The sequence below is a fragment of the Tetrao urogallus genome, assembly GCF_951394365.1.
Source record: "Tetrao urogallus genome assembly, chromosome: 4".
Lineage (NCBI taxonomy): Eukaryota > Metazoa > Chordata > Aves > Galliformes > Phasianidae > Tetrao > Tetrao urogallus.
In genome coordinates this window covers 47,030,109-47,102,197 of record NC_136817.1, presented here as the reverse complement: position 1 = coordinate 47,102,197, position 72,089 = coordinate 47,030,109, and the positions used below count along the sequence as shown (strand labels likewise).

Genomic DNA, 72,089 nt, shown 5'->3' with positions numbered 1-72,089 from the left:
TATATGTACAGCTACCTCTAAGTGAAGAGATAATGTCTTGGAATAAAACTCTGCAATAGCTTTATTTTTAGAAGTTAGGGTTGCACATCAAGAAAAAAATCAATTTGCAATCAATGTAGAATATGTGACATGACTTGAAAATAAGTAATTAACTTGTGAAACTATAAATACTTGAAAGGTGATTAGTGATATCACTATCACAAAAAAAGGAAAATTCAAACTGCCTGCTGCCACAGTAGAGTTCTGTTCATGCTTAAATCAATTCAAACTCACTATGATTTATGTGACACAGGCAAGGGAGGAGATACAAACCTAGAAATAAGCTTGCTGACTGGAACTTAAGACCTTCTCCTGAGACGCCCTAAAGCTAGGTGTCCTCATTCTTCAACGAGTGTGCCTTCCTGTTGTTTCCACAAGTTAGATGTCTGCTCAGCTCTTGTGAGGCCCCGTCTGGAGTACTGCATTCAGGTCTGGGGCCCCCAGTACAGGAAGGATGTGGAGCTCTTGGAGTGGGTCCAGAGGAGGGCCACTAAGATGACCAGAGGGCTGGAGCACCTCTCCAATGAAGAAAGGTTGAGGGAGCTGGACTTGGAGAAGGCTCTGGGGAGACCTCATTGTGGCCCTCCAGAACTTGAAGGCAGCATATAAACAGGAGGTGACATTGCTGTTTACGAAGGTGGATATTGATAGGACAAGTGGGAAAGGTATTAAACTGAGACAGGGGAAGTTTAGGTTAGATATGGAACAGGTTGCCAAAGGAGGTTGTGGATGCCCCATCCCTGGAGGCATTCAAGGCCAAGCTGGATGTGGCTCTGCGCAGCCTGGTCTGGTGGTTGGCGATCCTGCAGATAGCAGGGGGGTTGAAACTCAATAATCATTGCGGTCCTTTTCAATTCAGGCCATTCTGTGATTCTATGTTTCCTTGACTTGGCAATGGGCCCAACCTAATAAATCCAGCCCTTCAGATTACTTACTAGCCTTGGGTTTTGACTTTGACCTGTCTCAACATCAGCCAGCATGAATTCTGGAGAAAGACAGCTCACTCTACCTGCAAAACTGACACCAAAAGTCCAACTATTTCTTTCTGCTCTGACATCCTTAAACCTTTAGTTTGCTCTTGCACAAAGGAACAGATCTAACAGAAGAGATATCTTATGCCCAGGAAGGCTTTTCCCTAGGAGAGGAGAGATTTGAAAGTCTTCATGTTGCTGAAAGTATCTAACCTAACTCATCCTGATGGCATGACTTAACCTTTATATCTACCTCTTTTCCCCAAAACAAGATTCTATCAGCACATCCTATCCAGTAGGTACACCCAGTAAATTTTTACTTCTGTACATAAACTTATATTGACATGATACTACGGAGGACTGTATTTTTATATAAAAATATAATTATTTTTATAAGTATTTTTATATAAATTGACTTTCAACTGAATTGGAAGTTGATCTGCAAAGTTAAACAGTGATAAACCCCGAGAGTGATAATCCAGATTCAGCATCTCACAGATCTGTGTAATTTAGTCAGTTCACAGTCTTACTGACTTGCTTACCACCCTTTAGATATCAACTGTGTCAATCCTTGGCTGCTATGTGCTTTCCTAGCAACACAATTTCTTCACATCACTGATACAGATCAGCTCCTGACTTAAATATATTCCCTTCTGATGCCAGATGAAGGAAGGGTTCAAATAAACAGAAGAAATAGAATTTTTCATGTTCGTTTTTGAGTGGGACTTGTTGACTTTCATTCTCCTCAGGATTGATTGTAGAGTAGCTAGAGGTACATCCATTAGCTTATTTAGTCTAGCAAAAAGGCAAAGTGCTGTGGTGAGACTTAGGATGTCACCATGTTTGCATTGCAGCCAGTGGACATCTCCTCAGTGTCCCATGCCACCTGAGGGTCTCTGCAATGCATTCAGCTCCCCGAGGCAGAGGTCACCTTAAGCCAGATGGGATTTTTTAGAAGACTTGGCATGTTCTAAATTTATATCTACATCACATTTCACCAAGTATGACACAGAATATTTTTCTTCTTTCTCTATATTGATGCTTCTTTTTCTGGAATGGCGAATTCCGTTGCCAATTTCTCACTGTGGGATGACTTTTCATAGGAAAAAAAAAAAAAAAAAAAAAGAAAACAGAACATGTGGATTATCCAAACTTAGCTTTTAAATTAAACCAATAGGCTATGACAAGCAGTGAATTTCTTGAATGGTTACTGCACACTGCAGGAGGCATTAAAAGGTACAAGACAAGAAGCCAATTGTTTTTTAAGCACTCAAGTACAGTGAAACTCAACTGGAAATGAATTACCTGGAGTGCATTATTGCTACTGCAACATCAAATTCATGCACCTAAATAAAACAGAACAAGCTATGCTTTAAATAAAAAAAATTTTTAAAGAAACACAAGACTAGGAGGAGTTCATAAGGTCAAGTATTCCATAGAAAGCTTATATATAATTTCAGATGGTACATCAACAATTTTAAGGTTCCTGAACCTTGAAATAGAAAACTTGCTCAGACTGTTCAACCCTATAAGGTACTCTATGGTCATAGTTTCACTAAGTGCTGAAGAACAAAAACTGTTTATAAATAAAGTAAAACTAACCAAGGACATTCATTTCTGGAAAAAATAAATTGAAAATATTTAATTGAAAATATTTAGTTGGTATTCTACTCAGCAATATATTTAGAAAATTCACATTGCTAATGACATTAATAATTGTATTCAAATTTCATTCAAAATTTGGAATTTTCATGCTAGTTTCATGCCATTTTCATGTCAGTTTGGTTATCATTTAAATAAGACAAACAAAATCAAAAGAGTGAAAATTATGAAGTCTGCTTCTATATCCAGATTACACTTTATCCAAGAGTACTTCATTCCTTATAAGGTCTTACTGGTTTCTAGAGTCAAGCAGGGTTATGCAAAGCCTAATTTCTAGGCAATTAAACCCCTATTGTATCTAGAACCAAATGGATACTAGTGAAGTTATGCATCATTTTTAGTGGTGCGTTACACATCTGAGAGCTGCCACACTAGTGCTACCAAATTGATTTATTTTATCTTAAGAGCCTAAGCAAGGTGGATATACAGCCACATGAGTGTTTTAAGTTGAATGTTAAATTGAAATTCGCCCAACCACCTCTGCGGGACTGATGAAAAAGCAACTAGAAATGAGAGCTCTGTGGCAATTTCTACAACTGATTTAAAGGAGAAATAGTGCATTCACTAATAGCAGCTTCCTGTCTCGTGTTTAATTGAGCATTTCATTTACAGAGTACCCAGCTTAGCTATGAAAGTATACATTTAGGCTTAAAATAGACTCAGCAATTGCACAACATGTTAAGGCAGAAAAGCCAAAAGCCAAACCCAAGGAGGAACTTTCAAAAATTCAGTTTCACTGAAATATCAGAAGTGCTCAAGGTATTGAGGTTTTGCAAAAGCTCTAAAGTCTCAATGTTAGCTTAAAAAAAAAAAAAAAAACTTCAATGAAAAATAGAAGATGAATATTTGTTTTTCTTTCAGTGGAGGATGGCATAAAAGAAGCCTGCCTACAGTACATACTGTTTTTAACTTCATTCTCCATTCCCAGTTTCAGCAGCCTTGTTCTAAAAAATAAAAAAGATCTGCAATGTTTTCAAGCATGGATAGTGAAGCAAAAGCTGTCCTTATGGTAACAGCTTTCAACTTCTCTTTACTAGCTTAATTCTGTAATCTCACCTTTTGCTGCTCTGATGCTTGAAGGATGACCCACTGTGCTGCTGACAAGTTTACACTCCTCTGAAATTGAAGGAACATGAATATATCCATTGAGAAAAACAAAACAAAACAAAAAAAAACAAAACAGGATAATCAGCTTAAAAATTTAATGCTGTCACAGGTTTAGGTGAAATATTTTTTAAGTGCATACACTGTATGAGCTTGACTCTAGCCCTCCCTTGCATAAACATTAGAAGGTGAAAGCAGATTGCTGTCACTAGAAGTACAGTTATCTTTCTGGGCCCAGAGGCAGGACAAAACCTCAGGCTAATGGTCTGACGCTTATTGCATTTGGTAAGCAATGTACCTTCACAGAGAAGGGAGATGAGCTGCAACCTGGTGAACACCATGGAGTTTTAGCAATAGATATGCATCACAGCACATCTTACAACACCAGTCTCAGTCTCAGTCATTGACAACTTCAATCCAATTTACAGCAGACAGAAGAAAGCATAAGCCTTCAAAAGTCAGAAAGTGCATCCTTACCAACCAAGGACCAGCATGCAGCGTGTTGACTGATGACCTTCCTCCACATACCCATGTGGAAACTCACAATCAGAAAAACATGCTTAATTTTCCTTCAGCTCCCTTCAACTTCATATTAGTTGGGGATCAGATTACGGCTTTTACTGAGTTGCAGTCATTGCGGTAAATTTTAATAACTTTTATAACTTAGTAACTGTATTGATTCCACCCTCGCCATAAGACCTAGGAGTTATTTCAATCCTTTTGTTGAAAATGAATACAAGAAAACGTGAAAAATAAAGTACCATTTTGGATTTACTTCAGATTATAGAAAAAAAAGTTACAAAGGAAATGAGGCAGGTGTATGGATAAACGCTAGTGACTATTTACGGACAGTACAGTGTTAAAAAATAGACCTAAATAAAATTACTTACATTTGTGCATGAGGGAATAAAAGAAAAAAGAAGAAGAAAAAGAAAAAAGAAAAAGAGAAAGAAAAAAGAAAAAGAAGAAGAAAAGGAAAAAAGAAGAAGAGAAAGAGAAAGATAAAGAAAAAGAGAAAGAAAAAGAAAAAGAGAAAGAGAAAGAGAAAGAAAAAGAAAAAGAAAGAGAAAGAGAAAGAGAAAGAGAAAGAGAAAGAGAAAGAGAAAGAGAAAGAGAAAGAGAAAGAGAAAGAGAAAGAGAAAGAGAAAGAGAAAGAGAAAGAGAAAGAGAAAGAGAAAGAGAAAGAGAAAGAGAAAGAGAAGAAGAAAAAGAAAAAGAAAAGAAAAAGAAAAGAAAAAGAAAAGAAAAAGAAAAGAAAAAGAAAAGAAAAAGAAAAGAAAAAGAAAAGAAAAAGAAAAAAAAAGAAAAAGAAAAGAAAAAGAAAAGAAAAAGAAAAGAAAAAGAAAAGAAAAAGAAAAGAAAAAGAAAAGAAAAAGAAAAAGAAAAAGAAAAAGAAAAAAAAGGAAAAAAAGGAAAAAAGGGGAAAAAAAGGAAAAAAAAAGGAAAAAAAAAACGGAAAAAAAGGAAAAAAAGAAAAAAAAGAAAAAGGAAAAGGAAAAAATGAAAAGGAACTAGCAAGCTTCATAAACCCTAGAGCATGTGTAATTCCATTTTGTTCTAATTCATGCATTTTATCAAATTCTGATCTACGCTGTCTCCAGGTTATGAGAACTAAAATCACTCATTTGAATTCTTACCACTCTCAGATGGGCACCAAGATTTCTAGAAAATCATCACCCCATAGGATCAGATGAGAACAAGAGAAATGAAACTTACTGTTTTTTTCTACGTAGGCTTTCCAGAAAGCCTTTTTTTAAGGCTCTGAGACAAAGTGGCTGAAAAAGGAAAAGCATCAGTTTAACAGTGCAAAGGTTCTTGAAAACTGTGTGTAAATAAAACCGTGTCTTAATCTTAAGGGTATGCTAATCTTGAGCATTAAGAACACAAACAGAGGAGCTCAGTGCATGGAGGTTTTTAATTGCCAAAGATCTCACTTAATCTTTCAGCATTCCTTATTATTGCAATGCTCTGTGCTTTTGTTGGCAAGAAAGTATTTCTTTTTACCCCAGTTTTGTCTCCTGATTGTTTCCCAATTGTTCTTTTAGGCTTCTCTTCAATAATCAGATTGTGACAAATTTCCTCATTTTGTTTAAAAACAGTGCTTGAAAATACTTTCATCTCCCTCTGTGACAAAAAGCTACAGAAATGCATGAAATGCAGTAGCCAACAGCAAGGAAAGCAAAAGTTCCAGCACAGACCCTAATAACAAACACTGCATGTCCAAAGATTGCACCTGGTCTTTTTATTTGTCTGGTCTGCAAACAAATTCTGGGATTACTGTCAGAAGTTTGTAATAGCTCAAAGTGTTGCATCAAAGGTTCCAGAGATTTGGGAGATTTTAGTATATTATTGAGAAAAAGGTAAGACTAATTACAAGAAGCATCAGTCTGGTGAAGAAATAGAGAGTTAAAATGGGAAAGCCTTGATGGGAAAAGGGGGAGTACAGCTGACTGACCACCTGCTCCAAAAGAAGCATGAAGAAATCAATTGGCTTTCCAGTTGACTGTGGTATGCAGTCAGTGTTAGTAAATGGCAGTATAAATTAGCTAAACAGACATCAGCAGCAAACTGACACTGTACTCTGGGAAAAATTCTTTTTCCTCTCCAAACAGTTTTCATTGCAATAATTACTGTCTTATTACAGGAAATCCATTTAGAATAAAAACGTGGCTCTTTAAAATAGGCCAAAGTTTGGATTGTGAATATGCCTGACTTCTTAGTACCTAAGGTTTCATTTTCCCCTCTTCTTACAACTATTTTGGAATGGATGAAGCCTTAGTATTGACATAGAAACATGAGATTTAGTTTGTGGGAACTGAAATCAAACAAAATCTTGTTATCAAAAGAGTTCACTACATTCATCAACTGCAGTCACAATTTCTTTGTGCATTAGTCATGATCTTGATGACTGAAAGCTGTTGGCTGTAAGTATTTCCTAAATTCAGACATGCTCTCTTCATCACACTGGTTAACAGCAAGTGAAGCACTGACTGTTTTAGTAACCTTCATTCATGTTGTGCAGTATTTCCCCAGCTGAGGAAAGGAAGACTTCTAGGAGAAGAAAAGAAAAGCAATCTTAGATGAAAATTTTTCATAAGGACTTTTCCTACTTCTTGGTCATGTTTTCAACAATCATCTGCAACTGAGCCATATAAAGAAAGGCAAATAAAGGATAACACCCTACAGTTACTGTGGGCTACTGCTTAAGTAAATGTGCAAGATCAGTGGGAACCACTTGCATGTGTAGTCATCTCACTTCCAGTGCACTTTGTAACAGTAATCTAGACTAACAGTTGATTCACAAATAGCTTAACAAACATAGGTTTTAACAGAGCAGACCCATTAATTTAGATGTATTCATGTCTTTTACAAATATTTTGGCAAGTGTGGGCTAGAGCTACGAAAACATTTAAGCCTTAGTTGCCCTCATCACTTTATTTTAGAGAATTTGCTTAGGCTGTGGGTGAAAAGGAGCTCCCTGTGCTCCAGGCTAGACTTACGCCTCACATATTTCACCTCCCAGGAGGATGTTTTGATGTGAGGTTCTCAGTCCCCCACTTGACTCTGGTTCCTCCCCCATCCACCTTTAATGACCAGGTCTAATCAGGTTTTCCGTTTGCTCCCTCTCAGAAAGTCATAAAGAAACTCAAAACCATCCAAAACTACCCCAGATAACCAGATACCCAAAAATACCCCAGAGCAGTGTCTCTCCATACATACCACATTGCTGGATCAGGACAGCAGTGATTAGATATTTCTTTTATAGCTTTACTATGGGATTAAGAATAAAAAGAAAATAGTAAACATCTTTGAAGCCTTTCCCCGTCTTTGCTCTCAGCACCTGCAGGGCTCACTGCTCTGCAGCTAATTAGCATGGTGCTGCCAAGCAGTGCGGGTGAGGCAGAGCTGGGGACAGGGGCTGCAGCCTGGTCAGGCAAAGAGAGCCATTCCTCTGCAGCTGTGGAGGAATGTGTGTCCCTCACAGCCCCACTGTGAGGGGCAGGGAGCAATCTGATTCAGAAAAAGTATCCTGATTTCAGATTTACAGGCAGGCCACTGCCACGATCACAGTACTTGCGCTTTTTCACTCCTATCTTTTGCAATCCTTTGCAAGCACGAATTTGGAACTGAAATGATTAAACAACATAATTAGACATTTATTTTAACTCTGTGGGCCAACGTGTTGGCTGAGGCTTTGCAAATGATGAAAATCACAGCTGCCATGTTCAGCTTTGGGAGCAGCTCAGCTGCACTGTGTGTCATCACTTCCCATCCTGCTCTCTTGTTTTAATTAGACACTCTTGCAGGCAACAAATCACAGTGATATTCTTCCCAAATGCTGCAAGTGCCCAGAGTAAACTGTGAATCCTCAGGGAAAAACAAAAAGGCAAACTAGATGTTTGCACTCCTTAAGGTACCAGGGCTTTGCAAACAAAATAGCCATGTTCAGGTAGAGGCAGCCTACCACAGCCACAGTGGTGTCAATCCAGATATTGCTGAGGGAATATTGCCTACTCTCTATGGAAATAGGCTTGGGTTGTCTGAGGCTCCTGACCCATGCTTTACCTCCACCTTCCTTTCCCAGCATTCTTTCCCTCTGTTCCCAGGATACTGCTACCCAAAAAGGCTATGACACCAACCAGAAAAGAAGAGAGAGCAGTGAGGATGTTTCACTCATTTCTTCTACCAGTTAACTCAGTGAGTATCACAACTCCTGGAATTAATTCCCAGCTGTCTCACTTTTCACCAAAAGCAAAGGATCAGATCAATTCCTATAGATGTTAACACAAGAAAATCGCTTGCCTTTCTTTCTGTGGGAGTATAAGGCCTCTAGATCCTTCAAAAGAAAGACTCCTTGCTTTTACCCACCTCTCCATCCCAGTCCCAAAAGTTCCTGCTATAAATAATACTCTAAACCTCTCTTCCCTCTGCAAGTTCCTACTCTTCTTTAGGACAAATCCTTTTAATCTTGTGAGACCATTTCCACTGCTGAGAAAGTTCCAGCAGGAACTTCCCTGGGAAAGCTGCCCAGCAGCATGCCCTGCCTATGCAATACATTGAAGGCAAAGTGCCCTGCACTTCACAAGCTTCTCTAATTTTCACTCCTCGTGACCTGCACCTTCCCCTATCTTCCCCAGCAAAATGCTGAATGCAGCAGAGCGCTTTGTGCCTGGCTGATCCAGAGGAAACTGGTTAGAAGAAACATTTCTTTTAGGTAGGAGAACATACAGCTTAGTGTAGAGGGAAATGCTCAAGCACTCCAGGCACTGCACTGCATCTTGAAGTGAAATCTTATCTCCCAGCAATTTCTAGTTGGCTGCAGCTGTAGCTGACCTACTACTAAGTGTAGTAGGAAGGGAAGAACCACAGCCTCCTAAATAATAATAATAGCAATAATAATAAATTCCATGTCAGACAGCAGTACTTATTTATAGTCATATTAAGTGTATTAAGTACTCTTACAGTTATTTCTGTTTGGCAAAACACTTCCAGATATGATATGGAAAGATTCATTTTAGCAGGTCTCATTCTTTGAAAGAGGCAAACGTTTATCTTCCAGGGTTTAGAACTTGGATAAAACAAAGCACCTTCCAGGTATTCTCTCACTATTGTAATGATAAAAAAATATATATATTCTCAATGAAAAATATTTCAGACCATATGCAAATCAGCAGATTGCTTTGCAGGAAGAACTGAACCATTCATACGTAGTATGAGCTGTACAAGTTAATTACAGAACAAACTGCTGTTTTGAAGGATGATTACAGATGAGGCCCTGGGTATGCATATAACAAGATGTGTTAATTTGAAATGATCTTGGTTGGGAAAACAGCAGAGCAGTAGCTTTTCTCCTGACAAGATAGAGACAAGCTGCTGTAAAGGGAATAGGAAACAAGATGAATACTGGCAAATTACTGCCTCTGAGATATCAGAACCAGTTTTACTGAGTAGCAGATTGCTCATGGGAACAGTATCAACTGCATGATCCTGGTTCCAGAATTAATATTCTAATATAACCCTAGTAGAGCATAAGAGGTTGAGTAACTAAAAAATCATCTGATCCACAGCTATGTGGAATCATCGGTAAACTCACCACTCTGGATTCTCACAGAGTCCCCTCAGGTGAAGGCAAACAAAAGGGTTATTCAAACACTGGGCCAGACTAATACAAACTGAGGAAGAAAACACTGCTTGAACAACTCCCTGTTGAGACACTGAAAAAAAACAGATGCCTGTTTGCCAAGGCAGGCTGCTCCCTGAGCAGCTATCAGCTTGCAGCATGTATCTGCACTTACAAAAAGAGGTTTAAGAAAATGTATTGAACTGCAAACAAAAATAGTAGCAAGAGCAAGCAGAGCTCAAACAGCTGCATTGCAGTAGATGTTTGTTTTTGAGCATCGTGACAGAAAATGCTCTCCAGTGCGTGCCTTCAACAGGAATGCCAGGATGCTGCTAGTTCTTGCACTCCCACTGACTGGGATGACAAAGCAATGAGCGTAACTGTCAGGCAGGAAGAAAAAAGCAGAGAACTCTGCCGAGATGCTTCAAACAAAAGAACATGAAGATTCCTATAATCAGCATACATCTGATTAGACTGCAGGGGGTACACAGTACAGTGGAGAAGAAAGAGCACAGACTGATGGGAGCACTGGAGGCACATACAGGACAAAAAGGTGCACAGCACAGAGAGGGGAAGGGCTGGCAAGGCACTGCACAATAGAGAACTGCTGCACAGGTCTGAACACTACGAATGAGGAATAATTTATAGAAGAATAGAAAAACAGAGTAATAATTTAAAAAAAAAAATTAAAAAAAAAAAAAATCAGAAAACAACCTGTAAGGTCATTGCATCAGAATTGCGCATCCATGTGTACTTCTCTGGGGCCTTGGGGTTACAGCTGGCAGGAACTGGTGCTAAGATGATTGCACTAATTCTGGCTCCAGCAGATCTGATCTCTCACCAGACATACCCCTCTATTAAATGAAGCCTGCTTACAATTTGTTGTTTGTTTCAAAGTGAATGCTGCAAAGTCACAATAGCAGCTCCTGATGCATTGGAACCAACTGACCTGAGCTGTACAAGGAGAGGTGGGCAGGCCCTACAACAGGCCTTAGCCAACTCAGTTTTTCCCAACATAATAGCACTCACTCACTCAGCAACACTCAAAACCTGGAGGTGTTCAAATTCCTTTGACATCCCCCAAAATCTGCAGTCTCCTACTCTCACGGATGTTTGCTTCAGCCCGTGCAGCTCAATGCCCCATTACCAGCCAAGTCTGAGTAGGTGCCACAGACATTCCCCCCCTGTCACTCTGAAAGCAGCCTGTTTCAAGCAGGTCTCATAATTTGTGTAATTCCCTCTGGATCAGACACATTTCAAAGAACAGAGTGTTCACAGAGGCAATGCCACAGGGAACTGTCCCATAGCAGACCTTCATTCTCATTGAGCATCTCCCATCCCAGCAGAGCTCTTAGCTCAGGTACCATACGATCCCAGCACAATTACACAGTTTCTCAATCACAGGCAAAATGCATACAAGCAGAAACATCTTCCCACTAAAATCTAAATAGGTACATCTACAATTTTATTAGTCACAGCCCCCAAGCTACTTTAAATATTCAAAATATCATGTTTATCTTTGTTGTTGTTTTATTTTTTTAATCTCACTTGATTTCTCCATTGGAAACACAGAAATGAGAAAAGCTAATTTTAAATAAAGCATTTTTATGGAGCTCAACATCCTTTATATTTATTTTATTAGAGATTCTGAATTCTCAGCTATTTTTTTCTGACCAATTAACTTCCTAAAAATTAATGGACCTACTTTATTAATTTTCTTTTCTTCTTACCCTTGTCCAGTTAGTGAATTCTCTTAATAACTGATTCATATTAGCCAATCTTTGATTTATGAGTATTTCCATTTTTTATTTCTTCATCTTTCTACTATTTTAAAACAGTATGTTAAGTATCATTATCTTGTCATTATTTACTGAGCAAGAGGCCTTCTATTTGTTTTAATTTTCTTTCCATCTCTAACTCAGACTGACTGCTTGTAATTCTCCTTTCCTATTCAGCTGATATTAATGGAAAAGGGGGAAGAGATTTAAACTAAACAAGGGGAAAGTTCAGATTGGATGGTATAAAGAAATTACTCAGAGGGTAGTGAGGCACTGGAACAGATTGCTAAGAGGTGCTGTGAATGCCCCATCTCTGAAGACCTCCAAGGCCAGGTTAGATGAGGCCCTGAGCAGCCTGATGTTGTGTGATGTGATGGGTGGCAATCCAGCCCATGGCAGGGAGTTGGAACTAGATGGCCTTTAAGTTCCCTTCCAACCTAATCCATTCTATGATTCTATCATTTTCTGACATCCAAGGCAATTTGCTTAAATCCTCAGCCCTTCTTTGACCATCTGAAAGCACTCTACATGCTTTCCCAAATGCTTTTTTTTTTTTCCCACTGTCTAAAGATTTTTTCACAATATTTTGAATCTCAGATTCCTGATCCTTCTTTCCTTTCCTTCAGAAAAATGACAAGTATCATCTTTACATCATTTTCTGAACTTCTTAGTTCAATTTTGTCTTCTTCACTCTATATCTCTCACAGACTACTCTGCAAATTGAAAAATCTTAATTATAGACCTACTTGTGTTCATACAAAATTTAAAGAGATCTGACATATGCTAATTCAATCCAAGTTTTCTACTACCCGATTTTTTACCACGTTTCCAGTGCTTACTGTGCTACCTCTCTATACAAAGGTAAATCCAGCAGCAGCAGCAATGAATTATAATATTAAGAAACATGGAGGGATAAAATCAAAGAAAAGATAACTGTATGTAAGCATCCATAGTAAAATCAACTTTCAGGAGGATTTGGCAGCTAATCATAAACAAAGACAACAGAATTCTGAAGAAAAAAAAAATCACCATTTATACATCAGCTAAACTTATTTCCAAGAACATATGACACTAATACACCCAACTCCTGAATGCAGTGATGACAGTATGCAATTAATAGCAGAGCTGTCTTTTCTGAGTTGGCAAGGTCCAAGCTTATTCCTCACCCCCTAATATTCATACCATTCATATTTAATTTCGACTTTGACCACACTGCTTCAGTTAATGCACCTGCAAGCTGCGGGCTTCTTTACTGTCATGTTTACCTTACATTACAGCCCTCTTTGTTACCTGCATGCCAACACATTTGTTCAGAAAGTCATACAGGTAGAAGGCCAGCAAAACAGGAAAGGCAAGAACATTATTAGCTGTGTCTCTTGAAGAGAATTAAGTATATCATATGAATTGTCAGTATAGGCAATACCTCTCTCCACCATGTCACAGATATCTCCTCAGTGAGGTAAGGCTGAGCTGCAGCAGTTCAAAATTAAAGGCAACGCTTAGAGAATCATAGTCTAAGAAAAGCTTTTGCAGAAATAACTTTTTGATACTAAAAAAAGACTACTATTTTGATCTATTTGCATGTAATTCAGTTAACCTTTCTATCTTTACCTAAGAAAATTGTATTGACAGACTGAATACAGTTTGGACAGGACTAGAAAATTGGTGAGACATATGCACCAGTCAGCACGTCACATCATGCAATAAAGACATAGTAGCAGGAGTCCTCTGAAATAAAAAAAAAAAAAAAGATGTCAATAGTAAAGATAAAGAGCTATATTTTAAAATAATCCATTTAAAAAAATCATTTGTTTATTTTTTCATTTGTTTGTTTGATTCTGAATAAAGGAAATATAACTGATATTTGCTCAAGAATGAACTTCAAGAGCTCGCATCCAGGCTTATACCCAAGGCAGGAGCAAGAACATTTCTGATAGAGGTTATTTAAGAGGAAAAGGCAACCAAAGACTCCCAAATGTCCCCAGATGTCCCTATGGTGGAACACAATACCAGTGTACAGATTTTTCTGAAGTAAAAGTTTTTCCTCCCTGTGTGAATGTTAACTCGTGAGCTTGAGTTTCTAGTCAAAAGTAGAAGATCAAATGTTATTCTTCTAAACACAGAAGATCGAGGGAGTGTATGAAATCACCGTGACATAAATACAGGAAGAACCTGTGTAATCCCAGCTGGTGTCAGCAGTCACACAAAGCCCTGAAGGGGCCTGTGCTGCTCCACATAGCCTTTCTAGTGCAAGAAAGACTGCAGGTCTCTACAGGAATCCTACCAACAGACACGTGGTCAGCAAGCAATGGGCTCTTTGACACTATTAGCAAAGAGCTGTGAATCCTACAGAAATTGATAAATGTAAAAAAGTAAACCAAGTCTGTTTTCTATTTTGCCATTGAAGTAATTTGTTATATTACACCTTTTCAGTAGCAATATCCTCACTTTTTCAGCAGGAGTACAACTTCACTTATTCATTCTCAGCTTCTAAAAAGCCTCTCATCAAGGATGCTATACAAGTACAGTCCTTACTAGCAACTGCTGAAACAGGAAGTCTTTGAATGAAGAAAGGTATCAAGATTTTTCTTCTATAATAGCTTGAAGTCAACAGCATTTAGGGTTGGCTTTTTTTATCCTGTAACATTTCCTGTTCAGGAATCAGAAAAGCTGTTCTCTTTATATAATTGTTTCCTAAAATTGCTGTTTTCGATTTGCATAATGTATCATTTAAGTAAAGGTAAAGAAACATTTCATCTTGATAATTTCTGCCAGAGCTGAGATTGCAAAATTGCTTCTTGTTAGAAGGAAATTTTTAAAAAGTGCCATCACTGCAACTTTCCAGATGGGAACTAACATATTTTCAGTGCACTGCAATAGTGTGTTATATCTGTGATTGCTATTCAGATCAGACTAAGAAATGTTAGTTCCAGCTGAGGTAAATTTTATGATCCCAATTCTTAACTATTGTTTTATATGTATACAGCTAAATATATATATTTATTTAGCTAGTTCATTGGCTCTACATGTTGTTCTGAATATAAAAAATGCTCTACAATTTGACTTTCTAAGGTATGCCGTTTCTCCATTGTTAATATGCTATTAAAGCTGATTTTTTTATCCAGTCTCAGTGAAGAATACAACTCTTTGGCCAGAATGTTATTTTCTATTTATCAGTTTTTACCTCTTCCAAACTTGAATTCTTGTCTATAATAAATTACAAGTAACCTATAGTATGAATCACGGTGGTAGGTTAGATCTATTCAGAAGGCCAGATCTAGAAAACCCACATAATTCCTTGTAAGAAAAACATGGAGGTTCATGTCTGATACTTCTGTGGGATTAGCCTTTCATTGCCAGAAATATTGCTGTCATTGTGTTGAAGAGTATCAGGCAGTTCATAAGTCTGGCAATTGATCTGTAATTATATATTGTTTATACAGGTTTAGATTGATTCAGCCAAGCATATGATGCAGATACTTCTTTTTAAAGTCACAGCTTACATGCTTTAGTTGGGAAGAAAAAGCTTGACACAATGCATTGCCACTTGACTATTTAAAAAATAATGTATCAGTCAATTACAGGCAACATAGAACACATGAATACTGGTTTACACAGTCTTCTTCCCAGATTACAGGGCTTCTACTGAAAAGGAAGAAAACGCCCTCATTCAAGCTGAAGCTCTGCAGCTGGATATGATCACGAACTATCTGCATTTACCTGGACTCTCCCATGCTTTCGTTGTACCTCAAGGCAAGCAAGGTCTGGAGCTGTATAGCCCTTTACAGCCCTTTCTACTCAGCAGAGTAGAAAAATTTTGTTTCTGTATGAAAACACTTAATAAAAATAAATAAATAAAAGGACAAAACTCCCCATTTATTCAGAGACATTTTAAAAACCTAGCCATTGTAGTGATCCATTTTTTTCAGTGTCATTGTTTTTCAAGATAAGCTTTTTTTAACATAGACAAAACCTAAAAATTACAATAGAAAATAAAAAACTGTGACAATTTCATTTTTGACATCTTATTTGGTCAAAACAAGCTCTATAAAGCATTTCAACAAACAACTCCAATGCTTTCCTTACACTTAATGACAATGACATAGACTTAAGCAATGTGCAAGAAATCAGCCACCTGCACAAAAGGGCCAGAAAGATTGCCTGTTTGATGTCAGACCTGAAAGTCTACAAAGAGTGTAAAGTATATCCAGAATACACAGCCTTCAGCCATGTGGTTGGTGATTCATGAAGCTATCACCTTGTCTTAGTTCTGGCAGAATAATTTGACATATGCCCTAAGTGAATTATTTGTATGCTGCCACTGGGATGTGACCACATGATATAGAGTTCACATGTGGTGGCACCAGCAAGATCATTTATATATTATGTCTGAGATGCTAAATATCTTTATTGAGGGAATATTTTATGGTTATTTTCCATACAGCAAAAAAACATTTGCAAAGGACCAAACTGCATTAATACACATAATTTCATTTTGAAATGCAGGTATTACTAGCATTCCATGCCATCTATGGTAGTTTAGTTTGATGTTCAGCTAGAAATATCAGAACTCTGAGGGTTAGGCCAGTGCAACTTGCTTTCAAAGCAGTTTGCAGCATTCCTTTATTTATTCACAATTCAACTTGAAGCTGCTTTGTTGTTTTTACCTGCTTAATGATTAGATAAAATTACAGTCCCTTAATCAAGGAACATGAGTGCTCTTCTGTGCCCTTCTGCAGCCTACTGCACCTATGCTATGGGCTAAACCTGCCAGGACCTCTGAATGCTGCTGAGATCAGCTGCCACAGAACTGAGTAACATTATTATCTTCTCTTGTCCTTCAGTGAAGGAGACTATATATTGAGACAGCACACACCGGTAATTCCCAGGAACCACCTGACTAACTGATTGGAGCCATAAGTTCTCCAGGAACTACATTAGATGTTAAATTTTTAGTATAGATTTAGTCATAAAGAAATAAAAATCAGTAAAGAAGTAAAACTATATCTTCGTTATTCTTATTAAACACTGCACTACAAAGTATATGAACTGCTCTGGAGGCATGCTAACTAAAGCTCTTAAATGAATACATAAGTGGGGTTTTCTCCTCCACACCATGTACCTCAAAGAGGTTTATCTGGTTGCTTGAACAATTAATGAATAAAGTCATTTGTGACAAAATAATCCTAAAGAAATTTTCTTACACTTATTCAATGACTGAAATCTTGTCATAAATGTTATTTACTTTACAGACAATTTCAGTTCCGATTAACTAGAGCATCCTTCTTCAGGAGTGTTCTTGAGCACATCCTCAAGTCTCACTGAAATCAATTACTAAGTTAGTTGAGGGAATCAGTTATGAAGAGAGATCTGGGAGTCACACTGGACAAAAGTAAGAAGGAACTGAAAAGTGGAGAAGGAAAGAAAGAAGGGAAAATCCTAACCTTGAAAAAACAACAGAAGGAAGGCAGGGATTTGAAATTAAACCTCTTGGCCTTGGACTGCTCACTTTACTGTGGCCATTGTAGGGATCTGTGCTACACTCTTCATTAGCTTCAGCACAAATATCTTTCATACTTCTCTGATTTCTTCATGACTTTTGCAAAATGCTTTGTTCTACACAAGTTTCCAGAGAAAATAATTTAAACAAATGTTAATAGCACAAATCTATCTGTAGCCTGAATTAACTACTTGTGAACTTAGCTAATTTAAATATATTAATGTAATTATTATTAACTGAACATTGAGGAAAGTGTGTTTACTAGGGAAACACAGCAGCAGTGCGTTTGCAAGGACATAACCAATACTCGTGGTGAAGATCCATGAAAAAGAATTAAACACGTGATTAAGTAATGATTCGGTTGGTTTGCTCAATTTAGCACATACTGCTCCTATGATAATGAAAATAAGAGATGCTCGCATTATATAATTTATCCAGCAAATTTGACTTTCATGTGAACAAAATAAGAATAAATCATGCTGCATGAAACAACAAGACCATTTCACTAAAGGAGCGCTCAGACTTGCTCCTGCAGATCTTGCTTTGAGCGCCTGTAACCTACTGCTGCCACAGGGTGTTTCTCAGAAAGGGATTTAAGAGATGAGGATGCTAGACAGGAACTGTTCTGAAGTGGCTCAAAGGGAAATATCAAGAAGACAGCATAACCCTCATCTTTCTTCAAACCACCCTTTCCATTTAATTCAGGGCTACATTGAGGCTAAGAACTCCTGTTAAGCTGCTGCTAAGAATATTTATTCATAGAATTTCATTTGCCTCATGTTTCCAGCACAACTCCTGTAGTTTTGCCTCTGACAACAGCGGTTCTTTCCTCCTAAGATCATTTATGCATATCCATTGCTCTTCCACTCCAAAAGAGCACTTCAGTAACCACAGCCAGCACTTACTGGCTAGGGATCTAAAATATACATACAGAACAGGAACAAAAACTTTCATGTTTAAGTTTTAATGTATCTAATTATTAGGCTTTGCTCAGAGATGACTTAAAGAACTGGACAACCCTGAAGTATGGCTCTTTCCAAACTTTTCTCAACAGATACAGGTTTTTCATCCAGATTTCAGAATCTGTTAAACCAACTTCTCTCTCTATCACTATTTGCACTAGCAAGCTGATTGTCATTTATGCTCATGATTTTATTTAAGTCACTGACCCAGAGAAGACTAGTCGATCATATTTTAGAATGCAGCTTACTGTCAACAACCTATAAAAGGGTAAGATAAAGGACACTACACAATAGTTGATTGAAAAAGATCTAGCAGATACAGCAGTCTATAAAGGTCAAAAGTTCGATACCAGGGTAAGCAAAACACAGGTAAACAAATTCAGAATCATCAATGCTAACATCTTGACTAACCCAGCTAGGATATTAAAGCTGTCTAGCTGTCTGTTCCAACTACATTCAATCTCCTATAGTTGGGTGGGTAAAAGAAACATTTACTGAACTTGTAACAGATAATAATAGAGTTAGTGATCTAACTGTCCAGAGCACAATCAATTAATTTTACTAAAAAAAAAAAAAAAAGACTAGATAAAAGAACTAAAATCATAATTCGTTTCTCAGAGAATAAGAAAATCAACTAAAAACACAGATTTATGCATGAAATGGCACAAACTGACTTTTTGTAAAGATCTACATCCCTTCATCTCTCAGTTAAATATTGCTATCAGGAATTAGTGTTTTGAGGTTTGCAAAATATTTTGTGGCTTCATTCAAGAAACTGGCTTCTGGTAGCTTGCATCAATATGCATGTTGTAAAGTGGGCAGGGGTCTTTCAAAAATTTTTATAGGCAAGTGCTTTAACCATTAGCCTAGTAAAGAAATGGACATAAGAATTACCTCAGCCTGTAATATTAGGCATTTTGTTTGGTTGGTTGTTTTTCGCTTGTTTGTTTTGTTTTAAAGAAAAGCATATACAACACCAGGGAGACCCGATTTGTTTGAGCTGTTTTGCATGCTCTCTCACTGTTGTGCATGACTCTTCAGAGTTAGGAGCTCTTTATCCAGCTTCTTGTTATCTGAAAAAGAGAATACTTCAATACATTTTTAATGAATTTTCTGTAGTTAGAAGTGACATTTTCTCAGCTCATAAAGCAAAACTCACCAGAGACCAAGCAGAAAAAGACATATATGATGCATATCCAAAACTTAAAAAATATAATTAAATAAGCTTGGAAACATTTCCTATCCTAGTGCTTTTGGCATTGTGTTCCAGCAGTTTCAAGTGTGCTAGTTTTCCAGTGAGATCCCTTCATCAACATTCCTTGGGTCAACAGCGCAAATACAACACTTCCATCAGCTTTGAAAACAGCTCAGCAATGGAAGGAAGTCTCCTGGCTCTTCTTAAAGACTAACCTTCAGCCTCACTTTCCAACAAAGAGAATCTTGTAATGTTTAATATAATTTCTCCACATCTTGCTTGCTTAACTAGTTTCTTTCTGCTCTCACACCAGCATGGACCCTTCACTCCCTTTCTAACTTCTCCAGCCTCCCTCAGCTGTGCTGTCTCTTGCAGTGAAGTCAATGGAACTGCCTGTTTGTGTATCTTCATTGGCTGTTGTTATTACATAAGCTATCAAAAAAAAAAAATGCAGATCCAGACTCATCCAGACTATTCCAAGCTGTTCCATCACATCTACCTGCAGCTGGATGGTTTCATGGATAGCTTTGTTCTGATCATGTCACATGATCTAACACAATGAGCTGCTTTCACCTTTAATATATTCCAAGTCACCACTCAGTAGATGAACAGCGATATTCAGGACTTAGTAGAAGAACAGGATACTTACACGTACCTTCTTCAGAGCAGTTCCAGCAATGCAACCCAAAGCATTTCTGTGAGACTAAGTCCTGCAGAAAGGAAGGAGGAAGAGGGCAGAGCAGAGTGGAGGGCAAAAAGCCAGAACCTGACTTCCCCAAATGTCAGGTTTTTTTTTTCTCTCACGAGAACTAAATACTAAGTGTAAAAGTAGAACATTTTAATGGGAATTGAGAGAACCTGTTCCCAGGTCAGTCTCAGATTTTTTACAGGGCTATATTCAGAGCACTCACACAGCAAAACCCAGGCTCAATACCACAATTCAACCCAGACCAAAAATAAACCCACAAGAGAAGTCTCACACCCCTTCCTGCCAGAAACGAGCCCTGGTGTTTTCAAGAAACACAAATCACACTCAAGCCTTGCACCTGACAGAATTCACAGCTGTGATAACAACTGACTTAGGAGGTGCCTGACACCAGCCCTGACTGCTGTTCTAGGCTATAGATGAATTCCTTTAACACTGCCAGGAGCCAGAGCTCTGACTTCCAAAAAACCTAGTCTCAGCATTCTCCGAAATCAACAGAAACATACCTGGGATGCTGCACAGTCTTTACAAGTAGCCTGACAGTAAAACTACCTGCCAAATTAAAACAATTGCCGTTAATAAAACATACAGTGTGGGATAGCATCATGCCATACAGCATTAAATGGCAGCATCAGCACAAACAACTAGTTTGCACATCAGGCTTGTAAAGCACACCCACAGAAGCCAGGAGAAAGTGATGCAGAATCTCTCAAATCTAAGAAATAGCTGTGGCTGTCAAACAGATTTCTCAGTGTCAAAATCTGTCCCTGAAGCAAACAGCAATTACAGCACTTTGAAGCACTGTAAGCCATTCTGACAGCTCTCATCTCAGCCTGCAGAAAAGATCTGATGTTCCTGGCCACCTATAGAAAAAGAAATAAGGGTGCCACACTCCCTGCCCTGCACAGGCCACAGGTACAAACTGAAAAGGTTTTTCCATACATCTCTCTCCTTGTGTGTATTTATTGCTAGGTAAGCTTTCAGTTCTCACTGAAACACAGTTTCTGCAAGTCTAAAGTCTGCCTTCTGATGCATGGGAGCTGCATCAGGCCCAAGCATAAATCATTAGAAAGTCACCTTTGGTCACAGAATGAAATAGAGCAGGTGACAACCAACACGATGGCAGATAAAGCAAGGAGTAAGCACTGATTACAGCATGTCAAGGAAATAAATAAAATAGGATGAAGCGGGCAGCACTACTATGAATATTATTTGTTTCTGCTACTGTGAGATAAGTGAGATAATTTGTTTAGCTCTCAGCTGGTTAACCTAATGAGACACACCTTGACAATGTGTAGTAAATTGGTGCCATTTCAATAATTGTACAACAGATTACCATTCATCATATTCCGAATGAAACTCTTTCCTTCATCTCTGCAAACATAAAGCATTACGTTGATTGACTCATTAACAACATCAATGTCCTTGCACTAGCTGCAGGAGGATCTGTACCAAAGTTTGTTACTGATCTTCCTCTCCCTGCTTCAGGCCACAATTAGAAAGACAACTGTTTAAGAACTCTCACAATTGTATTTTATTTGACATCAGCAATATACACTGGAGTATAATAGGAACAATTTTTGCACAATCTTTCTTGCAAGATGGATTTATTTTCCAAATACAGAGATGTTCATTATACAGGAAGGTAACAGTTAAGCTGTACAATAGCAAAACAAGTTGACAGCTATCAAACCACCTTTTCAGTTTGTTAGAATAGTCAGGTGACCAGCACTGAATATATGCATTCCAAAACTTTAGTTAACCTCTGATTCTTCCAATCTTCCAGCCACATTGTTCCATGCAACAAAAATGTGCGTGAAGAATAACGTAAAAGAATTCAACCTCAAGGCCTGCCTTTCTTTGATTTCCTTTCTGGTTTTGCCCATGTATGAGTCAATACAAAGGGTTTACACATCAGAATTTGCCATGGCACAAACTCTCACAGCATGCATCTAGGACATTCATATATTGCAGAAATAGACAAGTCGGGAGATTTGGGTCTTCCCTAAGAGGATGCTAAAGAGGCATTTTCCACTACGGTGGTTCAGTGCATTACTATCTGCATGCCACAACTTCTATGGAAAAGAAAGACTAAATAAAATACTCCAAAAAGCTTCATCTTTTTCACTGAGAGTATTTCTTACAATGGTCTAAGCTTAAATCCAAATGCTTTGGCTGCAATGGACAAGGCTTCACAGGAAAAGCTTACAATTAATTAAAAAAACTGCCAATGTTAACTTTTTCCTGGTTTTGCTTTGTTGAGATTTTGCTTTTTTATTTTTTATTTATTTATTTTTTTTCCATTTTCAACTTAAAAATGATACACAGTTATTTCAGCTGCTGTATCCACAACAGAAATTCCCCTTTTCTTTTTGTTTTTCAGCTGGTACAGCCATTACACTTTGAATTAGCCACTGTCACAGAAATTAGTACCTCTCTGAATACCATGATTTGAAAATTGAAAAGATGGTCCATGTTATTTATTAGGTGTAGGTAAAGGTGAGGAGAAACACAGGAACTGTATCATACATTGAGTCCACTATAACATGGATAATTTATTTATCACAAGTAAATATTGCACTTGCAACCAGACTGGTATCCAGCTACACCCTGGATACTTCCAAATGAAGGGTCCTGGCCACAGCAGTGTTACCATGTACCCTTCACTACATTATATAATTTTTACTGCCACAAGTCAAAGCCAGTGATTACTGATACTGCCTTCTTAGTTTTTAATCAGCATTTCTCCATTAGCCATCAGGAAGAGGAATAGAGCAGCTTAATACCAATACCATAAAATAAATTATTTAAAATTACTGGGGAAAAAAAAAATGCAAAAAGGAGTAGGACATGCTAAAGCAAGTGTTCAGAGATAATAGATTTAGTATTTTTTAAATTGCTAATGAGCAGGTCTAATAGCTCTCATATCTTACCTCAGCAAAACACTTAAGTCTCTAGGCTCAAGGCTCAGCTGTTCCTACCCAGAACAGGGATACCTTCTCCTGCTGAACAGATGTACAACAGAGGAGAGGAATTCACCTTTTTTTTTATTTTTTATTTTTATTTTTTAAATATAAACGAGATCAGAATTTAGTGTGGATGAGGGAAAGTAAGGGGAACTGAGCTTTGTTATTTTCTTCACAAATACATAGCGTAATGGAGAAGTAAGATTCAAAGAGAAAGCACCTTTTGCAATGTTGAAGTTACATCAGGACAACTCGTAGGGGCATAGTAACTATATCTGTCAAATCAGAGATGTCATTTTGTTTCTGGGATAGCCCACTGGCTGCTAGCATGGACTCTTTTTTGTGTTGTTTTTTTTTTAACTACTGTAGGACTAGGAAAATGACCACAGAGACCACGGACATTTACCAAGCAGCATGCTCAGTTTTATTACCATGCATATACACATCTGTCCAAGTGCTTTCCATATAAGAGCAATTAGCAGATCTCCAAAGAGAAGGCCAGAGTACAGTAAACCTTGATCCTTCTTTGGTATGTTCGGTACTGCTACAGTAGCAGCAGTGCTGAGCTGAAGAAGGTTACTTCAGCTCCAGTCTGGCCTATTTTATACAATAAGGAAGCATTTTCCATTCCACCATAGTACTCTGAAGGCTCTGATTCACCATAGTACAGCTTGAATGAACAGCAATATGGATGCATCCCAGCTGGCAGTCACTGCTAGTTCTAATTTTTCTGGTCATCCAGCTACGGTATCAGAAGCCTTAGGATTAAGTGTGCCAGTCCTCAGGCAGGATTTGCAACTGGTACTGAATTCCATATAACGCGCAGCTTGCATCTAAGCCTCCCAGTTGGGAAGAAGTTTAAGGGGCATTTCTGTAAGTGGCTTAAGCCAGTATAAGATCTGCACCATCTCTGAAAGATGGAAGCTCACCTTCCTTTCATCTCCCCTTTCCAACCAGTGGTTCCTACCTTCTCCCACATCGGCAAGGAGAGTTCTCATGCAGGCAAATGGTGTGCCACAAACCCACCTTTTCCTTTCACAAGACCCATCCTGTGCAAGAGCTAAGGTTGTAGATGTTCAAATGCAGCTGCACCCCACAAACTGTTGTACAGACTAGACTACTGACCAGAGAAAGGTCTGGTGCTAAAAAGCTCCCATGAACCTAAGTACAAGAATGAAGTCTTCAGATTTCGCAGGAAGGCAAGATAGTTCCAAAAACTGGCTGACATTGTAAAGAAAGCTTTTGTTGCTATGTTTTTTCCTTCCTCCTATAACTGCGCTAAACCAGACAGCAATCTCTCTATTTGGTCTCTTAAACATAAAGCAAGTTAAATGCTAAAAGTTCCAAACTGCTTCTTTACTGAAAATGAAATATGCGGAGTTCCTGAAAGATAAAAAATGTTACTGTTTGTATTTTTGGCATAGAAATTCTCTAAATCAGAGAGAAACAGTGATATTTAATAAAACTTAATCTTTCTACTTTAGCATTCTGACTCTTAATTCTTCCTGGATGCCTGCGAAAATACCCTTTTTATGAAAAAAACTGCAATGGAACATAACATGTTTCTAAGAGAACATTAGAGACTTCTTTTCTTTATTACTTTCTCATTGTACTCATAATGAAGAAATTATTTCTGGGCTGTTTCCTGCCAGATGCTGCTCTAGTACCTTTAATAGTACATATCTTAAAATAACTGCTTGGTAGCAAGTAATTAAGTTTTTCATCTTTACTAATGCTTTCCTTTTTCTTCCTTCTTTCCTCTTGCCTCAAATAACTTCACTTAAGCTCTTTCATAAATCCTGGCCTTTTTTGTTGTTGTTGTACACTATTTATTAATTTATTATTAACAAAATTGACAAAATCACCTTTGTAACAATAAAAACAACCACATATGGCAACTGAGGTTCCAGAAAGCATCTTCTTTAAAACCAGTGGAGTCAGAATAAGAATCCTCCAGTTGTTCTGGGCTGGATTAAAGTTGTTGTGAAATCCCATCAATCCCATCCTTTTCACCACCTCCTCTGTAGCAGCACTAACAACAGTGAGCCAAATCAGAAAACTGATCCAGCAGGCTGCTAACTCAGCCACTAGATAAACTTGCTTTTAGCTAGACAAGTTATTTCAGCCAGATCACCATCACCACATGGGTACATCTCCCAACACAAAGTAATAAGGTAGGAGTGCTACCTTTAGCAGTAATTCAGTTTTATGGTGGAATATAATGGTCCTAATGATGTAATGCATAATAATATGGTCTGTCTGGTGCATAGCACTTCAGAGGCTGGTAGTACATAAGCCAGCTCCCATCCACAGTCCATACAGATACAGATACTCATATTCTCAAGGACTGGATTAGGCAACAGTAGGTTCATTTCCACCATGATTGCTTCTGGTATTGATCTGCAAAGGCACCCATGTGTTACAGAAAGATGCTAAGATGCTATAATATAATTCTATGGGAACAATGGCTCTTCAAAATTCTTCAAACCTTCACAACTGGTCTGATGCCAGAAAACACTGCCATAAATTGATAAAACATGAAATACATGTACGTACAAAAAAATGTTTACTTGAAGTACCTAATGATTTGTGTAATAACCTCACAAAGTTTAGCAGCTAGGTTTTCAAGCTGTAAAACAGACTATGGAATTATTGTACAGCGAGGAGCTTTAAACTATCTCACATTTTGAAAGCACTGTAAATACATACTCGCACATGTTCTTAATTTCCAAGTGCTCCATACTTCTGTATCTTTACTTACCACGGAGATGAGACATCAGCACAACATTTCAAAGCAAGACAAGTCAGTACTCAGTTTAATTTTGCAATGCATTGAACTCAGAAGTCCAGCTCAGTGCTTCATAGAATCACTTGCTTCTTCTACCAATCTCCAGCTAAGATTTTTCCAAGGATCAAAACATATTCACAAATAAGATTATTTCTCTTCTTTATGTAAACAGACCATCTATAGAATGCTATGCCAATTAACAGCAGTTACTTCAACATAAATACAGCATTCACTAAAACACACAGCAAATGCTGAAATAGATCAACAGCAGCAAGACCAACAACAGGAGATAAGCCAAGTACCCAAGTCTCTGAGCTAGCTGAGGGTTAATTCAGTGGCACAATTTTTTTTTTTTCCTTCTGGATCTTTTTCTTGAAAATGCAGATAAGAAGATTAAATAAATAATTAATTAAATAATACCTACCTCACACTGTGCTTTGCATCCAAAAAGATAGTCTTTCAAAGTAAGACTGCTTGCAAGTGCATCTGGAGACTGCATCCCTCAGAATTCAGAGATTTGAATATTATTATAAATACATACACAGGATGTGATCACAGTAGTATTTTTAAATGCTAGAATTATGCTGCTATTTGAAGAAATCATTCAATAGCTGGTGGGAGTTTGGTTGTTCTCCTAAAAAGGGAATCTCCAAGGCTTTTTTTTTTTATTCCCAGTTTATTTTTATTTCAAAAAATGTCATGATGCTCTTGGTTTCTCTTGCATAAAATAATGAAAACAGAATTCTGACCAGAAAACATAGTGAGTTGCAGTGGATAGTAACTGGCTTGCTTTGAATAAGTCCTCTCTAGCAGAGCAATATAAAAAGAATAAGAAAGTGTAAGAGAGATCTGTAAATGCATTCAGTTACAGACTAGAATATAAAATGAATCAATTCTGAAAATGGTACCTACCACATTTTCTAATCCATGTGAACACAAAGTATGCTTCACAAGTTCTGTCAATTTTATAAGAATGGCATTTTTTGTTCCCTCTAGTTTAGAACACAGTTACATTAGCAAAGAGAGACCTTTTCTGAATTCTCTGTACTTCACGCTACTCACACTTGCTTGGAATGTGCCAAAAATTTACTTTCAAAGTCTGATGAATGCACAACATGCTAAAACTGCACACCACACTCACATTCTTCAAAAGTGCAACAACTTGCTTCTGAGTAGACACCTACAAATGAAGACTTAGTGAGGACTTAGAAGAATTAGTGTGTATCAGACTCTTGCAAAAACAACACAGTTTTCCTTCCAGAAGAACCAACAGAACTTCCTATTTGAAGTGTACTTAAGTCAATAAAAAGCCCTGCATTGATGTCAGTACATTGTCTCCTCAACATAAGTAACTTACTTTCGAATCACATTGTGAAAGAAATATTAACTCTTAGAAAAATTAAAAAAAAAAACCAACAACAAACTTTGGGAAAGATAAAGAGGCTTTCATCACCTAACTGGTTGCTTCTTTCCTAGACTAAATTCTTTGTTGTTTTGTTTGTTTATTTTAAATAACAGTATCCATAAGTCCATTTAACCATTGGATTTACACTAAATTTACCCACTGTGCACTGTTTTGCTTTGTGCTCATCAGACCATCTAGAAAAACATCTCCCACTCTCCTCACTTCCCGTGGTGTCATGTAAGCTTACTGCCACGTGTATCTGCAGTTCTCCAATACTTGGTTTTATCCATATCATCATTAAACAATATACTTCACCTAGGCTTCTCAGCCAGGCATTTGGCATTTTCCTAATAGGCCAGTTTAAACAAATCCAGGAACAGTATTTTTCAGCTATGTTGTAATTACAATAGTGTTAGCCACAGAACAGTTATCCATTTTAACAGAAGTTCCCTGCATCTCCAATAACACAAGGGCAGATGCTAAAGTTTGGATCTAGATAAATATACACTGTGGATTCTGACATTCTTACACAGTACGCAGTCTATTCACTACATCATAAGGTTCACTGCATCAGAATGACATGCAGGAAATATGCAAGTAAACAGAAGAAAACAGAATTCTGCACATATTCAAAAGATGAATACATTCATTTTTCTCTGAAACAGTGGTTCAATCCTATTACCTATACACACTTGGCTTTCCCAGCTTTTTGCAAAGTCCATCCTAAGTAATGAAAATGATGAGATGCCCAAGGTTGCATTTGAACTCCCTGTAATCAATAAATTTTCGTTCCTGTTAAACAAAAAGCTTTAGGCACATTCCTTAATAAATGATTTGCCTCTTTCATTCAATTATCATGTGATCAACTTGACAGATTGTAAAGTAATGTAGATGGAATAACTTAACAGTTTACAAAACCTGTTTTTTTTTTTCCTAAAAATCATGCAGAAAAAGAAACCTAGAGTGTCTCAGAAATGTGCCACTGATATCCAATTGATTGAAACAAATCAACTCTGTAGGAGAAAAGCCGGACTCCAATTCAGCTGCTGAACTCTAAGAGCTCAGGCCATCATGTGGTACTGGGGTCTAGGTTTGCCTCTTCATTATTCTAGTAACTGCTGTGAAAACTCTTAATAGTGAGCTAATATACATTTGACCATGCTATGTTGACCTCACAACTGACTACAAAATATGTTTCAATGCATGTGAAGGCAATCTCCTCAAACTGAGCTTTTAACTGTTTTTCTCAAATGACTCCATTACTGGTTGGGGCTGCATCACTGAAATCAGTAGGAGTTTTGCTATTGGTAACAATGTCTCTGAGGAAACAGCAGTTAGTAGGATTGATCTTTGTTTCTTGGTAAGGTTTTTTCTCTCTTTATACACTTTTTTTCTTGGTAATAAAGATGACTGAAGTGGTTGGTTAGTTCTAAATGGTTATGTTACTGTCAAGAGAGACTGCCTAACAAAACCAATATTAAAAAAAAAAAATCAAAATAAACACCAAAAACCCACAATTCCTGTAAAGTTTATTACACTCAAAATCAGCCCTAGAGATCTATGTGGGCACTAAAGTAACATGTGCAACATTCTCCCTTTGGATTTTATTAACCAGTATTGAACATTTCACTCTCGATATTTAAGCATATTCCTGCTTCTTTTTTTTTTTTTTTCATGCTTCTAACTTGCACAGTATTCAGAACCTGCCAGTATTTCTGAGTAGACTGCAGGCTGTTCACTGTTTCTGATCATTCTGCAAGGAGATTAAATACGATGAAAAACTCCCTGTTTACATTGCCCTTATATACTTTGGAAAGCTACTTATGGTAATTTCTTCTTATACTGTAACACAATAATGTAGCACAGTACAGTAAATTAGGCTCATAATGAGATATATATATTTATATATATCTCATTTTGAATATAAACATGCAAACACCAGAAGGTAATTCAGGAATTGACTGATGGATTAAAAACATATTTGTTCTGAGATATCATGAAAAATTTCTTGTAACAAGGAAGCACAGAAATTAGTATTTTGAATTCAAATAATTCCTGCAATCATTTTCTCCTTCTTTTAAGTCTTCAAAATGAAACAGGACCTACAAACAAATCCAAATAGCACATCTACTTCAACCTTGGCTAAACAGCCTGAACCAGTGTTAATTCTACTGAACAATCCACAAAGAAAGCTGATTATATGAGCAGTATAGGGGGATGGGTGGAAAGGAAGAGACAACTGTTTAGAGTAAATCATTTAGAGCTCTGTCTAAGAGAAAACATCCCCGTTTTTCATCAGAGAGAAAAGCAAAGAGTAATTTCAATAACTTTTGGAGCAAACACTAGGTTCTCAACACATAAAGCCATTGCTCTTCACACTAGAAAAAAATTACCCTTTGTGCAATTATGACAAACAATTGCCAGAGGATTAGGGCTTTTTTCTTCATTTTCACAAAATAAACAAATGATCTCTGTTGTAGAGTATCTGCTATTCTGACAATTTGCAATAATGTGACTAAATTAGGGAAGCACAGCCAGAGCTCCCAGCAATACATCTGAAGATGCAAACTACTGCAGCTTGGCAACCTGCATGTGTTCTCCATTTCCAATCCCATGTTTTGGAATGTGTAATGGTTTTCTAAGGAGCACTTTAATCTCAGGCTTGTTTTACATACAAAGGGAAAAGACTTTGCCTACCTTCTTGAGAACATCACTTAAGTGAACAAAAAAAGAGTAAGGTAACTTTTTATACTACCATATCATGATAAAGACACGTAAGACATTCCAAATCCTATGAATTCTACCATGTACATTCCAATGTTCTATACGAAACGGTAGCCTAGAATCCATGGTACATGCTGTATTATACACCTCTTACAGTCTCCAAGATCCTATAAGCTAGCAGGTCAGATACTCAGCTGCAAAATAGCTACCATGCTTGGATTGATAGAGATGTATGGTCACTGTACAGTCATTCTCATCCCAGTTCTGTGTAGGGCTGTCTTGATTATCTCAGCTACTTGTGGCTTCCATCAGACTCTCAGTCACTTTATCAAATTACTTGCACAGAAAACTCCAGAACACCCACCTCAATGGCCCCACCATAAAACTTTGACAATGGGCTACTAATCTGCCATGTCAATTAACTGTAGTTAACGATTAGTCCAGGCAAAGGAGAATTGGCTACTCTTTAATCCTTTAAAAACACAGCCAGATCACAGCTGAGAACTTGGCCTTTGATATTCACTCGTCTTGTATAGAAATGCTAACCGTTTGCCTAGCCAGATGGAACTCCACAAAAACCTTCAGACTGATGGCCAGCATATCCTCCGCTCATATAGGTGAAAAGAACACTGTTGATAAGATTTTTATCAAGCTTGAACTGTTCACTTCTTTTTTTTAAATAAAGAAAAGTAGCTGTCTGTTCGTACACTGAACCACTAAGGAAATCACCCACAGTGTAAGAAAAACTAATGGATCATAAATACACCTCGTATTTCCCCTGCTTCATCTAGAAATACGCTTTTTGGATTTATGTCACAGTGTTCCTTCACAAAAGGGTATCTCACATTCAAAGTTGTGCCATAGCAACACACATCAAAGCACAGGAAAATATGTTTTCCTTGATTCTGAAGCCACTTCAAAATTTGTTGTAAATTTAACTTGACTTAAACTATATAATAAAAGAGAGAGAGAAATAAGTGTTCAAAGGAAATCAAAGGTGTGTGACTGAAAAATATGGAAAACAAACAAAACAAAACAACAATTAACAAATCCAAAAGCATCCAAAAGAAAGAACAAAGAATTCAAAAATTTGAACACTGCGGACCTGGTTCCATTCTACCATGTGATGCAATTTAGAAATATATCCACTCAAGCTGGTCAGCACTGTCTAAGAAGAATCACATTTAAGATCACCTTACCAAACAAAAAATTCCAATTTTGAGAATTACTTCAGATTTCAGATTTATAAGGTTAATTCATTCTTATTTTGAAGTAAGAATTTCCAAGGTTGCAATGCAAAATAATGCTTTGTAAAAATATATGGAGCTCTACAACTCCTTTGCATAACTCTTCTGGAGTTGCACTTTCCCAGGCTGGACTCTATTTTCTTTTTCCATTGCTCATTTTCCTCCCATTCTGCCAATTTTAGCCTAGCACAAAAAGCCCATTTCTATCAGGTACTGTCAAAATACTCAGGACATGGGCCTTGCAGTCAAGAAATGCAATGCTGTGTCCAAATGACAGTACTAGGTGTCTCAGGGATCCATGACAATCAACATGCATAATTCCTAGCAGTGTACATGAATTCCACTGCATAGTTGTGCACCTCCATCTTTGATTTTTTCCTGTGCATATTTCTCCCAAAGGCAAGTAGTCTGTTTGAAGAGTGATGATTCACTCCTAGCTGAAGGGAGGAAGAGAATTCTGTTACCTATTATTAAGAATTACCTCATTATCCCCAAGATCTCCAGCCTTTACAATGGGAAAGTAGCACACAGCTTTTATAAATAAGAATTATTGACTTTTTAAATAGTTTCAAAAGAAGAAACTCTGCATCAAATGTGAGTATAATTTTTGAACTACTACATAGCAGCAAAACTACATTAGACTTTCTGATTTTTCCATGGTATCCTTGGATAGATACACCACCCAGTAGACCATGTTAAATGCTCCAAAGGTAACGGGAAATAAAATTCGTGCGTATTTGTCTATCTTACTAGTGCCAGAATGAGAGGCAGGGGGAACAGGTGGTGTGACAGCAGATGGTTTTGCAGATGCTCCTAATGTATGAGGTGTGGTGGTCTGAATCTGCTCCAGTCTAGATCCAAGCAAGTGCTGAATGGAAGGGGATCCAACTGTGGCATGCTGGGATACAAATCCAGTTAAAATTGGGGTAGAAGGAGGAGCTGGAGGGGTAGCTCTTGCAGAAGATAATGTCTCTGATGCATTAATACGTGTGAAAGGGTTGGGACTTGATGCAGAAAGGGAGTGGGGTGTAATGTCAGAAGACCCCTGAGCTACAGAGGGAGGCTGGATGGAACTGTGCCTTGTGTCAATTCGACTCCCACCATCAGCTTCTGACTGTACTGTGGCATTCGTTCTTTTCCTCACATTTGAATTGGCGTCTGTACTCTGCAAAGTTACAAAAAAATACTAGTCATTCTTAGAATAAACACATGAACAGAAGCAATGGAAACTTTATAATCAAATATTAAAAGAAAAATACAAATATCAATAGTAGCTTGATCTTGAAGAATAAAAATATCACATATTCATGGGAACAGATTTAATAGCATATAAAGTTATAAACAGGAATTCCTTTTACCTGTCACTGTAATACAGGTAAACATACCTGACACTTCACACTCAATGATATCCCTATGTAAACTTAGTACCATGAAGCTAAACATTCTTGGCTAGGGTTTTTTCCAGGTTCACCCTCAAAGAAAATACTCTTTGTTTGCATATTTCTTTGATGATATAAAAATAGTCTAGAACTGACCTACCAGCCAATATGGTTTTTGCATTTTCTTCTCTAGAAATGTAACTACCATACATTAGGAACTCTAGACATCCTCAAGAGCAGAGAAAATGACGTTATTTACCAAAACAAGTTTCCCCTTTTCCTGTTCATTCAGAAATAAAGCCAATGCATTTTCACATTAACCACAGACAATAAATTATCAAGCTGCAAACGAACCAGTGAATAAACCAGTCTTCCATCTACTACACCCTTCCAGTTATTAACTAAGAAAAGTGGTGAAATCTCTGTCTTCAGGCAAGTCTGGATGACATTGTGAACAATACACTTAAGTCAAGTAGTACTTAGGCTGTGTAAGAAACTGAAGGACAGATAAGAATTTAGAGATGGCAAATCCAGCAGGGTTTAATGTTTTACTGATTTCTGAGAGTTCTTCTTCTCTGCTCTTCTCTGCATGTAAGAATAACCATAATCCCATCTCCTTCTGGAAATGTACCTGAAAAGCAGACTTTTGAACCATCAGCCCTGCACTTTCTAGATATAATACATGAATATGTTTTGCAAAGAGGCACACTGCTTGTCAAGAGATATGGATTTAATCACTGGTAGGATACGCATATTCTACAGAAGCAACACAGGCATAAATACAGATAGAACTAAATAACCACCAAAAATACATTTTGCCCATCTCTGAGTTATGCTTCTCAAGCATCACCTTGCATCATCACATGCTGCTGTAGCTTTGTCTCCATTACTTCCCCTTTTCTTTCCCTCCATACCAAAGAATCCAGCCAAAACTCACAGCACAAGGAAAAGAAAGACAGAAAGTAGGCAGCAATCCCCCTTTCATCCAATAGCTGTTCTCTCAGCTAAGTGCTCAAGCAGATTATAAATGGGGCATTATTTGAGGTACCAGTGCCTTGAACAGTGAGGAGAGTGACAACCATGCCTGCTGGCTGCATCACTTGCACGCAGTGCATCACTTGCATCACTTGCAAGTTCAAGGAAACAGAAATAGGAGCTGAAAAAATATCGAGGAAAAAAAAGGAATAAAAATATGCACACACATACACAAGGACTGCTCTGGAAGAAATGCTTTCTATTTTATTATGTTGGCTCATGATGTCAGAGGCAGATGTGGGTGGTATGGCAATAGAGGGTGAACCTTTCCAACAATACTCCATTACATACTGTTGCCATGTGACAAATGGTAGGAAAGGGGTACTCTGACAAAACAGTGTCTGACATGGAAGTGCATAGGTACAGCAAAGGTATGGAATTGAATTCCTCCATGTAGAAACATTTTTACCCATTGAATTTCATTGACCCTAGCTGAATACTCATGAAAACCAAACAATGGATGTGAGTACAGTGAGGCGGGGGATAGTGCATTTCAGCAAAGGCAACAGCACCACGAAATCTCAATCAGCTCATCCACTTACATCAGCTAATGGTGGTATGTTGAAAAACAGGGTTGTGTAGCTGAGAATTTGCTTTATCAAATAGTGCTGTTGTGCTCCTTGTATTTCTTGCTGTTTCCATGAAAATAAATAGGAGGCATTACTTTCAGAGCGACCTATGTATATCACGGGAATTTCCAACACTCCCATCATGATCAGAATGCTGGCCCCAAATTCAGTTCATTGCAGAACAGATCAGTCACTGGTAGTATTACTAGCTTGAATTTGTCTGAAACTGTAACATACACAGCCATGAACAGCAGCCAGTTCACAGCTGACATATTTGCCAGCTCATGGTTGATACATTAAAGAATCCCTCCTAAGTTTCATGATTTTCCTTTCTGCACAGAACTGTGTCAATACATTTTTTAAATTCTTTTACACATGAGCGCAATTCGAAGAAGCAGAAGTCTGGAATTAATACATAAGTACTAAAGGAAACTTAAATCCTGAAAGAAACAATTATTGTACTGTTCGAAAGGGCAACCTGAGTCACTCTTTGGGAAGTGCAGACATACACACAGGTGTGCAATTGGGTACTTTCATATGAGGGTTATCAGTGACCCATGAACGGTAGAGTAGTCTTTTAAGACTGCCAAGTTTAAATTATAAAACACAACCAGGACAGGAGTGTTTGCAATAGACCAAGAGGGTTACCTGCCATAATTGCAACCCACAGACAGGGAGAGAAGTTGTGAAGCAGACCTGCCCTGGAGCTTGCACAAGATACATCATCAGCTTTCAGCACCCATTACACTTCAGCATCCTTCCCTTTTGTGCAACTATAGATACTGGTATGACAGAGAACAGCCAGACTCTCTGGCACATTACAGTCCCCTCTGTTGCTGCTGTGGGTAGTTTTTTCCATCACAACGTACACAAAATGCCTCCTCTCCCCCACAAGTGGAGCTGTCAAATAAGACCTGCTGTTGCTTCGTCCACTGCTCATGTCCCTTACAGTATTTATTCAAGAATAAAGTTACCTGTAAAATTTCAAATTGTCCAAGTGTGTGACTTTCAAAATCTACTGGGTATTTTCTTTGTTGCCATTGGTACACATAACTTCCAATACTTCAGAAACCCAACATTTACAGAGAAAACCAGTTTTCCCCTCAGTATTATGATGTGTATACACAAATCTGCTGAAGCAGAGCAGAACATGTAACGATTCCCAGTGTGAGTTCACCAGGACACGGTCACCACCTTCCCTCACAAACCCTTGTCTTGCACTGGCTTTATTCAACACTGTACCACAACAATAACTCATTCTCCTTGAAAACTCTCAGGGGACTCTCCTTTTTGGTTCCTCCAGTTGAAAAATTATTTTCAACGATGGTGTACATGTGTCCCTGTGTCCTCCTCTATTAAATGTTGGTCATCCAATTCTTCCTACATTAGTCCTTCTCTGTACAGATGCTATCTCACAACCCTACATTATCTGAAAATTTCACCTAACTACTGCCTTGTGCTCTCATCACTAATAAAAATGTTAAATAAGGTTGATTCCCCAGGCACAACTTAAAGAACCAATTTCCCTTAACATCAGCAAAGGTCAGATTAACCATTATGCTGTGAAACATACTCAAACGCTATATTTGATTTGTACTAATTAAAACATTCACAGATATTTCAGTTGTGGTACACATCACTGGTAAAAGGATACTGTGACAATTTGAATAACAAAATTATTTACCACAGAATCATAGAACATCCTGAGTTGGGAGGAACTCATAAGAATCATCAAGTACAATTCCTGACTCCATACAGGACCACCCAGAAATCAGACCATATGTTTAAGGGCATTGTCCAGACATTTCTTGAACTCCAGCAGCTTGGGGCAGTGACTACTGCCCTGGGAAGTCTGCTCCATGCCCATCATCCTCTGGTGAAGAACTTATTCTAACACCCAATCTATAGTTCCATGCAGTTCTCTCAGGTCAAGTCGCTGTCACCAGAGAGCAGAGCTCAGCACTGCCCCTCTGCTCCCCTCATGGGGAGCTGCAGGCCACCACAAGGCTTCCCCTTAGGCAAAGGAGTATAAAATCTTGCCGTCTCCTAAAAATATTTTACTTGCTTGGTGGTTGCTTTTTGAGTTTGTTTGATTTTTTTTTTTTTTTTTTTTTCAAATAACAGTAAGAAGCACAAACCTACTGCCACTCAGTAGCTTTTAATTTGGAGGTATGAAAACAAGAAATAAAACATGAAAATCAAACGAAAGTCTAATTAAATGCAACCCAAGAAATGAAGGAATTATTCAAGTAAAGATTCCTTTTCAAGGGCAAGTCAGGAAAACACTCAATTATCCTGAGCCAACACAGAGCTGTTGTGCTGCTCCAGATGGGGCTCCACAGGAAACACTGAGTCCATATTTTTTATATTTTCACTCTGGATTCAGAAAGGAAATCACTTTCTAGAGACATTTGGGTGAGATTTTTGAGTGACATTTAAAATGCTGTAGTTAAGAAAGTCAAAATGAAGTCTGAAAGCTCTCATCAAATGGAGGGTATCACTGCATGCAAAACCAGCTAGCTTCAGTGTGTTTGATGAAGATCGGCTTTTTATAAAACAGGCCAATTTACTGCATATGTAAATGACACCTTACTCTTCCTTTGAAACAACCTATCATTCTGACCAGCTTCAGAAGCACCAGCAAACTATAAGTTCTAAGTACTATGCTTCACTGTATCCTATTTCAAGAGGATGCCGTCTTTCAGAAGAGATTCATAATCATATGGACTAATGAAAGAGCGAAGTAGAAAAAGTATATACAGAAAAATTTAAACAGCTCCCACCCTATGCTTTGATCGGGGACAATGGAATAGAACAGGATATTCAAATTCTGTCAGGCAAGGAAATAAAAGGATCTGTTTACATCTTCATTCCCTGGAAAACTGCTCCTCTTCAACATGGAATGCACCTTGGCCTCCCAGTCTGTTGAAAACAGCTGGAGCACAATAACTATGACTAGCAGCTTCTGAAGCCCAAGCTAATACATATTCTGTAACCCAGTGCCATGTAAATCAAGTGCCTGTTGTTTTGAGAGTCAGAGAATGACTTGGCAAGTTAATTTATTTGAGAAGATGGAAACTGTTATATCACAATCAATGAAACAATATTTGCAGTATTGCAAACAATTTTTGAAACATTTACTGTATTACAAAACCATATAAACTCTTGCTTTAATTTTTAGCATACTATTTTGCAGAGCTTCTTTCCTCTAAAACAACCTTAACTGAAATGGTGAAAAATTACATTCAGAATGAATTCTTTCCATGTCCTGATATAAGGTGTCTTTTTGCTAGTACCGGAGCATGAAGTCATAGAATCATATCATAGAATCACAGAATGGCCTGGTTTGAAAAGGACCACAATGATCATCTAGTTTCATCCCCTCTGCTATGTGCAGGATCACCAACCACCAGACCAGGCTACCCACAACCACATCCAGCCTGGTCTTGAATGCCTCCAGGGATGGGGCATCCACAACCTCCTTGGGCAACCTGTTTCAGTGCGTCACGACCCTGTGAGGGAAAAACTTCCTCCTAATATCTAACCTAAACCTCCCCTGTCTCAGTTTAAAACCATTCCCACTTGTCCTATCACTATCCACCCTCATAAACAGCCATGCCACCTCCTGTTTATATACTCCCTTCAAGTACTGGAAGTCCACAATGAGGTTTCTTCAGAGACTTCTTTCCAAGCAAAAGTCTGTTTCACTTGGCATGGAGATATGATAACTAAACAGTTCTCCTCACAGGTGTAAAATGTAAAATTAATATGGCTTTCTTCACCTGACAAGTGGATTTGCATGCAATTGACTATGAATAGTAAGACTAACAAAGCTCTCAGCATACTTTAAAATGAATCTGTACAATCTACTGTTAAATAGTATGTCAGACTGATGGAGCAAATCTGATGGTCACTATCTGCGATAGAATGTATAAACCAAAAATTTCCCCATCACAAAAAAAAAAAAAAGAAAGAAAGAAAAATTCATCAGATCATTTGCTTTTCCATCTAAGCTCAACTTCAATGGATACTGGTGTTTACTACCGCACTAAAATGATGCACAAATATGAGTCAATCTAAACTCTTCAATATTTAACAAGGTTGGCACTCTATAAACAGATGTTCACATGACGTGGAAATCCTGAAACTTCCTTAAGCCTACATAAGCATTTACTGGAGCCAAAAAGCAAAATACTGGATTGTTTTCTATGTATTACCAGCTTTCTGACAAGCAAGCCAACTTTGCACTTCAATGAAGTCAGACTGCAAATTTAGCATAGCGTGCAGCAGCTGAGCTGAGATTCATGGGAATGGGATCATCAACACAGCAATACATAGCACGGAACTGACAAACTTAGTCATCTTCTTACAGAACAAAGAGATAACAGTTGCAGTACATCTTTCCTATGATAAGACCAACCTAGAATCTGTAAAACAAGCAAGAACACTGTTTAAAGTCACATGCCAAGTCCTGGGGAGAAAGTAGCAATGATAAAAGCAAATGCCAGGACATCAGGTGACTTAATCCTTATGACTGCATTTAAGTGTGTAAACACCAACAACGCTGCAAGCAATACTGTCAGTACAGCATTCTACAGTTAGCTCCTTTAGATATCTCAGCAGCCTCTTCCTATAGTCTGTGCTCCACACAGAAGCTTTCAATCATTCTCTGAATTTTTAACTGTTTTGTAGTTTATATAATAGGCACATTCTAGTGCGATTAGAATCCAAAATAACGCAGTTCCTACTGGCCAGCCTAACAAAGATTCAGTATTATTCAATATTGAAATTCTCTTCATAAGGCTCTGACCACCAGAGGACACAGCCATCACACACCTGCTGATAAGCAGGCGTAGATTAACTTTAAGGCCATCTACCTGTAACATAATCCAGAGCTGCCATTCTAATCAGCCTCAGCATTCTTTGAAAAATTGCTCAACAGTTCCGCAGTTGGGTAGATGGCATTTCAGCAAGCCCATCCTACTACTTAATCTCCTCTCTTTTAGTTTGAAACCATTTCTCCTTGTGCTATCACAAAAGACCCTGCTAAAGAGTCTGCCCGCTTCCTTTTTATAGCTCCCCCTTAGATATAGAAAGGCCACAATCAAGTCACCTCACAGCCTTCTCTTCTCCAGGCTGAACAGCCCCAGCTCTCACAGGCTCCCCGCGCAGAGAGGCGGCATTCCATTCCTGGGATTATTTTGCAGCCCCCCTCTGAACACACTCAAGCAGGCTCCATCTCTCCTGTACTGAGCACTGCACATGTGGATGTGAGGTGGCACCACTGCAGAGCAAAGGGGCAGAATCACCTCCCTTACTCTGCTGGCCTCACTTATTTTGATGCAGCCCAGGATATGGTGGGCTCTCTGAGCTGCAAGGCCACATTGCTGGCTCACATCCAATTTCCTATCCATCAGTACCCTCAGATGCTTTTCAGCAGGCCTACGCTCTACCCTTACATCCCTCAGATTGTATTGGTAGTGAGGGCTGCCATGACCCAGGTGCAAGACCTTGCAAACCTCATGAGGGTCACCTGGGCCCACTGCTCAAGCTTGTCTAGGTCTCTCTGGATGGCATCCCAACTATCAGTATGTTGACAACACCATACAGCTTGTAAACACATCTGCAAACTTGCTGAGGATGCATTTGATCCCACTGTCAATGTCACTGATGAAGATATTAAAGAGAACTGGTCCCATAAGGGAGATCTGCACATAATTACTAAATTTCTTTGGGTAGATAAATCTTTTAAGCACCTAATCACCATTTGGGGCACTTACTCCCCTCAAGGTTAAAAACAAAAACAAGACCAACACCTGAATAGGGTACCAGAATCAAAGCAGTTTTAAAGTTCCACAGAAGAATTTTAGTTTTTTACTAGAACAGTCAAGCAGATAATGAAGAAATGTTACTTTCTTTAGGGAAATAAAAAGTGGAGAGTAAAGAAACATTTTTTTATGCCTCAATATTGATTTTGCAAGACTAATCTTAGTCTTTTATAACAGTATTATTGAGCCTTCTACATAACACATGTAAATTAATATATCAGAAAATCAGAGATGTGCTATATAAGGCATAGGTTTCCAAAACAGGGGGATTTCAGTTAATTCATAGAAAAATTCAAGCAAAAGTTGGAAGGCTTAAAGCAACCGAATCCTGGCATTATGTACTGTTTAGCTGCAATATGAAAGCTGTTTGTGTAGCAATTAAATAATATTTTCCTATTCAACTCCACCGCAGTGCTTTTTATCCTTTCCATTCCTTCCTAAAAAACCAGTCTGTTCTTCTGGGAGGACATTGCATACCCTGCCAAATTCACACCATTTGACATTTACTAGGGAAGTAGCATGTTGTCATCAGTGTAAATAATGCTGCTAATCCCAATTCCCACTGAGTCACCATATTGCTGTGCTGCTAGAAAATACACAACTTGGAAGAGAAATCTAGCATGTCTTACTATTATGTTGTAGAGCCAGTCAATCAAATTTTTACTGAAATAGTATTAGAGCTTTTGTTTTGCATTACAGAGCCCTGGAATATAATCAAGTAAAAGATCCACCTGCCACAAAACACAGTGTATTGCAGTTTGTACCTTTAGCAATGCAAAGAGCAGTGCAGACTATCTGAGGAGAACAAGTGAGAGGAGGTAAGCTGTAACAGCCAGTCCACCATACATGGTGCTGACTTCATGATCTCAATCAAATGGGGAGGGGAGAAAGGTAAGAAGAGCATTCCACATTGTATTGCTCATACCTAAAAGCACACAGTGTGAAAGAAAAATGAATTCAAAAGTTAGAGATACATAAACAAGAAAATTAGAAGTTGCTTTTTTTCCAAAAAATGGATGCCAAACCTATGCCAAATAAATCCATCCACCTGTTCTGTAGTTAAGAGACATATAAATATCCAATTTCATACAAATAGTCTTAGAGATTATATTTATGACAAAAATAAAAGAACTGAGAGTTACAGGGCAAAAAATGTACTAGGATAGGTTGCATGATAGTCAGTTGTGGAGGTGCTCTGTATAATGTCTATGAAAGGAAGAGCAGCTGATTAAGGATGAAAGAGATTCATTATTTTCTTTCAATTTTTTTGTGACCTTAAAGCTGTATTTGAATTTGCTTCAGTAGTCTGCTGAAAATGCCTTGAACAGTCCTTGCCTCCTAGACTTTCCCAAGCTTCTCAACATTTATTTCTTCTAATTCCAATTTTCCCAGAGTAAAAATGAAGTCAGCTAGAAATCTCACACATAGCTGTGAAAGTGAACAGCAATTCATTGTCACTGCGCTCACAAGTATTGAAAACTCATAGTAGAGGAGAAACAAAACTGAAAATTAAGTATAAATACTTTTAAGTAATTGTAAGCAGAAAATTTGAAGAGGCTTAAGTTCATAAGCATCATTTCATACTAGTCATCATGATCATGAGGAAAAACCATGAATTCCCCAAGATTTTGTATAGTAAGTGATATCAAACAATCTGAAAATCTTACTGCTGTCACCATACAGGTTTATTGTGATGGTGTTCTGAAACGGAACCACACGTTATCATTTTTTGTTTTTGTTTTGTATATTTGTACTACAAAAAGAAAAAAAGAAATAAGGTAGTTGCAATTAGATCAATACAAGACCTTACTGAATGCCTAAAACTTACAAGGAAAGTAACTTTTATTATTAAACAGAAACTTGAATTGTTCATTCTAATGATGAAACCATAAAGAGTGCCTTTTTTCAGGAGATCAGCAGAACGACAAACACTTCAATATTTTTAATTAAAAACTATAAGGCTTAATATTCTCTAGAATAATCATTTGAGAGATTGGCATTACCAAGCTATGCTTTGGTTTCCAAAATAAAATCTTATCCTAATGCCATATAAATTAGGTCTCCCAGTAACTAGACCAAACACCATCAAGTCATTGAGCATAAGATGCTAACAGCAGAGCATCTCTCTCATATTCCCTTACCCACAACTGTGGTAGCTCATTATGATCCTTACAGAAGATTAAAGAGTGATAAATTACCACATTTCCAAGGAAGGTTTGGAGAAGATAGCAATCCAGCAAGACTTCTTGCTTGGTCATAAACCTAGTGTTGGAATTAAACTTCTCCCTTTCGTGCATATCAGAAAAAATCATTCCCACTTTGAATACTGAAGTCTCATTCCACGACTTTGAATTCCAGCAGTTCTGTTCAATTAATCACCACCCAGCTATTTTTCTGGAATTCAGTGGAGTTTACATCACACTTTAGTTGGATCAGAATCTAGCCTCACACCTAATACTACATTGTGTACTTTAAGTAATTACTCTGCTCACATGGCAGAATACAAGTGTCTCTGCTTCCAGTGTAAATTTATTCCACATTCAAATGTATTAAAGGTAAAGCAGCCAGGTTTTTGGAAAAAGACCAGAGTTTTTAATGTAACACTTCAATTTATACTCTTCAGAAATACATATCATGTAAAATGTTAAGAAAAATATTTACAATTTTTGACCTGCCATTTATGCCAGTGTCAGTACCCCAATTGAGATGTGGCTGTGGCTGCTCCTCAGATAATTTCTTCCGCATATAAAGAGATGGTGTTAACTGCACTTCTCCATTTGCTGGCAGAATGGAAGCTATTGTACATCCCGATCAAAAGTAACAAGAAAACTGAGAACATTGCTTATAATCTCAGGAGGTGCACACATCACACCAGTATGCCCAGTAAGGACAGGAGTGTGCATCCATGAGACAGTGAAGAACCTGACCCTCAAGTTCCTTTATTAAATGCTATTTGGCCAACGTAAGATGACATTTATAACATTTAAATGCCTTCAGAAAACAGGAAGTTTGGGAATTATAATCTCCTTGAAATCAACTCTGAAGAAATTATTCCATTCAAAAAGTTTGCTCAAGACTGACCTGTTTTTTTTTTTTTTCCAAGTTTCACACTCTTGAAACAAACAGCTGACTTTGAAGCTCATGCTAACAGTGTTTAGAAGCCTATTTTTGAAGAATATTTTTCAGTAACATTTTTCATCTCCAAAATTGGGTAGGTCTTTAAAAATAAACTTCATAGGAATACAGGGAAAAGGAAACAGTGCAGAAGCATAAAAATAGACTCAGGAGTCCAATAACAAACTATAAATCATTCATTTCCATCACACGCTGACTTGCAACATCATTTCTGCTTTTAGTAAAGAAAGGAGTTCAGAATGCTTTGGGACAGGTTAGCTCCTTCCAACCCTAAAGCAATTAAGCTTGGTCCCAAGACAATGAAATTCCAGGAGACAATGGTGTAAATCAGTTTTTCCTTGATCTCTAGTGATTGTGCTAACAACAGAATTTCTAGCACAGTAGTGGCAATATAGTACAGGCTCCTTAAAAAACAAAACAAAAAAAACCCCATCAAGCTGGCTTAAGAAATCAAATCCTATAATATAGCTATGGAGAAAAAATGTCTAGCATTTACCTTGAGAAATAATGCTTAGAAATGATACACTATAGGCTATCACTCTGCATTCTTTGTGTACCACAAATTTGCAGTGAAGCAGGGATTTTAACCTCTGGAAATCCAGCACTGATTAGACAGTATACATGGAGAAAAACTAGATTTATAAGACATAAGATTCAAGACTATCCTTTTAGACCTAGAACTGAAATATTAAGGAGAAAGACTGTATCACACATCACGTTGGAAAGCAACGTACCAGTCACATTAGCTTCTAAAGACTGTTCTGTGAAGCAGAATACACGGACAGAAATCATCACCTAGTTAATGAAGGCACTGCCTGATAGATAAGTCTAACATATCTGTGAGCTCATTCCCTACATTTCCCACAGAAAAGCAAACACAAATTTTAGCACGGGCATGACTAGAGAAAACACAATAACAGTGCAAACAATATTATTATCACTGCCATACAAACTCATAGTGTTCATATATAAAACTTCTAAATGCTAGATTGCTCCCTCGAGTGTTTTCAAGATCCCAAAATGTGTCAGCAGATTACCAAATCTACTTCAGGTATATTAATTTTGCAGTGGAATAGAACATTACACCTCAAGTTGCCTAGCTTTAAAGTTGGATGAATCTGTGTGGACTGTTGTTGCTGTAGATGGGTTTTGTTTGTTTTAAAACAGCTTACCCACAACATTTATGTAAATGGTTAAGTACAAGACCAACACACAAAAATTCTGACCATGAATCACAAGTAGTATTTTAAACCTGTGCTATTACAAACTGAGAAGACTTTTTCTTTTGGATTTAATTACATTTTATAAATAAATCCAGTATCATCTTTTATAGTGCAATTTATTTTTCTACAGACTCAAGTAAAACCTGACTATCTCCTAAACAAATACTTATTAACACTACTCAGAGTGCCTGATATTATATAAAACAGTATGCTGTATTGTCAAGATTAGCCAGATAAACTAACGACTCTAATACCTCTATGCACAAGAAGAACCACTTGCTGCTATAAGCATATTTTTTCTTATTCCTGTCTCTTGCTAGCAGCACACAGAGTGACATGTAATAAACTCTTCAGGAACACATCTATTCTTTTAAGTTGAACTGGGAGTAGCAGAACAACATAGCCAGAAGATTGAAAACTCTAATGATTTATGATAGGAGAGCAATGAAGAAAAATGGAAGTGGGTGGACAGCAACTGAGGTTTGACATCAAATGGACTGAGTGGGAAAGCAAAAAGAGCAAATGAATAAGGAAAGAAACAAATGAGATGTGGAAAGACACAGAAGACAAAATTGTCAAGAGTTCATCTAAAACAGTAGTTCTTAAATCATGACTCAGTAAAAGGAAATTAGAAAACCAGTCTGACAGGAAGAGTGAATTATGATGCTGCTGTCAGTGTCATACATCTTGAGTGACGTTGTCAGGAGAGCCAGTCATAACAGAGTTACTGGCCTACCATATGGTGAGTGCAAGTGTGGAATGACTTTGTTAGCTATGTGTCTGAAGAATAGGAGAAGGAATGCAGCTGCTAGCAAGGAAAGGGGAACCAAAACAGGGAGGGAAGGAGAATCATTGGTGACTCAACTGGAAGCAAGATCATACCCTTGTTAACTGGTCCACACAACTGAGGTAACTACCACATAAGTCTCAAAACCTCGAGCACTATGAAAGCTGAAAAGCATTCTGTTAAGGGCCCCAAAATCTTTTCAGAAACTGAGGTGAGTTCCTGTGCAGATATATAGGTAACATAAAAATGACATCCATGGTGCACACAAATGTTTTATCCAGTGTTCTTTAAAAACTTCCTGAAATTATAACTGAATAAGAAAGAAAATTCTACACAGGCAACATGTGCAGTGAAAGGAGAACAGCAATGGTTGGGGAAATTCTCTGAAGTATAATTGCAATGTTTTAGCATATTTTAATTCATTAAAAAAAAATAATCATAGAAGATAACATGTTCTCTATATAACCTGTAATATCTGGTCTGTATTATCAGTCCAAGCAGAATCAACACATAAAGGAAATGAAACTTTCCTAAAGATATCCATTCTAACCGACCCTCACTAAAACACAACAAAACATAGAAGAGATGGCAGGTATGGACAGGCATAACCTCCTCCTCCAATCTCTAATACTGCACGTGAAAAATCAAGTAAAGTTTTACAGGATTTTTTCATTGAATATGTCATAGCATTAGTCTTGCATAATACTAACTTATACTTCATGCAGGAGAGAAACTTGTCTGCCAGACACTTATAACAACTCTGCATCCAGATTCTGAAGAATAAGCTGAACGCTTTTTTCTGATTGCCCTGTAGAGGGAACTGCATGGCCCCAGAGTAGCTGTCCCCAAGGAAATGCAAAACAGGCTCTTCTGTTTCACAGTTCTGAGCAGGAGACACAAGTCTGGTGAGTTGGGCCAGGATGCAGGAGACCAGCTGAGACTAATGTCAAGAACTTTATTCACTGCCTCCTCTACAGGGAATAGGAAGATGCTGGAATGGCAGGGGAAGATTTTGGGGCTGAAAGGAAAAAAGTTAAAGGCCTGTTTTGTTGAGAAAGGCTACAAAAAGAAAAATGGAAAATATTTGTGTAAACTGAAAACGTACCGTGTGCTTCTCTTCTATATTTTTTTCTCTTTGTATTGGAGCAACTGGAAATTCAAGGAGGGATTTTACCGTCTTCCTTTTGGCTCTTTCCATTTGAATATTAGTAAAATAGTTGACAGCAGCAAACTCGATAAGAGCAGAAAACACAAAGGCAAAGCAGACCGCAATGAACCAGTCCATGGCAGTAGCATATGATACTTTTGGCAGTGAGTGTCTTGCACTGATGCTCAGTGTCGTCATTGTCAACACTGTGGTTATTCCTTCAAAGAAACAAAACAAAAGCACTGCTGAATGCAAGTAAATCAGACAGAGAATATGAAAGTAGACAAACAGCTTCAAACAAAGAGTTTCATATCACCTATGAGTGATTTAAATCTCTATCTCTGATTGTAAAGCCAACTATTATGAATGAAAAAGCAGTTACACTGAAAAAAGTTATAACAAAAGTTACTCCAGTGAATGTGACACTCAATCTTGACATCAAATGGAAGAAAATAAATCTCCTACTCAGTTAAATATATGTATATATATTACCAGAAATCAAAGTAATAATACTAGAGATTTTCACATTTAAGTCAACACAGGAAATACAGTATAACATAACTACCTTTTTTCCAGCACTGCAAAATAATGCACTGTGAAATACTACTGCTATTACTAGTCTATTACTGCTCTACTACTGCAGGATTCAGATGTTGCCATCAGACAGTGCACCCTGTGTTTGCTTGATAAGACAATCTTAAGAACCTCTGAGATCCTACACTCAGCAATCCACTCTTCATAAAAATGAACACAGGAAAGAACTGACAGTCAGAGTAAAAACAACTCATTGCTCTGTTAGATTAAGAAAATGGAGGAAAGCCTTTCTATGCATCTTATGAATACTGCATTAGATTTAAGTCCCAGCAATCACCATGTACTAATGAGCAGAGTTGTACACACACAACAGGTAACCAGTTTTTAAGAGAGCCATGCCTTCACTAGATCACTTACAGCTCACGTGCAGAAATGGTAAAAGTCTTCAATACATATTTTTTATGCCAAATTTTGTAGAATTTCCTACAACAAATAATTTTCTAAATGTTTGAATGTAATTAAGCTGATTATCAGGTGTATGTTTTGCTCACTGGACTGCAAGAACAGCATGATTTTTCCTTTAATGGTTTTGGAAAGCTACCTATTACTCTGATCACGCTCATAAACCAGATGCCACTAAAACATGGCAAATATTTTGGTGCTAAGGAAAACTCAAATATTATGTTAACAACTCTGTTAATTAGTAAGTCATAACCTTATCTTTTAAATCCTTCTGCTACTAGTCGACCAGTTAAATTTAATTAGGATTTCATCTTCTGAAAGAATAACTTCAATTAAAGTATACATGCACGAACACTGAGCAAAATATGACCACTTCATTGTGACACTTCAAGTGCAAACACTAGCTATGAAAAACAAAAAATGATTTTTTTTTCCTCTCATCCAAACTATTCTAAGACTAGTTAAAACATGAAGTATCCCACGTCTCCCACATAAAAACTACCATGTACAGGGTGAACACTGCTCAAGTGCTACCACAATGATCTCAAGGAAGATTGACAACAAGTGCATGTATCTTCACTTTTATGAAAACAACATTGTACTCACACAAGATTAAACGTATGTATGGAAAGAATTCAAAGTAATTGATAGTCTGTCTTCAAACAGGACCTTCACACACCCTGTTTCCTAAATAGGCATATCTCATTTGGGTAACTTACCGAGAAAAAACCTTCAACTAGACATTGTCATACAGAAAATAGGACAAAATTAAGCCAGTCTCTCATATTAGAGCTTTTTGTTGCTGTTGCTAGCTTAATTTTTAAAGACAAAGAAGCAGTGTCTAGTTCATAAAAGCTCAAATAGCATTTCAGAGAAAACTCAGCAGGATAAAAAACACAAAATCTTCCTCAGTGGGAAGGTGTTGAAAAACACGCCACTAAAAATATTTAATTCTGAGAAAGAATTATGGGAAGTTACTTTACCCTGAAAGAGACACATCCCTGCTTACCCTATCCTTCCTGATTCTACTCTTGCAGTCTTCAAGCAAATAGGTTCTCTGAATTATGTTTTAAAAAGACATTTACTTAATAGATTTAAGAATAGGATGAAATGACTCAAATGACAAATGAATGGAGCAGAGGGCAGGCTGTGACAGTATTACACTGTCTATTACCCCAATCTTCCTCAGTTTTTTCCTATTAAAACATTCCTCTGAGAGACTTGCAAGTTGCCACTGTAGCTGTTCCTAGATATGTGCCAAGGGAAGGAAATTAAGTTCTGGTAAAAACCTGTGTGTACATGTATATATACATACACACACAAACACACAAGATTTTACCAGAACTTAATTTCCTGCCCTTGTGTTTATATGCATATACACACGTATATGCACATATATACATATGAACTGTAACTATCCAGAGCAAAATACTTGCAAGCTTCTGATCAGAATTATGCATAATTGTGAAAAAAATATACTAAGACTATTTTACTATTAAAAAAAAACTTGATTAGAAAAGAAAATTTTCTCTTTCTCACTTTGAGAAACACTAGTCTTCCTCAACCATCAGATTCACATGCCTATAGCTCTTACTGGGGTAAGTTAGTAAGATTTATTAAACTTTTAAAAGTTTCAGCAGCAGAGCAAGAAGTCTTTATAAAAGCTATAAACCACTACTTCACATGCAATTGCATAAATATGCCTGGCTAATATGCAATAGACCAGTGCAATGTCCTCACATCTTCCAACTCATCCATGCCTTCTCTGGCTTATTTGCAGCACTGCTACCCAGCTTTTCTGGACTATGGTGGTCTCAAGATTCACAAAAGAACCTGAAGGATATGTGCTGCTGTTCCATGCATACTTTATCAGACCACTCAGCACTCACATGCTAAAACTGGAAGAAAAGTGTGTCATATGGCTGTAGTTAAGTCAAATGACTGAACACGGATTCATTACTAGAATTTAGTTGCATGCCCAATCCCTCCCCATTTTATTTTACTTTGTTTTTAATATGGACATAAGAAAGTAAAAGGTCACACTTATTTGTGAAAAAGTGTCCTGGAAGACAACTCCCAGCAAGATACTCTTATTTCAGGGATACGTAAATAAAGCACTCACCAGCAAGATAAACTGTTCAGACATCATACAACGGGTTTGTAAGCAAGAGATTATGCATGTGTTCTATTCAAGTGGCATACTAGAGCTACATAAAAAGACAGATGTTCTCTGAATGCTATCTCCCAGCCACACAACTTGTTAAACATTCAGAATATATAGCCAAACCAAATTATGTCTTTTTCCATGTGAAAAGCATTCATAGAGCATCATGTTCAAAATCTTTTCCATAGTAACAGACATCTTGACAGGCAGAAACTCCCTAGATTGTTCCTTGCATGTCCTTTCTGTGTTATCTTTGCCAAGTTCTCTCCAGCCATGCATTGTCCAATGGAAAGTCTTTTGTTTAGCTTCTTCTGACTGTTTCTCTGGAAAGTCAGTATCACAGCAGATATTCTGGCTTCATTTTTACATCTTGTCTGCAACATTTCTATATTCTCTTAAAATTACTTTTAGGGTCCCTTTTGTCGCTTGACAGAAAACTTTATAAAAGTACCTATAGCCATATTGTATGACATTTCTTTTCAAAGCATATTAGAAACTAAATGCAACTTAATAGATGTCCAAACTTTATTATTATTTGTTCCCAGCTTCTTATACGGATATACTGACACATATTTCTTCTATTGCTGCATAATTTGTGCATTTTCATTACCACATTTTGTTTATAAATACAGATTCTACTTTTCCAGTTTATGGCTATACTTAAGAAGTACCATTATTCAGCATTACTGGAAAGACATGTGAAACAACATTCCTGTTTGCCGGATATATTTTCTTATAACTAATGATTAATCTTGTCTGATTTGTGATACTAAACAGCATTAAGACTTTACTTACATGTTTGGGTGAGCTATCACGTAGAAACATTAATTCTTGTCCCTCTTTCCAGCATCTAGCTATATCAAAGCTTTCTTGTAGAACATTTTCTTGATTAATCTAGCTTTCTACTAGAGTATATTGTAAAGTCAAGACATTTCTCTCTATGAAGACTGCTTTTAAAAATGTTTTTGTCTTATTCCTTTGTTAGGAACCATATTTCCATTTAATTCCTTTAATTACTTACACTTAATCTTCTGCTGGAGCTTTCAAAATTTTTATTTTCAGTGTTTACTGTACCATAACATTTAAACTGTATTTTGATTAATTCACTTTTAATATCTTGCAATCATTTTTCTTTATTAATTCATTTTCATAATGGCAACAGTAAATAGGAAAGAAGATCACTATACATGAAATTACATCTAAGCTTTACCCTCTGCAAGCTTCCACTGATGACATAGATATCTATATATCTACATTCACATGTTCCCAATCAAGTTATTTTAATAGGATTTCAAAAAGCATGCATTCAAGTACTGCACTGCTGCTCACTGAAGGATAAAACTGGTCTGTATACAGACTAAGGAATAAATCATTTCAGGCCAAGTCTTCTCATCCTGATACCCCAAGCACCTAAAATCCTCACCAGTGTACACTGACTTGCCACAGACAACCAGGTTATGCTTCTCGATAAATATTCCAAACTTCTTTTGAATCCAAGGTCTCACAAACTAATTTATTTATACACTGATAGTGACAATTCTTCTGAGTTTACCTTAAGTCCTTGCATCTGTGCCAATACAGAGGCAGTATACTTGTGACCTTGTGTCTAGTCTAGAGAAAATAGTTGAGAAAGCATGATAAAAAGTGAAAAACTGAAATAATTACCAAATACAGTTCTAGCTGGTACAGATTCCTTATTTATCCAAAATGAAACTTGAGAAAGGATGACGGTCATAATGCACGGGATATATGTCTGAATCATAAAATAACCCATTTTCCGTCTGAGGTGGAAGTAAACTGTCATAACAATATATTCACCTAAAAAAAAAAAAAAAAAAAAAGTATTTTTCTGACTACACATTTTTTTATGTCACAGATTAATTGTTCCAAACTATCAGCTAAGATTCTTTAAGATTCATACAACAACATATTTAACACATATAGAAAAGAAGACATTTTATGAGACAAGAACAAAGATAAGTTCTAAACAAAAAATGTTGGAAATAGAAGGTCCTTATAGTGTCATTCTTAAAATGCTATCTAAAATATTATAAATGTGTAGCTAAGTCTGGATCAGTTTTTGTAATGCAAGTATGATTTGAAAATTCCTTTAGCATCTGCTGAAGAGAATACTCTAGGTTTATATATTAGCACCACAATGATAATGGTACAAATGAAAAAGTCATTAACAATAATTAAAAACAGTGTAAGTTTAGATGAAGTATCATTACTCATATTAAACGAAACAATTACATTTTCAGCACAAACGGAGTAAACTATCTAAATAGTAGGAAGAATACAGGAAGAATTTTGTAGCCATAGTAGGGAAACCAGGTCATTCACCCATAATAATTGATCTGTGAGCAGGTCAACTTCTATGGTACTGCAAAATACTGTTTTGTCCTTAAGAAAAATATCCAGAAAGCAAATATGTGTTGTACTGCTCTATCTGTTTAATTATGACCATCTTACAACACCCAAACTTGCTGATGTTTAGAAAATGATTCCAATTTTTAAAAATATTTTAAGAGTATGCTTGCTTATCAGTAAACTGCTCATAAGTGATACTTCACTCACTTAGGATGCCCATAGTTGCCATTTGTGCTGTAAGAAGTAAGGCAAATCAGCAGAAGTATCTATTGTGACTAATGCATTCGTGCCTATGCTTATCTGACTAGAGGGTTTTTAATGGTTTTAATAACCCATTCTGTATGCTCTACTTTTATCCTGAGCTGTTTGTTCCACCAAACAAAGGAAGTCTTTTGCACATAATGTGGTTACAGTGCTGAGAAATTACTTCCTTACCCAGGCATCCTCTTGACTCTTCAAACTGCATTTTAAGCAGTGATTAAATACTCATTTTGTCCCTTGGAGAAATGATCTGATTCTAGCTTTCTGAAAGACCTTTGCAATCTACATTAATGAATCTGCAAATGTACATCTGAAGGACAGAAACCTAATTCAGATCTACGCTTTCACCTCCTAATATATAGCCTATGACATTCAGTAAAATTCCTTATATAAAAGAAAGAAAAAAAGCCTAGAGTAGTATTACAGGGTTAGTTTGACTCAAATTGACTCTTACTGATGTGATTCCTACCTGTAATAGATTTAATGGTTTCACTGGACACCGTATGCCCTAGCAGGTCATACTGAACTAAACTGGAAGACTCCTCAGGAACTTCCACTGACTTCTCAGGTCCTTTTGTCCAGGTATAAATCATTTCACTCTTTGGATATGCATCTACAACACAGTACCAGTTTGCATAAATAGGAAACAACTTCTCAAACCTTACTAATGCCACCTCCCCAAATTTACCAAAATCAGTAAGACTCGCAGTAACAGCTTTAGAAGACAACCTCTGCATTACCCCCCAAAAAATAAACTGGAGGCTAAGGTAGTATATCAAGCATTATACACAAATTAGACTTCACATTCAAATATGAAGTTAAACACTACTTCTTTCTACATTGGCCCTTAGTAAACATGGGCAGGTTATCTTCAAGCTATTTTAGAAATTTCTATCCAAAATTTTAACATTAAAATATACTGTTCTGTAAAAATAGCATGATAAGGAGGGTACATTTTGGAGATGAGGTGCACATTTCTTTACATGAAATAATGATTAGTCTAAAAGCAGAAATTTAATTTCTTCTGCCAGAAACAGAGGTCAGTAAAAGATTCAAAGCAGCCCAGAAATAAGCACACCCAAAGAAATATTGTAACGTTTAATATAAAAGACATCACTTACAGCTAGCATTCAATCCCTACGCAGTCCAAACTCCTGTTAAAATTAAATTAAACCAATCTTGCATTTGAAATTGCTACTTCAAGTTTCACTGAAAAAGATACCAGGTTAGTGTCAAACACAATTTCTACTGATTTATGATTCTGCCCTAAGAAATATGCCAGTGGAGAAGTCCCCATTATTGAAGCTTCCCTAGTGCACATCTGATGCCAAAGCCACTTCTAGCAGGACCTGGTTTCTAATTTCAATAACTGGGAAGAAAAGCCCTATCAGAGAAGCATCCTTAATATCGTCCTTTTGCTTGGCTATTGAGCTGTATAACTTAAATGTATAAGCTAAGGGGATAAGCAGCTTCCAGCAAACTCTAACTTCAGAATTCAGAGGTCAAGGAAAACAGATTACTGTCCAGCCACTGACAACATCCCAGTGAAAAGCAGAAGCCAGTGACCAACGAGGTTTAGAAGAGTGACAAGATAGAAAATGAAGCACATTAACCATACCCACGTGGTCACAGCAATCTCTGCTGTGGAATAAAATCAAAAAGGACTCATTTCTACCTTTCTCTGTTGCATGTAAAATGGCCCAAAACATTACTCCTAGCAAAAGTCAACTATAGGATTTTGGATAACCTTCACACTTCAAAGCAGAAAAGGACAGTCATCTGCACTACACTGAGACTTCTCTCACCAGTCTAAAAACTATCTAGCCTGTAGTTGTCATACAGACTCCCTTTACAGGCCGGGAGATAAGATATAAGATGAACAAATCTTCATACTTAAGGTATAACCTATCTTAGGACATGAACCTAACTCCACTGACTGTAAAGAAAGACAAATAAACAGCTTCCCCAGGCACCTTTTACCTGACTGCAGTAAGCTGAGATGGATCCCACCCTCTTCTGCACTCTTGCTTCACTGAGTGTTCAATTCATCCCGAGGAACCAAAAAAAAATATATACTTCAAACAACAGTGTAGCCAGTGAGTTTAAAACAGTATCTGAATCACTGTCCACTTTTCAGTTCTCTGAAATGAGTTTAATTTTCAGGTCCTAAATAAAATTCCCAAAGAACTTAACAGGAGTTTTGCCTGCATATGGATTGCATATCACAACTAATATTCAGAAAATTCACTAATTTCTCAAAATCTACTTCTACTATTTAAATTCTGTAGTTACAAGAAATTTCATAATTGTAACTTACAACTCCCAAATTTGAGAGGACAAGCATGACCATCCATGGGAAAATCCACTAATCTCATGGGACACTCTGCACTTATTGTAAGCCTATAATGGAACAAATTAAATAGTCTCTGGTTGCCATTTTGTCTAGGCAGCACATCTTTTGCATACAGTAATTGTAAGAAGCTGAAAAACAAGCTAGATACCTCATTGTATACAGGATCGTGCCATTCCTCATTATTCTGAAGAGTTTATTTGGGGCGGTCATGTTATGTGCAACAGACTTTTTCCCATTCCTGAAGAAAGTGTCAGGAGTCCACACCTTCGAGACCATCAAGTTGTTAAGTCTTAAAATTTCAATAGGGCCATCATATTTTAATCTTTTGTCTACCCATGTCTGACGGAAGAAGACATCCATTGTATACTCCTGTATTTTGCAGAAAAATTGCAGAAAAATAAAGATCACATTTGCTTGTATAATTGTTTCCTGAAAAAAAAAAAAAAAGAAAAAAAAAAAAAAAGAAAGAAAAAAAAAAAAGAAAAAAAGAAAAAAAAAAAAGAAAAAAAGAAATCCCTCAGGAGAAAATAAACTAGCAGTAAAGAAAATGCTAAGTCCACCACACAAACGTAATGTCACCAGTTAAATAGTTTTGTGTACTCCTTAACTTAATTTCCCACATTAGTCATATCAATAAATTGATACACATGTTTAGTCATTAAGGAATAATTAATCTAATTAGATTGCAGGAAGCAGGCAGTTTAATTTGTAGTCAAGTATATAACTGGAAACAAAATGATCTGTAACAACAAATGTCAACATTTTAAAAGACATTTTTAAAGAAAAGATGGCCAGCACTGAAAAAAAAAAAAAAAAAAGTAAAATAAATAGATAAACTAAAGTATCAGGAGAAATGATTACTTCCATTTCAAAGCCAAAAAAGGGAAATTTAACTTCAACTGATTAAAAGTAAACTTTCAATGGAGGAAAGCTGAACATTTTCTTTGTCATGTCCACAAAACACATACAATGAACTATTCATAGACTTGTAAAAACGCACATTTATTTTTAACTACATAGTTATTCTATTCAATTCCTCAGAAAAGTTATTCAAGTGCTCCAAAGGAAACATATAAACTGCAGAACTGCAGACGCAAGTACATCATGAGAAATCACATGCAAATTAACTGATAAAGGAATGCATTTCTCATCTTGGGAAGTTAAAGCATTTTAAAACAATTATGAGAACAATTACACAGCATTAAGAAGGTAGCACAGGAAACTTCAGTCCCTTGTAACTTAAAACTGCATCTTTGTGTTAAACCAAATAATGCATTTAGAATTCATTTCAAACTCCTCTGCATATTATTACCACTTTAAACTACTTGTATGGTCATATTCATATGGGCACAGATGCATCTCTACAAGTGTAATGCATCTTAGAACTACATTTGGTTTCTTTTCTATGGATGTATCCTCCATCTTGCTTTACTGTTGTGCGGAAAAATGCAGATTATGGCCTGAACAGGAGACTAGAAAGGGCTCATGTTATCTTGGGAACACAAGTAAACCACCTCTAGATTCTGCATGGAGAAGAAATTTGCTCTACAGCTGTAACTAAGTATCCTCTCTTTCTGTGCATGGCCTTGACTATCCTGACGCACAATGCTTTATTGTCTCCCACTCATATATATTGTGGCAGTACTAAGGATGGTTAGCAGACATCTTGCTAGCCTGCTGCCACTGGCATCTGATGGGGATGATCCCAGAGCAGACACTATTCCAGTCGACAACCACTGGTGCTGGGACTGACCAGCCAATTTCCCCATAACGTGAGTGCCTCTCTATTAAACTGATGAATGTTAACTTTCCTCTGTGTTCTTCCTTCAGGACTGGTAAGTCTTGAGCAGAAGTGCTGACGCTTTTGCATTACAACAGTGAGTCTATGAGAAGTCTCTCTTCTCTGTCATCTCTTGATAATAATTTTGTAGCTTGCAGTAGCAGTTTCTGTTATCAGCATGCACATGATAGATCTTGTAAAATGAGAGTTCAACCTTTTTCATAACTCTGAGAATCAAACTAAATCAGTTCTAAAAAAACATTCAGATTATCCCATTCTGAGACTCTCACACTCCACACTTTCAACAAGGTTTGTGAATGCAGCCACATTCATATCACAATGGGTATATTCATTTCAAAACCAATTCCAAGATCCCTGAAAAGCCTCCTAATCAATCCCTAATGACAACAGGGGAAACATCTGCTGTAAATTCTCTTTTTGCCAGTTCCTTACCTACCTCCATTTCTTGTTTTCACTCCTGCCTTCTCCAAGGTAACCAGTAATTTCTCATGAGGCAGCACATAAAATGCTTCACTGCAGCCCTCAATTTAGAGTTGAGGCACACATTACTAGACTTATTATTCCACATTCTTGTACTCTTTGTCACATTGAACAGCATCATACTGTGCATTGAATGTGTAAGATGCAATTCCACACAAGACAAGCATAGGGACTTAGTCCTTGAATAAAAACAGCTTGCTGTCACATACTTTTCCCCAGGATAGAACCAATCACTTGCCCCAGAAAGTGCAGGATAGCACCATGTATGAAGGACATTACCGCCATGAAACTCCCTTTCCCTCAGAGAAATATAAACATATAAATGTACATATGGCTCTGTTACTTCCATGTTTCATATAAAAAAATCCAAGAAATGAGAAACTGTTGTGTCATTTAAGGGTATGCTGTAGGCACATTGCAGTGGATTTGACCCCAAATGCAGTTGCCTTTCAGGTACAAATAACAGTACATGCAGATGCAATGTTTGTCTTCAGTGAATACTTTGTGCATGTCATTTTAACATTCAATTTCTGCAGACAGTTATGAAAACTCCTATTAGTCAAATGTTTGCTGAAATTGATGCTAAAAGTGGCCCAAAGACCAACAAAGGGAATTCATCTGAAAAGAAAATGTCAACAAGTATTTGTGAAATTATGTCATTACTATTCACCTGAGAATAACACGCATTTGAGAAGGGAAAGGCAATTTCAAAGACATTACTTTTTTTTTCCCCACAGTATGCTTACTGTGACACTCCCCACAAGGCCTGATTCTGTCTCTACACCACAAAAATCTGCTTTTTTGGGAAGAAATTTCCTTAAACCAGACAAAAAACAGTGCAAGTGCGACCAGAATCAGGCCTGCTGTATCTAATTATAAGCTATAAATTAAGCCATTACTAATCTTGTCTACTTTGTATGATTGACAGAACAGTACAGAGACATGAATTAATCATCCACTCCTTACTGCAGTTAATGGTTTCTCAGAAACAGGAAATGGCATTTTAGTTCCAGCAATACGTACCATTTCTACATCAGAAACAGGTCCAAAACTGGTGACATATATATCTGTTTTGACTTCAGTAACAGGACCTAATATATGAAAAGTGAGCAAGAAAATGTGAATTTTGTAGGTCAACAATTGTCATAAGTGATCCTGGCATGTGAACAGTTATTGCTTTGAGGGTTCTGTGGACAAACAAGAGCAAAATGCAAAAACAGGTCATTTCAGATATGTCTTTAACAACAAGATCTACTCAACTGTTGTTACTCCACAGATAAGTCAAAGGCGTGCAAATTCCCATTTAGAAAACCAGCATTGACTCAGCAGATAAGAAAACAGGTACCAACAAATTAAAAGACTTAAGGAAAACACCATGCTGATTAACAACAAGCACATAATTCAAGAAATCCACATTCCCTGCGGTCTTTATTGCTACCATTCAGTCTTATTGGTAATAACCACATCACAGATATTACTGTGCTACACACTAGGCAATTTAGCAGGATCAAGAGATGCATCCACATCCAAATCAATAGTTATTTAATACTGACAAACAAAGTAAAACATAGATATCTTAGTATTCTGGGGGGTCTGAACACATGCTACTACATAGCCCCTCTTGCAAGAGCTACTGTTATTTACGACAGTGCACCAAAGTATTGAATATTCATAGCTGGGAATGTCAAGCAACCATCAGAGAAAGCAACTTCATATCAACATGATCAGTCCCTCCAAGACAGGACAAAGCAACTTGAAATACAAGAATGGCATCACTCTGGGTTCACAACTGGGAACTTTAGAGTTTTCTGTAAGTACATATGCAGTATTTATATCAGTTCCCAATGTAAAACTCTAGAAAACTGCTAATTATTAATAATTATAGTTATAATTCTGTGATCAAAGCATTACCTAATGGCTTAATTTGAGTAGTGAACATACATCACAAATGTATGAATATTTGCTGGTTTTCTCACCAAACATTATTTGTTTGAAAACACAGTATAATCTACAAATTCGCAACCACAGTTTCTCTCCTGATACACAAAGAAGATAAGTGCCTCAAGTCTGTTAATTCAGGATTTATCATAGTATTTGTAATACAAAATTAAAAAGAAGGAAGATTTAAGGAAAGTAAAAGCTGAAGAATTTATGCTTCTGGAAAGAAAAAAATAATTGCTGTTCACAGACAATATCGTTTTGAATCAAATATTAAGAGGAGAGAAATAAATATGCAACTGGAAATCAGGGAAGCTATATTTTGTGCATCTAGAAAAAGTGTCAAACTGTGAACAAAATGTAAAAGAAAACCGTATAAAATTATTTCAGTGAGCAGTTTGCAAGTTATGTATAGAAGAACAGCTAAGAACTTTTCAGCTAAATGTCAAGAAACAGACTCTTTAATGGAAGTTAACAGTTCTGTACAGAGACATTTTTTCCAAGATAAAATCTAAAGAAAAATCACCCTACAACAGTTGGTAGCTCAGTGGTCCCTGGAAAGCTGGATCCTTCAGCACGTCTGTCTCAAAGAGGTTTTAAGAATTTCCCAAGTTCCAGATAACACACACTCATAACATTCTGCTCTTCTAAACATGTCAAATGGAAGCTGCTTCCCTTTCTACAAATACTTAAGTATTCGTCATGGTACAGAATCCTATGAGTGGTTGGACCACTCATGTCACTGACAATGTAGTCCAATTAAATTTCCTGAATATAATTATTTCCACAGAGCTCCAAGAAATAGGGAAAAAACTCAGAGCTGTCAATGCTAGAAGTAAAAAATTTCACCTGCAGGATTAAAAAACAGGAAAGAAAAGCCCAATCATACTTAGAACATAGAAACACAAGCAATCCAAATATATCTGATCTCCCATAATCACCACACTATCATTTATCTAGGGTAAACTACATACAATATACATATTCACACATAGTATCCATTTATTTAATCTGATGAAGTCAAAATGTTTTTGAAATCAAAGTTCTATAGAAATGACAGAGACATTGTTTCACATTGCTCGAGTCTTTTGTTACCCAACAATTAAAAAAAAAAACAAACTGAAAGTTATACTTCTAAAAAGAGAACAAAATCACCTGTAGTGGATTGGTATCTCTATGGTATCTTCTTTTCTTTACCTCACAGCACACTGTAATTTTATAATTGTATCAAACAGAGCAAAAGGGAACATTTTTCCCATAAGCAGGAGCTGGTTTTCCTCAAGTACTGACTTCATTTGTTTTATTAGACTGCTTCACAGGCAACAGCGTTCAGAGACTTTTTGCAACTTTATTTTTTGGGGTTTCTTGGAAAGAAGGTAAGCTCTAAGATCAGGAAATTAACCTCAAAATCTGAAAGCTTATGATTTCATGCTATTAGGAATCTGATTGCAGCAACACAGGAATAAAAACTGTGCTTCTAGTAACTACTATTCTGCTTTCAAATTTGTATCTACCAGTGGGACCCACGAGACAGAAGGAAGCAGGACAGATAATGAAGCCACAAGATAAGGCTGAAATTAAAGTTTACCTTTGCTTTCTCCCCTGACGTGATGGCAGTATGGTGACAAAACAAATGTTCAAAAAAGTTTTAGGCCTCTAGATAATGGCAGATAAACAAGGATCTGCAAACATTTTAGGCATCACAATGGAAGAAACAATATCCACATATTACAGGTGTGAAAATCCTTTCATTGCATAACTGTGGTCAAACGTTAAAATGTTTGGTAGGAGAAAAGACAACTGCAAGGGGCAGTGAAAGCTAATTATTCCCCTAATGCTTTTCCTCCCATCTACAGGCCTGTACCAGATCTTCCACCTACTATGTCAGTCCATAACTGTTAAGAGCAAATACTGGATTTTTTAGAGCATCCCAGCACTCAAGGCCAAGCCAAGACAGCCACGGTGATACCAGAACCTATCCTCTATTCTGCTCATTGTAGAACAGAACATACTAATTCCAATCGGAAACTATAGCAGGGGTAGAAAGAGTGAGTCATGCCTTTTTCTTTTTTAATTATTATTAATTACGGGAATTCCTGTCAACAAAGAGGTGATTTGCAGTCACCTAACCTACTTTTACTAGTGATTCAAGGAGCCTTCCAAAATAAGCATGTTGCACCACTTAACCAACTTGGGCTGTGGAAGCAGAAGATCCTATTAGAAAACTTAAACTTCTACAGCTGGCAATAAAATGCAGGGCAATCTACTTTAAATATGACCACCTGTACTTCCCCTTCAGTGCATGTTCAGAAAACATCTAATCACCATAAGTCTTCAGGAACACCGAAGAACTATTTTTAATATACTGGTGTGTATTTTTATGTCAATGAAATAGGAGGAGAGTCCTACACACTGCAGTGGGAACAGTTAAGTCTGAATCACTGCCTGTAAGATAATATACTTTAAAGAAGCTCTGGTAGAATTAAAAGCAACCCCTGCAAAAAGCCAGAATAGTTCAGTGCTTGATAGAGATGCTACATGTGGGCTGCAGAAGTGATACCGGGCCCTAACCCTGTGAAGAAGAACATAAGACAGCTCTCCCATGCATTTGATGCCAACATATGGGTTGAACTGCAGCAGAACTCCCAGTAAAAGACTTTGGACTCCGTTATCCATTCGTTTCCATAGGCAACTGTCACCACAGAGATCTCCACTGTATGTAAACAGTCAAATCCTGCACAGGCTCACTGCAGATTGGAGATTCTGCCATCAAGAGTCACACAAGCAACTGCAAACCTTAGCAAACAAGTCTGTATAAAGGTCTCAACGTGCAAAGTACAATTGAAATGCTAAGCGTGGTCGCTGTCATGAGATCAATCCGGGATATATGAAATTACATTACATCACTTTCCACATCTACATCTTAAAAAAAAAAAAAAAAAAAAAAAAAGATGTAGCTGCTACACACAGTAGCAGTTTGTGAAAGATGCTTTCTCTTCAAGTTTTTGCCTGCTGCATAAAAAAACAATTGTATAAAAAGCATGCTCTCTTGTTTAATTCCATACCAGAGGACATCTGCTACATGTAAAATTTCTCTTGGGAACTTAGAACTGGGCAGGTCATTTCAAATACTCGGACTACATTCTTTATTCAGAGGTAAATACATTGAATGCAACAGCACATAGCAACTTTTACATTCTTCCAGTATCATGTCTAAACCTTGAACAGGGAAAAACATAACTCCAGAGATGAGGAGAATGTTCTGTTTCTTTGTCTGTTCAGCAGATACTCTGCTGATACAGCCAACAAGGCTGACACTGGTGCCTGTTTTCACAGCGTGGGCACCTGTCTACAAAGAACTGGACCAAGAATATCAGCTAATTTTATATAGGTCACTGAACAACAGACAGATGGTAATGACTTCAAGCATTATGGACCTGGGCCAAATTCAAACTAGTCAACTACAGGTATATAACACCATATCCTGTTAACAAGGCTTTGAATCATCTGCTCTCATCAGCTGAAGAAGATTGGACAATTGCCCAAGAAAAAAAATTATTACCTTCACTTTATGATGCTCACAGCCAGTCCATTTGTAATAAACAAACAAACAAATAAATAAATACAAAATCTATTATGCAGGACAATGGAATCTTGAAGGCATGTATGAGTTTTTTAATAGAAGAAGATAATAATGTAGATACTCTTATTTTCTAAATAGAAAATTGTCTGCCCTCTTCACAATTATTCTGCATCTATTTCCTGACTACAGTCATTTCTCTTGCTTTGACAGGAAATGAAACTTAGAAACACTCATAAGCTGAACACGGCACAGCCTAGAAGAGGCAGAAATGGTCTCTCACAGTCTTCTTAAGGAGACAGTGGCCAGTATATTTAATTCCACGAGGTATCCCATTGCAATTTCACAATTATGAGATCAAGAGAAAGAGGAAGGAAAAAGGAGAGTAAATGAACACGGTCCTGTTCCTTCTACTCATGAGCCAGAACGCATGGAGACTTTTGAACAGAAAGATGAAGTGCAATCACCACTTCAGTAGCTGACAATGAGATTTCATGCCAAAGTGTACTACACAAAAATAAGCAGAACCAAGGAGAAAGAGAGCTCCAGTCTTCACTGACTGATGGACAGCTACACCACAAGGAGCAAGGAAGATGCGGTGGGCAATACAGCCTGGCTCAGAAGGGATTTTTAAGACCTAACATCAGAGGGTTTTTCTGTCAACCTAAGAGCCTTGAACAGGAGACATGCCACACATCTTCTTTCTTTAATCTTACTGAAAAACAAAATTCCCAAGATCAGAGGCACACCTAGCAGAAAAATTCATTAGAATTAGCAGATACACAGGCATTGCAAGGGATGCTCTTCTAACTTGCCACAGCTGCCTCATTCCTTCTTGGCTTCCTAAATGAAGTGTAATGAGCTAGCATATCACATAAGTTTTAAAAGTTACCATAATATTTTAAATTCATAATCTTAATAAGTGATCCTTCTCTTCTACTCAGCTTTGGTGAGGCCACACATGGAGTATTGCATCCAACTCTCTGTCCCTCATTATAACAGAGACCTGAACATATTGGAAATAGCCCAGCAAAGGGCCACCAAGATGACAAAGGGCCTGCAGCACCTCTCATATTAGGAGAGGCTGGGAGAGATGGGACTGTTCAGCTCGGAGAAGAGGAGGCTCAGGGGGTTGTCATTAATGCCCATAAATACCTGAATGGAGGGTTCAAGGAAGATGAAGCCAAGATCTTTTCAGTGGTGGCCAGTGCCAGGACATGAGGCAATGTGAACAAACTGGAACACAGAAGGTTCTCTCTGAACACCAGGAAGCACTTCTGATCTTTGCAGGTGATGGAGCACTGGTACAGCCTGCCCTGAGAGTCTGCGGAGTTCTCCTCCTTGCAAATCTTCTTAAGTCACCTAGATGTGGCTCTGGGCACCCTGCTTGAGCTGGGTCTGATGGACCCAGAGAGCCCTGTCAATCCCAGCCACTCTGTGGTTCTGTGATCCAGCAGATGTTTTAATTGGATCTCATGGGCCCTCACTTCTGTCAGTTCCCCATGTAAGGTCTAAAACCATAGAAGTGTTAAAATGGCAAATCAGATTCAGACCTTTTATTCCAAGTGAATAATACTCCTATATCAAAAAGTTGTTCTACAACCATTCTGAATCTAATCACTGGTGGAAAGGTAACAAAGTGATTTTCAGAGAAAAATCAAGGTTTTCTAATTTTCTAGAGAGTTTTTATTTCTTTTTTTTTCTTTTTTTTTTTTTTTTTTGTCATATGCAAAAATTTCAAAAGCAAATAAAAGCTGGAATAAAGGCGTAAGTGGTTTTCCTTCAGAATTTTACACCTGAATCAAAAGAGCACTTGGGTAACATGAAGTTTTACAGCAGATAACGCTTTTCATTAATGACACTGCAGGTGACTTCTCTCAACACTGTGTTTATAATCTGTTGGATTACAGGCTGTACATGACTGGGAAATCCACATGCACTAAAAACTTCTTTCTGAAATTCAGGACAGCAGCAAAATGGCACATAGGCAGACTTTACTTCCACTACACTGTTTTCAAACATCATGGAGCATTACTTCATTCATTAGTTTCCAAATACTTTCCCACTACTGAAATTCAAATTGTTATACATTTAAAGTCTTCCTGACAGCACTTGCGGGGTTCTTTTCATGTACAAAAATTCCTATTCTGCTCTACTTAATTAAATTTCTTCTTGAAACCTCTTTGCTCCTCTCGCTTCTTTTAAGGATGATTTAGATTCTTCCCGCCCAAAGTCGAGGGGAACTTTCAACCTCCTTCATGAACCCTTCTGGTTTTGTTTATTACATTAGCAAACCTTTCAGTGATTAATAACTGACAGCAACCTGTTGGATTGTTTAACCTGTTTCGTGAAGCAACTTTGTAACGCCCAGTGTTCATCAAATGACATAGGAAACGCAATTCTTCTATTTACCCTCAAGGTAAGCCACGCTACTACATAACATATAACAGGGCAAGATCCGTATACTCCATTAAGGTTCAACCCTCCTGAGAAGCCACATTTACATTCATAAGCATGCTCAGGTGATTTAACTTCTTTATAACCACTAACTTTGTGCTATTGATGAGGCATGGAGAAACTGGATTCAGTCTTAGGAATTCTCCAAAATTTAATATTTTCTACTTTGCATGCAAAAATCTTCATGAATTGTTATTTATAGTTACTCTAGAATAAGCCAGCAAAATTCAGAATTTGGCTAGCTCCCCAAGCCCGATTTTAAACATCACTTGCACCAGAATTAGAAGTGTTTTCATTGATTTGAAGATTAAAATCAGCATCGGTCAGACCACTGAGAGGTCTTTTGTTCTTAAAATAAAACCTTCATTTCATTTTGAGCCACGTGCAATCTAGATGGTGAATCAGCTTCAGGAATAAAACAAAAATAAAATATTCTGCTGCTCATCATAAAACAGCTTTAGTGTTACCAAAACACACTACACTTTCCATCTCTAAATATTCCCACTATGATGACATTTGTTTGCTATGCTCTATAATGGCAAGCAAGCCACTTCTAAGAAACGAGTCCCATTTGCCAAAAAGACTTATCAGCAAAAAAAGCACATAATATGGACAAAACTTAATCTGGATAGCACATAACTAATCTGCAGACCATGTTGAGTTGTATCAAAAGGTCACATCTGACCATTACAGAGAAGTTTCTTTTTCTGGTTGATTTTGGTTTTTAGTTCTTGTTCTTGTCAAATAAGGTGACAATAACTTGCACTGAATAGCTAGGGTGCCTGGCATTGTTTTCAAAATTGAAGTAGGTTTGCCCATGTGTTACTTAGAAGTTCAAAACTCAAAGGTGATTGATTTAGGTATTACAAGGAAGGAAGAAGTAAATAGTAATGTAATACTCATTTCATGAGATATATACTCAGAAATGTTTTCCTCAGACTGAAATGTGAAGGTTTTTTCCTTGTATTATTTAATTCAATTCTGCAGTCAAGGAAGTTCAAGGAGATTCAAGGAACTTCTTGTTTTTGATAGCATTTTGCTGAAAGTCTGCAACACTGTAGAAAAAGTATCCTCTATCCTGCAAAATATCCTATAAGTGACAACTGTATCAAAATAAAAATCAACATAAACTGTATGTCACATTACATATTTAGTAGTTGTTTAATTTTAGAAATCTAATAATGCTCATAAAGCATATTTGCTAGATGACTAATTAGTTGGCATTCAACCTAAATGATGCCAAACATAGCACATCTCTCGTATGCGTGCAGAAATGTCTGTAACTTCTCAGCAGAGAGTAGATGGGGAAAAAAGCTACCTGTTCTTAATGATTCCTCTGGGTGTTCAATAAATTCAGTTTCCACTTAAGCTAAGCTATAGGAGGCCTCATTTATTCAATACGCTGAAAATAATAAAGAAGCAATCAATGATATTAGCAGAAATCATGCATGTGAGCACAATATATGGCATGTATGGAACGTGTTGGCATACACGTCAGTGTGGCTGTATCACGTGTATGAAGAAGGTACTTTCAGAGGAGGAAGAAAGTATTTCACAACATAAACCTACACAAGGATCTCGTTCAATTCCACATAGAAGCAGCCTATAAAATGCTCTACTAGCTTTGCACATCATGAAAAGGATTGTAGCACTTCTTTTTAAACCTTTAAAAAAAAAAACAAAAAAAAAAACAAAAAAAAAACTTTCAAATCTGTGTTTTAATAGCTCCATGCCAGATTATAAAATAAATTTGTATTTTGTCCCAATCCTGATTATTTTCAGTTCCACATCCCAACAGTAACACCAGACCCACACTGAAGAGCCAACCTGGCTTCTCGCTCACAGCACAAGGGGCACAGAAAAAACTGAAACCCAACATCCACACCGTGGGGGCGGGCAAATTCACGACCCCTCCAGTCCCGATTCCTACACAGCAACTGACTACTTCCAAATCCAAGCTGGAACGGGAGCAACTTGGGTTACTGCTGCGTGCCCGGGTTCCCGAGTGCCGGCTTTCCCTAACTAGTTGGACAGAGCCCATCAGCCACACGACCCCGCAGCACAGACAGAACTACCCTCTCTCTCCTCGGCACCTGGGTGGCAGCAGATCCCGGCACTGGACAGTCTTCCCACCCCCACCGAGCGGTGCGCCCGCAGCGCCGCGGACCCGGCTGCGTGCACGGAGAGCCGGGCTGAGCCTTGCGCTCCCCGCGGGTCCCCCGGATGGACGGCGGTCACCCCCGCGCCGCGCCCGTACCTCCGAATCCCGGGCGCAGCCGGTTGTCATAGCCATCCAGGAGACTGTTGAGGATGCTGGTGAAATTCTCCGGCCACAATTTCTCCTCTTTTTTGATCTGTCCCGGCGGCCCGGTGAGACTACGAGTTAAAGAGGAGGCGGGTGAGCGGAGTCGCTGACACCCGGCTCGGGGCAGCGGCACCGCTACGAGCCGTGCCGGGTGGGGGTCGCCCCGCGGCCGGGGAACTCACCACGTCGCCAGGCACAGACAGTGCAGAAGGGCGATGGAGAGACCCGAGGACATGGCGAAGGCTGGCTCCTTGGCAGAAACCATCTTTGCATGCCATACTTCACGCCTGGGCACGTTGTCCGGTGCGGGGGACGGCAGCGGCGCCGGCAGCCCCCGGCGGCCCTACATGCGCGGCGCCCCGGTTGCCAGGAGCCAGGCACGGGCAGAGAAGCGGCGACTCCCCGCGCCGTTAACTCTCTCGGGGCAACAGGCACCGGTCCGCGCCGCACCCGCCTCCGGCCAGCTCCGCCCCGCCCCGCTCTCCCACCCGGGCCGCCTCAACCCCCTCCGGGCGGCCGGGAGGCGCCGAACCTGCCCGAGAGCTGCCTCCCGCCCGGGGGAGGGCGGAGCGGAGCCGCGGGGGAGGTGGCACTCAGCCCGCCCGGGCCTCGTCCTGGCGCTCCGTGCCTCGGGCTCCCCGGCTCGGGGGATATTGCGGAGGATGTGTGCTTGGGGTTACGTTGAGGTGCGTGCCTATGTGTGAAGATGGATGGTTTCTTTCCCCATCTGTCCTAGTGAGGACTGCAGCGTTAAGTTTTCATTTGCCCTGGTCGACTCCTCTCCCGAAGGGGAAATAAAGCTGAGAGCTGGCAGAAAGAGCATAATTCCCAGAGAGGGTCCCTCAGCTGGTAGTGTGAAAGTGTTAGATGAGGGGAAGGGCTGTGACTTCAAGGTTAAAATGGAACACACCTGAAAGGGATGGGAGTTAGTGGGTTATCCCACACTTCTGGAAGCAGAAATGCCAGAAGCCTGGAACTGGTTTCACGTTGTATCTTTGTTCCTTTCTTTTTTCAGTTTCCTATAATTAGGAAGCCAGGTTAGTGACCCAAATAATTTCCATTATCCAAGGTCCAAGGGATTCTGCAGCAATTACCCACTCCAAAGCATTGCTGTTCTGTCAGAGACAGAATGGGGCTTTGGGGAAGAAAGAGGTGTTCAGGATGTTCTTCCCTCGTATGCTTTCACTGACAATAAACAACTTCAGACCAGGTGTGCTGCAGAGTCCTTTACATTTGGAGATCAGTGTGCATGCTAATTTCAAGGACAGTGAGGTTTGTTGTGCCAGAGCACATGGATCAGGTATGGCAATTGACCTCAAGACTACAGTACTGTTTATGCCAACATAAAAAGGCTTTATTTGTTACATGCTACAATATCTCCAAGCACTGAGGTGCCTGATTATCCTCGGAACTACTGTACATGTGAAATCTTCCTGATTGTACTTAGAGTTTACTCCAGCTAGGGTGCCCTTTGCTGATTGAAAAACAATTAAAGCTGTGCTTCAAATCCATTTAGCTTGCTGATGCTGTTTATCTTTAAAAAAAAAAAAAAAAAAAAAAAAAAAAAAAAACCTCCAGTCAGTCAGTTCTGCTTCCAATTTTAAAAGCTCTATTTAGGCCTCTGCAGATTGTGAGTCTGCTTCCTGATATTTTAACTGATGAAATGCAGGCATTTCTCAGCAGTGCCCTTCTCACAGGTACACTGGTACAGGAACCACTGTTCCTTAATAAATAGAAGGCACCGGGCACTAAGGCAGGTTTATCACAACAGAAAGTGTGATTTTTTTGACTCATGACTTTATCCTATCCAAATTTGCCTTCAGGATAGACTGAAGAAGAGGGCTGAATGACCACTTAAGTGATAAGTAGTACTGTGATATTTGAGTCCAGTCCTGACCAAAGCTAAGTCACTGTTTAAAGAATCAATTGGCTTTCTGCTACTCTACCTTTCCTCTCCTATTTGAATTCTGGCTTTTTTGCCCCAAGTCTTGCTAGATCCTCATCTCCTGACTGCCTTGGTGGAATGATGAATGCTGTGTAAAAACTAAACTAAGTGAGCAGCCTGCTTACAGGTAGCACGTATGTTCTGTGGAGTATTTATAAGCTTGGACTATGGTAGGATGTCAGTCCAAGGTAACTTAGCCCCAGTGAGGACTCCCAGTGTGAGAGCAGCCTGGTGGAAACCAGCACACTATCAAGAGCCCACTGTCCTTGCTCCATTAGCAATCTGATCAGGAATGACACCAGCGTATATGAGCAGCTCTTCAGGAGGCTAATTTCCTCACATCATTTAAGTTTGCCAGCATTAATCAGCCTCTTTTTGTATATAAACAGATGTAATTTGTTTTTCTGGACTAGTCTTAGGCCCATGTTATAGAATGAACTCGTACAAGGGCGTACTTAGAAGTATCCTCCAGTAACGAGAATTGCTACTTTTACAGTACCCTGTGAGAAAAATCAATCCATGTGGCAAACCAGTGAGATTATCTGATCTAGGGATATCTCAGAAAAATTTTGCTGGCAGAAGATAAATTCACAAAATTAAAGCAAGGGCAATAGATGATAATTCAGAAGTGGGAAGAAGAAGACCAGAAGTGGCTGGTCAGACGTAGAGAACAAAATCCAGCTCTACAGTACTGTCACTTCTAGCAGCTGCTGTGGAAGGAAGCCAACAATATCCTGGCAGAGCTGGGAACACCCTTGGTTTCAAATTATTACATGTACAGACACCTGTGTGAACTGAAATAGAAAAGCTGAGTGGTATTCAGTAGTATTAATCTCTCCAAACAAGTGTCCTGAGAAGCATTATCAGTCAGCCTCCTCAGGGATCTGTGCCTGGAGTCATAGGAATTGTGGGTGCTGCAGGCCCAGTAGTACCACTGCAGGTAGAAAACATACTCAGTCATTCCCTTTCAAGTGATTCCCAGGTTCTTTAGAACAAACAATAATAATAATATCTTCTGTCTTCTTCATAAAGGTAACATCAGGTTGAAAGGTCCGTGAATATACCATGCCAGGGCACCAAAAAATAAGTACTCCTGGCATCTGAGAAAATTCACAGGTTGTATTTGATAAGAAAAGGTAGACATTAATGTCTTTCTGTCACATTCTGCCTGCTGCATGTTATATTGATGTAGAATCAAGTGCTCTTTGACGGCATTTACTCCCTACGTGTGTTTACACTGCAAGAGAAATCTAGATTTCTCTAAATCAAGAAAATTAGAATACTTATTTATCAGCAGTATCTTCCTTATCCCACTTTACAAAGAATTTACTAAAACTAATACTGAAAAACAGAAACCACTATCCTTGATGTCTGAATGAGTGTGTCATTCGTATGCTGCTGAAACTTTTACAAATCAAGGTTTGAGGGGAACTTAAACAGTCCGGACAGACAGTAAACAGTCCTGTAAGCCAGATACATCACTTCTGCCTTTTGGTATATCCAATACCCTGGCTATTTTCCAACATTTTTGAATCACACCTTTAGTGAATTCTGTGCATTTGTGGCATAGACACATACAAAAACTCCCAGGATGACTATTTGTCATCAGCAGATATATGCTGATTTAAGAAAACAAACAAACAAACAAACAAAACTACTATTTTAAATCTTCTTTGATCACTTCAAAGAATTTCTGGGTCATGTCATCTCTTTAAACAAATTTGATGACTTGAAAAAGGTTTTAGTGGTCGCAGTCTGGACTGATAGTCTCTAAATATGTTTTCTGAATTCAGCATTTTCTCAGCTTCTCTAGCTTTTACCACCTATTCTTCCAAAATTTCTCCCAAGATATCTCACCCATCATGGACTATTGTAAGAAGGGGACTATTTTTGCCCAGCACCATATGCTCAGAAAGCACTTGAATAACTTAAATAGGCTTTTTTTACTGCCCCTGTGTTGATACATCCCCCTAATGATTTTTGATGAAGCAGATATTCTGGCCATGCCTCAAAAGCAGCTTTAGTCAAAGCTATGGAAGAACTTTTTATTATTACAACATGTAGAGCAGCAGGAAAAAATTACAGCACTCCTCCCATTTCTACTTTACTATCAGATCAAGTGGAAACAAAAAGGAAGTCAGTGCTTTGCTTGTGGAACACATGACATAGCCTTTCTGTATTTTTATTAACATTTTTTTTAACTATAGGCTCCAACAACTTTGCAGGTTATATAAGCAAATTATGGTTTGCAACCTTTTTCCCAGAAAACTGACATGACCTACGCCTGGCATCAAATACATTAAGACAGCCAAGCTTACTTGGAAAAGACCGAGGAAGTCTTTAATGCCATCCCTGGACAATTATGGCCCTATCTCATTTTTGGTAAATTACTGAAAATCATACAGGTACCTTTTCAGTATTTTGTAATTTCTGGTTTTTGATCCCCTCCTTGCACCTCCTCGTGAGTGCAAGGGGTCTTTCGTTCTTCTCTTCCACATCTACACAGACTGAAGAGATTGTGGGAAAAATACATCTGCTCTTAGCTTTGTCAAGACTTTGATCTAGAACTCAGGAGAAGCCCAAACCAACTGTTTAGGGAGGAGCATTGGTGGGGAGTCTGTGGACTGTGAGACCTGAAGTCACCTCTACCAGTATGGTTATCCATATGCAGTCTGGGTTCTGGGTCTGTCGAATGCAATTTAAGTTCTGCTCAGGGAGCAGTAAAATAGATGCTTCCGATTTTTTCATCTCTTCTTCCTATCCAGCTTTCCCTTCCCACTGTAGTTCTGTCATTAGCACATTTCCTTCGGGACTGCACCTTTCAGTATTTGATTACAAAGTTGTTAACTCCAGTTTTAAAAGAGTTCCACTGAATGGATTGTAGCTAACATTACCAGATGCAATTCCTTCTCTCAAGAGCTTACAGTCTAGATAAATAAGACTAACTAAGGATTGGGAAAAAGCAAGCACTATTATTCCTACTTTGCTGAGAGAAAAAAAAAAACCTAATTGACAACCCAACTTCATGGAGGAAATTTGCAGCAGAACAGGAGCTTACTACCAGCCTGCTGGGTCCCAGTACAGTTCTCTAATCACCACCTCAGATGTCCTTTCAAAGCACAGCGTAAGCTCTATGTAAAACTGTAACCTTCAGCTGGTCCAGCTTTG

At 38.0% G+C, this 72,089-nt stretch overlaps 1 protein-coding gene across 1 annotated transcript; it reads right to left on the bottom strand.

Annotated features, from left to right (window-relative positions):
* Positions 1 to 31,799: 31,799 nt before the first annotated feature.
* On the bottom strand, positions 31,800 to 67,241 carry GABRA4 (gamma-aminobutyric acid type A receptor subunit alpha4; the record flags this gene model as incomplete). Its single annotated transcript, XM_079534991.1, has 9 exons — positions 31,800 to 32,333; positions 46,230 to 46,489; positions 51,097 to 51,249; positions 52,532 to 52,675; positions 54,380 to 54,462; positions 54,564 to 54,784; positions 57,720 to 57,787; positions 66,929 to 67,047; positions 67,159 to 67,241. The coding sequence occupies 9 exons, from the start codon at positions 67,239 to 67,241 to the stop codon at positions 31,800 to 31,802; spliced, it is 1,665 nt and encodes a 554-aa protein (XP_079391117.1).
* Positions 67,242 to 72,089: the final 4,848 nt, after the last annotated feature.